General features: G+C 38.7%; 1 long non-coding RNA gene across 1 annotated transcript; it reads right to left on the bottom strand.

Annotated features, from left to right (window-relative positions):
• Positions 1 to 20,438: 20,438 nt before the first annotated feature.
• Positions 20,439 to 44,722, bottom strand: LOC120323712. The gene is made up of 5 exons (XR_005564471.1): positions 44,661 to 44,722; positions 40,694 to 40,755; positions 22,688 to 22,731; positions 21,771 to 21,882; positions 20,439 to 20,668 (listed from the first exon to the last, which is right to left on the bottom strand). It is a non-coding gene; the product is annotated as an uncharacterized LOC120323712 (long non-coding RNA).
• Positions 44,723 to 64,870: the final 20,148 nt, after the last annotated feature.

Raw genomic sequence — 64,870 nt, 5'->3', positions numbered from 1 at the left:
AGAAGAGAAGAGAAGAGAAGAGAAGAGAAGAGAAGAGAAGAGAAAAGAAGAAAAGAGAAGAGAAGAGAGGAGAGGAGAGGAGAGGAGAAGAGAAGAGAAGAGAAGAGAAGAGAAGAGAAGAGAAGAGAAGAGAAGAGAAGAGAAGAGAAGAGAAGAGAAGAGAAGAGAAGAGAAGAGAAGTTTTCATGTGCAGTTCATTCTTTTAGACCTTCCTTGAAATGGGTCAGAGGCTTCAGGGTTCTTGGATAGTCTTGATCTCACCCTGCAGTCCATCCCCACTTCTTGACCTCATTCCTGTGTTTGCACTGTGCTGTGTTGTGCTTATCTCCAGCAGCCAGAACAAGGATATTTGTCCCAAAAAGTGCTGCCTTACCTCCATATGGGCCTTCTCCAGCCACATCATGTTCTTTCTCACAGCTTGTTATTACCAACAATCCACAGTTATCCAAATATCAGTGACATACACATTAGCCCCCTTATCTTCAAGACTTCTACAAATGTTCCCCAAATATTTGTATTGCTGAATCTGTTTAGATAAAGAATAATTTTGTTCTCTCAGTTTATAAACTTTTGCTAAGTTTATGTCTCTACAACGTTATCTGAGAAAATATCAGCTTTGTCACTTGAAAAGGTGAAATATATTATGTTAAATCAATCTCATTAACAGACTTAATCCATTACACCTTAAGATAACAATTATGGAGAGTCTTTCCTATGTACCATACCATTACTATTTCCATGTGATAAGGATGTGGCACCTGGTGATTCCCAGCTATAGAGATGTACCCTTTCAGATAATTAACAAATGCCACAGTCAGAAAGGTCTGAGTCAAGGTCTAAACATCCTTCAAATGAAATCTACTTGAAATGAAGGTCTTGGGAGGTCAGTGTGGCATTTCCATTTACATGGCAGATTTCTCATCTGCCACAGAACTATCTTAAGATTCTGAGCATTTCTTATCGATTTTTCTTGCCTTTTGGTTCTCATACTACAGTAATAGCATTCTGGGGGAACATATTGGGAAACACAGACAGCATATTATCATCTCTTACACACTTATTGCCACTCTCTACCACATAACAAAGCACAGGAGACCATGCTGGAATCTGCGTTTAGACCCTACATCAGTCTTTGAAGAACAGAAGAAAATATTCAGGCACATTCAAGGACTTCAGGTCTGCATTTATGACAGTAATACAATCTGTTGAACACGATTCTGATGACTGCTGAAGCAATCGGTGCTCAACTCAGTCAGTGACCTAACACAGAAGAAAGGGAGCAGGAAACATAGGCAAGATTTGTTAGTGTTTCTATGAGGTTCATTCCAGGAGTGAAATCCTGATACCTTTACCAACTGCATGGGGTTTGTCACTAAATTCAATGTCTTGGGGCAGGTTATTCATTGTACGATAGATGGGAAAATGTGTGAGGTCAGAAGGGAAGAAGTAGAGAAAGGAGAATGTTTAACCACTTTTTCAAACACCTTTTTCAAGTTCATCTATAGCTTTTCAGCCATTATTCAATAAAGCAGATATGCTTCAATATAAAGCACCTCTATAGGCTTTCTTAAGTACCCACAGGTTCACAAGGATTCCATTTTTTTTAGCTGTTATCTCCTATGTGCCCCCCATGTACCTTACCTGCATTATGTCTTTCACAACAGCTGCCCTGCCTGGCTGTGAAGTCCCAATCACCCCATTTGCTGTTGAAGGTTCACAGGAGAGTAGGCCAGAGACACTTTGCTCACTTAGTGCCACAAAACTGGCCTGGATGAAGTTTGAACGTAGCAGAACTTGGCACTGTGGAAATAAGGCAGTTTCATTGTGTATCTTTTTGTGCTCATTTATAAACTCCTGTAGAACTTAAAGATCTTTCATCAGACATTGCACCATTGCCAGCTCTCTATGTTCCAGAACACTCTTTGGAATTTTTTCTTTCCCTTGGGAAGAACAATAAAACCCACTATGTGTCTTGATAAGTGGGATTTCTGTGACTATCTGTCATATTTCAGTCAATCATTACTTCTAGTAGCTTAATCATAGGGATAATGAATTTATCTCCGCATACAACCAAGCTTAAGAACACGGCCTAATGTTTGTATTTTAATTATATTAAAACATAATGTAAGAATTGAAGTTGGAGAATATTTTTTCCAATAAAAAATTTATTAATACGTGTATAAATTCATCTGTCCATAGCAGGGTTGAGTTTTACTGAGTTTGCCTCAGTTGTCTGCAGAGCTGTACACAAGAGTCATAAATACCATAGGACATATACACAAAAAGACATAGGTAGATGTGATACAGGAAGATTGCCAACTCAGATACTGCAGGCAGGCCACTTGCTCTTTTTAAGAACATCCATAAAGACTAGTGTTACTATCACTACCTTCATAGGTGCATAGAAATAACAGCAAATGCTGAGAAAGTTTAAAAGATTAAGAGTGAGGTATTCGCAGGCTGAAATTGTACTTTCTGGAATTCTCCATACTCTATTTTGCGTCCATGACACCACTGACTTCACAAAAACAGAACTGGGCCACTCAGCACCGAATCTTCCCACAAGCCTGTTCAGTGGTAGAATAAAAAATGGAATTCAGGTTCACAACCAACACTGTTCTAGAAATTTGTCAAATAATTTGCGGGTTTCTTGATGCACTCAAAAGCAGACAGTCAATTACACATTAAGCCAGGCTAGCTTACTAATGCTTTTTCAATTTGTTTTATTTTATTTTCACTATTATTTTTCATCTTATTCAATTTATTATTTCTTTCCGTTTTACCTGGATTTCTAAATCAGAACAGATGGAATATTTCTGTCTGAAAAGGTAAATCTTAATACTAAATAATGCGCTATATAGATTAGGGATCTTTCTGCACCTTCCAGGTGTTTGATCCAAACTCCTGCAGAGTTTCACTTTTTGGACATCTAGTGCCTCTCTCTGCATCAGTTTTCTGTTGTATTTTAGACAGACAAGAGTGTACAAAGAAAAAAGAGTAATTTTCTCAAGGATAACTATAATAATTAAAATTTTATAAACCTGTGAGTTAATTATGTGTATCAGAATGATAATGTTTCTAGATGGCCTAAGTATTTAAAATTCCCCAGTGCCTGAGAATATTTGTGCACTGGCAAAAATCTAAAAAAGCCAATTTTCAGCAATGGAAAGAGGTCAAAGAATCATTCTTTTTTCCCTCAGCACTTCAACTATATGTTATAGATCATGCACATCTTAAAGAGAATTTGATTGCTTTCTTATTTTTCATCTTTGGGGGAAAATATCATTAGTCTACATTTGGTAAAGAGCTCTTAATGTGTATGGTTGGCAGACTATGTGTTCCAGAATTCACTGCAGCAGAAACTCATCATGGTTATCCTTAATTTTTCACACTGCAGTACAGAGGAAATGAAATCCCTACTTTGATATCTTTAAAATTAGAATTTTGATTACTCATTCCAGGTTTCCAATGCTTACACATTTAAAACCCATTTTAAGTTACTTAATATGTTATTACAGGCATTTTAGTTATTTAAAATTTTATTGTTGCTTTCTAAAGACATGATATCGCCCATATGGTGTCTTGGTTTCTGAAATTCACTCCTTATATTAGTGCACCAGAAGTAGAATTTATAAGTCTCATGGGTATGCTACAAATTCTCACTTTTGCAAAGGGCATCAAGTAGTCAAGTCAGATGGTTTGAATGTTAAGTGTGTATAACATTCATTATTGTTAATTTAGAGCTATTATCTTTAAGCAGATGGTTCTGGTGAAGCAGCTATTTGATGGTTTTGATCTTTCCTACATCTGTATTTTAATCTACCTGAGGCAAGTGGTAATACTTAAAAAAAAAAAATATAATGAAGGGGAACTGGCCAGGCCAAGGTACTAAGAAGATACTAAATGGGGAAAATGGATTTGGAACAAACCAATTTTTTCATCATTTTTATGCTCTTTCACCACTTAAGTCAGTTGGCTCTTTCTGTGGACTTCTGCACAAATCAGAACCTCAGCTGGCATCAAATCATGATGTTTCTGTTGGAGAAAAACAGGTCTGAACACTGAGTAATCAGAAGTGCAGCATGTGGAGCAATCCTGGGAAGGCTGTGTTAAGCATGTCTCTGCAAGGCTCTTCCTTTCAGCTCCATGTTGTCCTGCCTTTTTTTTTTTTTAATTATCCATATCATATCTGTCTGACTCAAGTTCTTGTTCTAATTATAAAGCACAAAGCACTCTATAAACTCAAAGATATACTATGAAAAGGAAATACATTGGTCACTAGTTACACTTTCTTGTTTAGTTTAAAGCAGGGAAATAAAAGGATAGGAGACTTCCAAGAGATCAGAAGAAATGAATGTGTTCTGTCATTACTCCTGGATTGCTCCATGTCAGCTTAAGCAAAATAACCACAATTCTTTTGTGAATAGGCTAGAGGGAAAGAAAGGGGACATGTTGCTCACAGTCATCTGCATCACAGGATCCAGAAGCTCTGTGTGTAGGGCAGCAAGTGAAGATTAGGGACACCTGAGCTGTTACAACGCAGTTACTAATAAATTTTTTTGAGCCAACCAGGCTGCTGCCTTGAGGTTCCTCGCTAGCCATGGAATAACTCTGCTACCATCCCACATACTCTATGAAAATGTCCTCTAATCCCCATGAAATTCCGCTTCATCAGAGTTGTGGGTGATGTGAAAGGAAATATGAAAGGAAATCATCCAACAATGCAGCAGCAGACATGCTAAGTCAAGTGCACCATGTGAGAAAATGCATTAGCTAAAATGAAAGGAAGCTCAACTAATCCTGGTTTTTTGTAATGAAAATATTTTAAATGCTGTGCAACACCAGGAGTGTAAGATTGATGGCATAAAATTACACATATTAACAAAACAACTGGAGGATGAGCTAGAGAAATGCCAAAAAAAATAAAAAATACAAGGGAAATGTCGAAGTTCTCATATTAATTGTTGTGTTCAAGTGAAACAATGTACTTCGTGTTAGAACAAATCCCTGTTGCTATCTCCATCTGTCTGAAAGATAACATGGGCAGAGAGGTGCATTGAATTTACTTTAGTGAGAGACAAGATAATTATGATAAATAAATCGCAATACTAGAAAATTACTTTATAGGAAAAATAGCCTTTTTACTACAAGGGCCTATAAGAATCTCTAGTTAATATTAGACTACAGTTATACACCAACACCTTCATGCCACAGAGACATGTCTACATCAGAAACAAAACTAACTACAGTTGTTCCCTTAGAATGCATCTCAAGACTGTGCTCTAATATTGCTTCTTCCATTCATTCCCCCAAGCTGTGCTTGCTTCAGATTTTTTGTTCTCATTCTATTCTGTCTGATGGCATCACAGTTATACCTTCATAGTCCTGTTTTTTTGTTACAACTTATTTATCACAATACCTGCCTACTGAATTCTATGTTTTTGAAACTGCATCTAGGATGCACTTACAGGTTTTCAGGGGCTTGGCCTGCTGTCTTCTGTGCAGAGGAAAAAACTATTCCTGGTGCTTGAACAGTCTAAACAGTAGTTAGAAAGACGGTGTGCCCCAAGAGATGGCAGTGGCAGAGAAAGTCTGAGTAAAAGATATCTGTTGATATCAGAGACAGACTTGGCCCTTAATGTGCATAGTCCACAGGTAGTCTGTTCTGACAAAGCTACAGGTGGGAAAAGCTTAGCTGGGAGTGGCAGGGAAGCATCAGTAGGTGACAGGAGCATCTAAGAGTAACCAAGGTGAGGAGACCATCAAGAAAGCAGTATGGTGAGAAAGTTGTACATCTTACTACACAGCGTATGTTTATCAGCAACGAAAATGAGAAGTAGATTGGAAAACTGATTTTCCCATCAAGAACTGAGGAAAGCTGTAAAAGAAATTACAGAGCAGTTTTACATTCCTAAAGGCTGTCTTATTTAATAAAAAGTGTTTATAGTAAAAGTCGTGGAAGGAAGCTTTTGAAAACAAAATCCTATGGGGATGGCCATCTGGATCTCTCCAGATTTTCAATAGTTTTCCCAACAGAATAAGGATTAGCAGAAAGGATTTCTTTATCGTAGTGTAAAGACTCAGTACTAGCCCTATTCTTTACAGGAAAGAATTCATACCACTCTCCAGCAGTCAAGTGCACAGTTCTAGTGAGAAGATAGTAGGAAGCCCAGAAGTTAAGTTTCACTAATGTCACAGCTTCTTGGAATTTCAAAGGAGCTAAGAGAATGGTCTGTAGTCTTAATCTGAGTCTTGGGCAAGTGTTTTAGGAACAGCAAGGTGTTTGCTGTCCACCTCCCCACTGATGCATGATGTTCTTTCTCTATCATGAGCCATGGGCAGAAAACCGATGGCTTGGATTACACTGTGGAAACAAAGACTTGCAAGAGCTGCTGTTCTCAGAAATTGAATCTTAAATATCAACTGACACATTCAAAAGCTCCCAATACTGAATGTAATTACAAGTCTTTCTTTAACCTAAAGTTACTTTTCCCCCTTCCTAGATGAGAAAGAAAGGATTGTAGTTAAGAAAGATCTCTGGTTCACTGAAAGGGGACAGGATGAGGGTTGGATGTGGCTACTTATTAAACATGAGATAATAACATTTTGCTGCAGATCTGATTAGGACTCTAAGGACACTGGCAATCTGAGTGGCTTAATGCGATTTCCCAGTATGAAAATGTAAAGTAGTCCTAGGATTAGGGCCAACATTTCTGGTGTCTTGATTTTCTCTTTTTGTTTTCTTTTGCTTTCTACCTTTTAGATAGATAGATAAGAAGAAAATCATAAACACTAATAGTCAGCTAAATTTCATGTCTTTTTTACCATGGAACTTAAATAAAGAAGTAAGAGATAAATATAAAAAACTTTCTTAAGGGTAAGAGTTTATCCTTTCCATGGAGAAACTGTGTTGAGTCATCTTCATTATGGCACAACAGAACATTACTTCAGACCTAAAACAATTAGTGTTATGAGTCAGTTCATCAATTGTTTTAGATCTTAAATTCATGTTCCAGCATTGTCATGTAGTGCAGTAGGCTTAGTTAGCTGGGGAACCAGGCAAAATGGTTGGACTAGGAAACAAATGTAACTGTCGTGGATATTTCTTCTGAAAGAGAACAAATACCAGAGCCATGTAATTCCCAGCTCTGTGTCATACCCAAGTATCATAGCTCAAACACCTCTCTTCTTTCATTAAACAGGGACTCCTGCCTAAACACAGGACCTTAGTTCAAAAACAAAATTACCGTTCCTACCAAAAAAATATATATAACAATATTTATATAAAATATATACTTCCAATAGCTGTCTTAAATAAACCCCGGGGGCAAACTTTGAAAATATGTCTTGGGAAATAGTAGCTTCTAAGCAGAAAATGAGTACACAGCACCTTGTCACTGAGATGTTGCTGAGTCTAGCAAACTTCAGCAGGTATGGTAATTGAAGGTTACAACCCCATGATTAACGGCAGCTAATTTTGAAGTACGGATTAGACTCTTCAAGCATTAAGCCCTGAACAAAGCCTTGTTTCCAAGAGTGCTTCAAGGCAGGAAAAGAGCTCTTATTCTCAGCTCCCTTGAAAATGTAGCCTTTTCATTTTAAAGAACACACATGGGATTCTGACCCTAGTTCTGCTACACTTGAGAAAAAGCATTATCAAATTACTCATGAAGTTTAATGTTGCTGTTTCAAACATTTCAGAAAAAATTTGCCAAGAACTCTACTTGAGGAAGAGAACAAAGAAATGAGCCTTTCTTAAAGAGCTTGCTACCCCAAATATGAGCCTGCACATAAAAAAAAGGCATGAAAGAGTATAACATAAATAAAAATATTAAAAGGCTCTGAGTTCACAGATGCTACATACACAACTCTTGATAAATCAAAGTCAAGTAATCTTCTGATTATTTCAAGTTCTACTTTCAAATGAATGCATTTCTTCAAGATGGACTACACAGATCTCTGAATTGTACCCATTTGTAATTTCCGTTGCAGATGGCTGAATTAAGGCAATTTCGTGCACAACAATATACACTTGTCAAACCACTCAATGTAATATTCGGCAAAAGCAGGAGTTATTCAGTGTTCATTCATAACAAACTCCCACTCTTACTAAACCAGTAATACTATCTTTGCTACTTAATTTCAGTCATCTGATTTTCAGCTTCGATAGTAGGGTAGAATCCATTCTCCTTGGCCCCTTTTGCATTCACTTTAAAACAGGATGTTTCAAGTTGTTTCCTCATGAGTAAATTCCACTCCTTGCCTGCAAATCTCTACATACTGGGGTGTGTCTCCAGGTGAGGCTGAAGATTAAGACAGGAATTTGCCAAAGCCCCAAGGCAGCAGGGTTGATCAAACAAGAGCACGTTCCCTTAGCTGAAATCAGAGCACCACTCTCTGGACAAATATTTACAGCATTTTCTTAACACCCCATGTAGTTATTCCTCTGCAATTATTCTTTATATACTGCATCATTTCCAGAGTTACTGATGAGGGGATGTCATATCTTCAGCACTGACTACTTTTCTCCCAAGTCTGCTTTCTTTGTGTAGCAATAATCTTGAGGCACGTATCAGCAGGACTAAAAGAAACCACTGGCTTCAATTAGCCAAGCCTTTTCTGGATATTTAATTCTATGAGAACAATTGTATCATCTGAAAGGTTTGGCAGTTAGTGTACAAATTTAAAAGGGAAAAGAATGCTTTTTCTTCTCCCCCTTGGAGAATGACAAGTTGTCTTTAGTAGAATCAGAATATTTTTCTTTCCCAGCCTGATCCTAAGATGTATTAAAACCAGATTGTTTTTGCAGCCATAGGCGTTGAATGGTATACTTCTGATGTTTTCCTACATATGCACATTTGCTGCTAAAATATCTGAAAAAAACTAAAGTTGAGTTCTCCCATGGAAAAAAATTAGAAGGTCAACAGTGTGGGATTGGCACAAAGTAGAGTGGAAATCAGTTCAACATTCGGGCTGTCTACGGGATGAGATTTCTGCTGGATCGGGCACAGCTGCTGAACAATTTGTGCACAAAGAACACTGTGCAGGAAGCATTCCATCAGTACCACAGCAGTGTTTTGAAACTTTCAGGTGAGATGATGGGTAGCAATGCATTACAGCACCATGAAGAGCAGACAATATGAAACACATAAAGGAAGACATGAAAAGAGAAAAGTCAGGGAGCACATCATGGTTGAGTTCATAGATGATATGACATGGTTTGGGAACAAAAGATGGTAACAGGCCAGTTCTTTACTCACTGAAAAAATATACAATCACACTACAGTCAAGGGAAGTACAGCAGTTTTCATCCTACTCTAGTGATCTCACCCAAGATGTGAACCAGATTGTATGAGGCAAAGCCTTGAATGCAAAACAAAGAGCTCAAATTTGAGCTCAGTGGATGGACAGCCAACAAGCCTACTGGAAGCAGGAGGTGGCACGTGCAAGGGACAGAGGAAAACTCTCTCTCTCTCAAGGGACAGCAGCCTTACTGCTCCATTCTTTTGTCACACAAGATGTAGAAAACCAGAGCTGCAAGTGCTATGCATCCATGGCAGCAGAGTAACAGGAGGGATGTTTCCCACAGAGCACGGCAGGAGGCAATATTGAACAGATGTAATTTTATTTTCTCTTCTCTTGAGAACAAGAAGGATGAAAAAATCATCTTATAAACCAAGAAACACTAACACATGTTCAATAGAACAATTAGCTGTTTATTCCAGCTGTTTATGACTCCCAATCCCAAGCCCTGCTGTCCCATCACCACATAGAGTTTTACTCAACTACTTGAAAATTTACACACTCCTTTCATGGGGACACTTTTGAACTCTGACTCTGAAAAAAAGTGAACATCAACAGCCAAACCATGACTGAGCATATAAATAAACAATGAAGGAAAAGCAATCTACCTCTGAAGAGTATAAATGAGGATATGAAAAGGGGACTTAAAATAACAATATAGTATTGAATCGGAAGGGAGGAGTGTTGGTATGCTGGTTTGGTTTTTGGGGGTTTTTTTTGTTTTTTTTTTTGGTGGGGTTTTTTGTTGGTTTTTTTATAGTTTCAGCAAAATTAAAGTTTGTTCAAATCTATTTGGTGGTTTATTATTCAACTCAGAAGTAATGAAAAAAGTATTTATTTAAAGGTGTACCAACTGGTATGTTTCTTTTCTTTTAAACGTAACAAAAAAAGTGTGATTCAATCCTTTTGCCTCTGTAATGAGTTTAGAAGTGCTTGCTTGTAATTTTTTTAATTTTTTGTTTTAGTGCTCATAAATCTACATGCTTCAGTGTTCTCTTAGGGCTATTCTAATGATCTGGAGCTGTACGTGAGAGGTGACCAAATCTCTCATGATTAAGTACCCTCAGCTCCTTTTCCTCCAGGAGAAGTTAAATTCATTCATTACCATTCATATAGGTAAATAGGAACTAAACTATATGAATGAGGATCTAGCATCACCCTGCTCTCTTCCTCTGAGATGAATCTGAGGTATTGTTAATGCTCAGCCCAGAACTGACGAATACTCCATCTCTACTTCCTTGTAGAACTAGCACTGTTTCAGACTCCTGCAGTGACAGAGCAAATAAAAAACCTTCTTAGAAAGAAGGTGGTTTCACTAACAAATTAAACCTGAGGTCTGGGAAGAAAGAAAATAAGATGGTTTACCAAGAAAACAGAGGTTTTTTCATGAGCATGTGTATGGAAGCCCATGCTGCTGTGTTGTTACCTTAGCAGCCCTGCAGTCTCAATAATCGTCATCACATTGCTGCTGCAGTACAGAAATCCACTGTTGTTCCCCTTTCAGGAAGTTAGTGCCTGGGAAGACTTAGGGGCTCCATTTCTGCCAATGAGTGAAATTTCTCTGATGCTGCAGTTTAGACGCCAGTTCTCCCTGTCTTCTGGGAGCTCAGAAAAAGAAGGTCCCCATGCTGTTTGGTGCCTTCAGTCTTTGCACTCACTGTACATGTTCAAAGAGCATGATTTAAATGTGTGCAAGTTTGCTTTTTCTCCACACAACTTCCATGAAGTCTTCAGGAGAGAGCAGGGAACAATGGTCCAATATGCAATTTGGCAACAGTCCACATGCAGCATAGTGAAAAACACTGATGCTAACTGTTTTAGGCCAGTGTTATACATACCCTTACAGACCACTGTCATGGTTTGAAATCTCCAAAAATCTAATTTCCCTAGTCTTAGCCCCCTGTCACATCTCAATCCAATGTGAGATGGGTTTTTTCCAGACAAAACACACCAGACTCCAAATGGGGGAAAGGGAATATATTACAATGACTGTGCAAATAAATACTACAGTACATTATATACACGATCACAACTATCTCTACCATGACATAAGTATTTACAATGGATCAGATCTCTTCTCCCCTCCAAATAAAAGTCCAAGAGGGAAGGAGGACAGATCCCTTTCCAGTCTCAAAGCAGGAGTATCTTCTAAGGCAGCAGGTTCTCCTCATCTGTCTTCCATGCAGCAGTTGATAGCTGGGTTCTTGTAGCTGGATCTCTTTTCAATACACACAAGGGGGTCTCCAAGCCCCCCCCCAGGCTCTCCTTCGGTCCAAGCGAAGGCCTGACCTGTGGACTGCCAGCAGGGACAAGACTCGCTTCACCACAGGCATATCACGAAGTGCAGGGGCATCTTCGTGAAAGTCCCTTCCTCAGGGGATTCAAATTCCCCTTTGCAGAGCTCCTGTGCTCTGTCTCAACTGCCAACGTGGCAGCAGCAAGCGGGGGGGAAGCAAGGTCACCCCCCTCTGCATTCCATCTGGCCATCCCAGTCCAGCTCCAGGATGTCTTTTGAGCTTCTTAGCTCCTCTCTCTCTCTGGTACTGCTGTACTCCAAGGCTCCTCTCAAATAGGAGTCCATCTACTCCTCCTTTCTCGGAGGTCTCAAAGGAGTTTGGGGGGGTCTGGTTCAGTTCTTACCCCCAAAAACTCTGTAGCTCTGCTGCTGACTCTCTTTTTCCTGGCTCTCCTTCCAAGAGTCCTCTCTGCGGTGTTGCATGCCTCTGTTGCTGCTTGGTCTTACCTCTCGTGGCTCTCTGCCACCTTCTCCGGCCAGTGTTGGTCTGTCGCTACTCCTGCCCCTGCCCACGGTGGAGAAAACATCTCCCAGCATAACTACAGGCACCTAGCCCAGCTTTATGCTGTTCCAGGTCCCTGCAGCTCCCCTCAGCCCAGGGCTGGGGGGGGGCAGAGCCCTCCAAGGGGCTCCGAGCCCCTTCCTCGTGGCTCACAACATGGCCACCTCTCCTACCACAACCAAACTACAACTCCTCTCTTCCGTTTGCTTGTGGAATGTTTACATTTTGCAGGAGCGCCCATTGGACAAAACTTCAAAACTTCCAGGGGTTTACCACCCCCTGGGGTTTTACCACTTTTTCTTAGCTTCAGGGGGGAAAACTTGGTTTAAACCACTACAACCACATGGTCTCATGAAGCACACATTGTCCCACAAAAGTCTGGATTTTGATCATTAGAAAAATACATCTGCTGTCTCTTAAAAGACATTGATGTTATAGGTAGAGGAAAATAATAGAAGCAAGGTAAGTTGTTTTCCTGCTCTCTCATAAATATGTTTCCTTTTTTTCCACAACTAGCTAAATATACTTATTTTTGACTTAGAAACTGAGCAAAACCTGTAAGCAAATACAATTTAATTAAGTGCAATAGAACTTTCCTCTACCCATGCTACTGGTTTATTTTGAAGATTGAATCATAGACATTAAAAAGATTTTTAATTAATAAATTTCACTTAGTTGTCTTTATGATGATAATTCCTGAAAGTAAACAGAAATTATTTGACATGTAATTCTGAATACTGTCTCATTAAGAGCAGCTTTTAAAATTTTTTATGTTAGGAAAAATTACTTGCTAGAAGAGCTAGCAAATTAAGTAAACACTACAATAGGAATTCTTGCTCACAGCAATCACAGTATTGCTGTGAGTCCACACCAGCTACGGGTGCTTATGAAGCATTTTAAATCTCACAAACTGAATTCACAGAGGGCTGGCATGGGCAATATCCCATATAGGCATCCCACTCAACCTCCTGTCCCCTTTCATCAAAATCTCATCTCATTTAAAATGCAAGTTTCTGGCTACTTTGCAAGGAAACTCCATGAACTATGATGATGTGCATAATCCTAACTCACTTAATCTGCAAACGTAATTCACACAGATCTTGGGGTGTTTATTCAGCAACATAACATTTATGTGTCAGTACTGTCTGTCCCTGTTTAGCACAGATTAAGCAGGAAAAATGGGCATGTGTGACAGGTTACACACTTGACCATGAATATCCCTTTTTGTCAAATGGGAAGGGCAGGTGTGACTGGCAGCATCTTCCACAAAAAGAAGCCAAATCTAAGGAGCCTTATAGAACCATAGGACTAGCCAATTCCCATCAAGGAGAGTCAGTGTGGGATACTAGCCTAAGAGGAGTTCACTCAGTCTTGAAATATCTGCTAAAAAAATGAGAGCAGAAACAGTTAGTGCACATGCATGAACTGTATTTTGGGGAAGGAAATGTTTTTATTGCATTGTCAGGAATGTTTCAGTGTTTGTTCAACTCATAACACTATACACAGCGACTGACTGGGCTTCTACAGAACTAAAAGGAAAAAGCTAAGCTCGGCACCAGTCCTCCACCCCATACAAAGGAAACAGCATATGCCATTGGACATGCTGTAGTGTTCTAGGAAAGGCTCTGTCAGAGGATTCCCTGACATAGGACTGCTTATTTTCAAAACTTACCTCAGGGAGCAGAGAGGGTTTTGTTATATTTATGGTGTATTTCCAGTAAATACAAGGAGGTAGTTTTCTGACTGTGTTTTCAAAATCACTAAATGACACTGAGATATTTAAAGAATAACTTATTGGTACTTTAAGAAAAAACCCAAACAAAACAAAACAAACTATAGAGTAAGAGTAAAACCTCTATGTGTTTTTCTAGTGCACCAACTCATGAGCTCCTTTTATTATCTAATTAATTTACCAAAATGCTACAGCTAAATTAATCATAACTAAGTATATTTAGACTCCCCCCAAAAATACAAAGCACTATTATTCTACACTATATTTTGTGAGCCTCTCAGTCTAAACCAACCAGCTCCCTCTTTTGAGACATGTGCTTTGCAAGGCTGTTGTGCCATGTGCCCTCACAGAGGCAACAGGAGGGCCAGGGAGGTGTGAAGGTACCAAATATAGCTGCCAGAATCATAAAGGTCAGCCTCAAGGAAATAGAGCAGATTACCCAAATAGATTGGCAGAAAGCTGTATCAGAGCAAAGTAAATAAAAATAGAGATGAAAATATTTTTGAAGTACAAGTCAGTAGGCTGCTAATAAGCAGCAGATAGAGAGAACCTTCTGCAATCTCTTAGTAGGTTGCAGAATAAGCAGAAGTCCTATTTCTTTCTTTTGGAGAAAGGTAGACCATGGTAAGGTACCCATTTATGACTTTTATTAAGTGTTAAGCTGACGTTAAACATCAGTTTTAAGCAGGTTACCTTCAGAATAAAATAAGCAACAATAAGGGTGCAATGTCATGTCTTAGAAGGAGGAAGCAGAGCTTAAGTAAAAAGTACTGTCTCACTTTTCTCTACCTGAGGACAGGTACTAAATATGGACTACCTTGTGCAAGTCCCAAAGCATTGACTCTGACACTGAAACTTTCCTACTTTACTTACAATCTCCTTGGAGATACTAAAAACCCGGTAGGACACAAACCTCAGCAACGTGCTCTACTTGACCCTGCTTTGAGCATGGGGGTTGGTCAAGACAGTCTTTCAAAGACCTCTTATATTTCAATGATTTTTGTCATTCTGTGAAAATAATGTTTTGACAGACAATTTTCTTAAAGCCTCACTACTTGGTGACATGTGGCGATACAAAATTCACTTTCTTGTCCAACATGGTTCTCACATCTCTAATGATACAGAACAGTTTGAGAAAGAGATTAAGAATAGTTTTAATGAGTCAAAAACCTGAAAAAATTAAAATTAATCCAAAGGCAAAATTTTATGATCCAAGATCACTTGGCTTTAGACTCAAGATCTCTAAAAATCTTATGATTTGCTACGTTAGTACCAAGCCAAATTTCTCTGTAACTAGTACACACACAAATCAGAAATTTTCTTTGTGATTGAATAGAGGAAATAATTACATTTAAAAGTGTGTAGAACAGATGTAGGATGCTCCAAAGCCTAAATGGGAGCACATGTTTTAAACAATGCCTGATTATATGATATTTGTTGTCTCTTATTTTTAACTGTCCTCTGTTCTTGGATAATCTGTAAACACTAGCCTTCCTTTAATATTAACTTTTAAGAAAAGGAGGAATAAATATACAAATTATTATGGCCCAAACAATGGGAACACTTGCTTGTTGTTTGAGGATGGAAGTTCTACATCTGTTTGACAGCTGTCCTGCTCTTCTGTTTACTTGAAAAGCATGTAGGTTTGACAGTCATTCACAAACTGTTGCCTAAAGCAGAGTATTCTAGGGAACTCCAAATTGTGTCTTTATTCTGACACAAAGCTTTGCAATTCTTTACAAACAAGATACTTCAGCTTAGAAGCAACTTGTAAAATGTATTATAAAGCATATCCTTCTCTTACCCTGGTACCACACTAGATAAATTCATTACTTAGAAAAGGCTTTGGGAGAAAAATTAACCAGTTATTAAAAGCAGTTAGTTCAAACCCTTAAGCACCAAAGATCTGTATCTTTAATCTCTTTGAATTAAGTAACACAGAAGCTACAAATAGCATGACAGATAGCTAATAGAGGAGTTTCTATCTTCTCTGTGATTGGAAGCTCTGTGTTTTATCTTTAGCAGTCAGATGGAAAGCAGGAAAGTGTCAGATACCATTTGCTAATCTCAGGTGTACAAGCACCACATGACCCCAGGAAAAAAGTGCCTGACTTTCAGATTTAAGTTTCTAGTAATTACATTTTCTAGTTTCTTCCACAAGTCTTGTGATAAAAAGGACTCTGAATTTTGCTTCTGCTTTTTTGATTGCAATGACCTTGTTACTCGTCCCTTCTCCTTTTCTTCACTCTCAGCCATTTAATCTTGTATGCCCAAGGAACAAAACCCTTACAAAATTCATCAAGGTTGAAGGTAAGACTGTAGTGGGATAGATTCCAGTTAGTCCCACCTTCTCAAGTCCTCAACCTCTTTTTCAGCCAGAAACAATAAAATTTGTGGTGGTCACTCAGCCCATGGTAGGATAATGTCTTTTGTGCTACAGATTGTGTGGAGTGCAGTTGACTTAATAACTGCTCTATTTACAAATATGTTAAAAATAATAACATTATAAATTTTCTCTTTTTCTTTTCAAGCTAAACATTGCTACTTCCCACAGTTTCTTTCCTAGTAGTACTTTACAGCTCAGTTCTCTCCATTTTCCATTTCCTTTCTAGAAAGCAAGACCTCTAATTAAACTAAGAGGTGTACTAGGACCTTCTTAGCCAGTAGCATCATATGTATGGCATGTAGCATGGCCTAAATGATGCTCAAGGACAGTATCAGGACTATAATTTCAGGAATCTAAAAAGAATTGTACTATTTAGGTGTCATGTGGACCACAACTACCAGAGAGAGTGGTTATCGCGGTTTCTTATTTCTGTGTATGAAACATTTCTTTCTTCCAGAAGTCTCTACTTCTGGATCCAATAGACAACATCTGCTCATACAAGAGATTATGCAGACATCTCCCATTGTGGCATCACTTCTTGTTTTGAGAAAGAGGGTCTTCCAAATCAGTGTACACCTGTGAGTAAGTGGGAATGAGTTGTGGTCCAGAGACTTACCTTTATACTTATACATCTACTGATCTTGAGGAGAGTGAATCAATCAGAACTTACATTTCTCGGATTTCACTACACTTAAGCCATGCCTTTGTAGGCAGGAATACCAGATGAGCCACCTAGGTCATCAGTGTAGTAATGAGAGCACATCATGGAGAGGATAAAACATGTCTGGTAATCCAGATGGTTCATCTGACATCCCATTGAACATTCTGATTAATCAAATTAGTTTTAGAAAGTTGTTTGTATTCATTTAAATAATTATAGTTTGTGTGAATTTTGGTTAAAGTAAAAACTTCAGATAAAATGCAGGGATAAAATACATACCACACACGTTTGTAGAATTACTTTTTCATAAAGTAAACAAAGTAATCATTCGGGCTTCAAATAGCTACTGGTTTGATGTAATCTCATTGCTTAAAACACTTCAAAGAGTTGCAAAACACTTCTTGTATTATCAATGAATTAATAGTTATAATACTTTCCAAATTAGAATGCTAGAAAGCTAAAAAAAATGTTAACTTTAGCTTCTTCATTCATTCCTAGAGACATAATGAATAAAGGACTTTCAAGAGTTAATAAAGAAGTCAGAGAGGGAAGCTGTAGCTCTGCAAACTATTTCACCATTTCCCCTCCCCTCCCTTCATCTGGATTGGATCGTGTTGTTGTATGAGTCAGCTAATTATGAAAGATTTCTCTGAAATGAATTAGATGAACACAGCGTCTTTAACAGAAACAGATCTTGTGACCTGGCAGAGTTCCCATCATGGTCCAAATAAAGCCCACCCAGATGTGACCACTTCCTCTACTGTAACTCAAAGAACAGAGTGAAACACCAATATGAACTTCCTCAAAGAAGCATCTTCCTGGTATTCCTGGGGGATAGGAAAGTAACCATTTGCTATTCTGTTGAATCAAATCATACGTGGCACTAGATCCAGCGATAAACTAGTTTAATGTTATTGAGAACCAGGTTATGGCTCTGTAATAAGATATACCAGTTCACTGTTTTCTGCAAAAGCATGACCAGGACCTCCAGACAAAGTAGGTACTTTAAAGTGGCAGTTCTGATGAAGTTAAGGGTTGTAAGGTTGTCCAAAGGCACTACTAAATTATCCCAAAAATGCTTTCCAGCTTCAGTGTTTTTGAAATGAAGGGCAGTTGGTACACTTCTCTATCTGGAAAAAAAGATTATGTGTTTTGATCTGGTCTGGTCTCTGATTCTTTGATGTTAGTTTCTTGATTCAGTTCAATGGTGACTTCAATAACCATTGACCTGAAATTGTGCTATAGTTCACTGCTTTGAAAGAATGACTGAAAATTGTGTAGCTCTAGTTGGTTTTGCTTCTGTCAGTGACATCAGTAAATCAAGATATTAGTTTCACAATTAATACAAGCTATGCTATAGCTCAATCACAGATTTTCAAGCCTAAACCCCTGAAGCTAAGAAAGTGAGGCAATATAAGTTGTATCCTGAACCCTAAATGAACATTTAATTCACCTACCAAGTCAGATGAAAATCTTACTGGGAAGTTCAATTTTTCATTTCCTCTTCATGTAGACCAAATAAATGTTTTTAATGTACTGTTTTTCCAGTGGGATGCAACAGTGTGAGAATACCAAATCAATCAAATATCTTTTAGTACTTTAGATTAGAAACTGACTTTCAAAGCCTGAACAATTAGCATTATTTATAGTATAAAACATGTGGCCAAAATCTCTTCTTTCTTATGCTAGTTAAAATCAACAAATACTATAAGGGTAGGTAAAATTTGACTTCTTATAGGACCCAAAAAATAAGATTCTATTTGAAAAGATTCTGTATATCCTTACTAGTCTGTAAAACAATAAGTATTGCTAATCAGGATTTTTCTGGTTTTTTTTTTAAGCATGACTCTTTAAGAGTTTCCCTTATCTTTTTTTTTCCCCATCTAGTGGCTTATCTGCTCTATTTAACTTTTCCAGCATTTTTCACACATATTTACTGAGCTTTTCAGTTACATTTGGCCTAATATGTGTATATATATCCTTTCTGTTCTTTTAAGCGATACCCCATGAGATTGACTGATGTGATAAAAGTCTATTTACTTGGCCTTGAAGCTACCCAGGAGAAAGACACATGATCATTATTAAGTCATGATTTCTGGTAAGGACACAGAATAATATCCGTCACCTATTCATTTCATTAATTTTCTGCACTAAGTCTAAACTAATGCCTGTTAGTGCTCTCCAAAGGGTAGTTAGAACCAGGTAGTGCTTTCTCATTAAATGTTTAATTTTCAATATGCTCAATCAATTTATTGCTGCACATATTTTTAAGATGAAAAATTCTGTTTATCCTCTCTATCTTTATTATAGCAAGTTCCTGTGAGGAAATATTTACTGATAAACCACACCAAAGCTAGCTGGAACTAAAGCTGGTACAAATTTGATTATACCTATCACTTTCACCTTTAAGTGTTGTGAGCCTTGTAAACAATTTATTGCTTTTCATTTTCTTTTGTTGCTACAATGTTCTTATTCAACCTAAAACTATTGTCTTCCAAAAATTATGAGAGGGGAAAAAAAAAAAGGGAAGGTTTTTGGTAGAATGTAATATTTGTAATGAGTAGTCCAAATTCAGGATTTTTCTGAGTGAAATTTCAGTTTCCCAGTGGGCCTGTGGAGGATTTATCAGCTGTACTGAGCACACGCTAAATAGCCCAGGGGTTACAGCATTTTCTGACCAATGGGATATATCATTTTCAAGCCCTCTCTGATTCAGAGGCTTTGAATGAGGTCTCTTAGAGACCAAACTCAGGACATTGTTAACCACAAGCATTCTAGAGCACAAGGTTGCGTATAAGAACCACGTTCTCTCTGCCAGTTTTGTCAGCAGTAATAAACCTTCTTTAGTAGCTGAGTATCAAGAATCTAAACAGAATAAAACTGTTTCTGGAATGCTGAAACTTCAGGGTGGTTGTTTGGACAAAAATACTACTCAATACCAATTGAAGTGGGTAAATAATGTTAGTAAAGTAAAATTGCATTTTTCTATAAAGCGTTCTCAGAAGAATCCTGCTGATCCTGACAAACATCTCTGTCTCTGCACCATGTCATCCATTCAGATAAACACCATTCTGCACTTCAGTGTCTTTTTTACCTGAATTATCAGGTTCTTGTACAGAATGGAGATGGTACAAAAATCATTGCATGAAGCTATTTAGAAAAAGAAAGGCTTCCCTTTTCAAATAAAGTTAATATTATAGAAATTAAGTTACTCTGTGCGAGCAATAAAAAAGGAAAATCTTTTTTGCATTTTGGCAATGGTTTATTTTCTGTTTAATCCAGTTTCTACTAGTTTCACACAGCATTTCTTCCTCTTACATGATTTATTATTCTTTTCAAATCCCTCTTCTTGTTTAAAAAGGATCTTCCCAAGTCCTCCGTAATTCTGCTATTTGAAATATATCATGAAGTGGTCAAGCTTACTTAACACTCTTAAACAGTGTTAGCAGTTTTTAAAATTAAACTTATTTGAAAGTCAACCCTTTTGGCTAAAACATTCCATTAAGCAATCACCACGAAGACAATAATGGTTTTAATCTGATCGTATTTATGCTTGTATCCAGATTTGTCCCAGGATCCCACTACAATTTCATTATCAGGGCACATAGAGCTGGAGACTGCCCTGCACAGCACACTGCGATGTACGACACGTTAACAACTCCATATGCACATGTCCAGGTGTCCAGCCTGACCAGCTGCCAACCTGCACAGCCCCTGTTCTTGCTCTTCTTGCCAGACAGAGGAACTTGTAGCATTTTTCATCTCCCAGAAGAGACAGTAGCTGTCTTCTGCAAGGCAAGGGTAGGATAAATAAGTTTGGTTCTCTGGGGTTTCCCTCCAGCTCTGTCCTAGACCAGTCCTCCCTCCTATTCCCCCAAAACAGTAGGAAGACCTGCTGGAGGAAGAATAGGTGAATATAGGCAGTTGTGAGCTGCTCAAAAATGGCAAATACAAGGTGAATGAGAAGGTGGGTAGTGAAGCAGAAGAAGAAATAGATTCCCAGCAAAGAGAGAGAATATACACCCCTATCCTTCCTCATATGGATCTTTCAAATCACCCAGTATATTCTGGATCTACAGTAATTAATAGCCTTAATAGTCCTTTTACGCAGTCTCATCAGTCCCTTCAACAAATCCTACCATGTCACAAGCACAGAATCATAGAATCGTTAAGGTTAGGAAAGACCTCTGAGATCATCAAGCCAAACTGTTTGCCATTAAACCATGTCCTCAAGTGCCATATCCATACATTTTTTTTAACACTTCCAGGGATGCTGACTCTACCACATTCCTGGGCAGCCTGTTCCAATGTTTGGCAAACTTTTCTATGAAGGAATTTTTCCTAGTCTCCAACCTAAACCTTCACTGGCACAACTTGAGACCATTTCCTGTCATCTTGTCACTTATTTTCCTGGGAGAAAAACCTTAACCCCACCTTACTACAACCTCCTTTCAGGTAGTTGCAGAGAGCTATATGGTCTCCCCTGAACCTCCTTTTCTCCTGGCTAAACAACCCCAGCTCACTCAGCTGCTCCTCATTAGACCTGTGCTCCAGACCCTTCACCAGGTCTGGACATGTTCCAGCACCTCAGTGTCTTTCTTGTAGTGAAGGGCCCAGAACTGAACACAGCGATCAATATGTGGCCTCACCGGTGCCCAGTGCAGGGGGACAGTCACTGCCCTGCTCCTGCTATTGCTGATACAAGCCAGAATGCCAATGACCTTCTTGGCCACCTGGGCACACTGCCGCCTCATGTTCAGCTGCTGTCAGCCAGCTCCTCCAATTCCTTTTCCTCTGAGCCACTTTCCAGCCACTCTCCCCACAGCCTGCCCAGGGTTGTTGTGACCGAAATGTAGGACTCAGCACTTGGCCTCAGACCATTGTCCTTACCTCATCAGTCCAGCCTGTCCAGATCCCTCTGTAGAGCCTTCCTGCGCTCCAGGAGATCAACATTCAGTTTTGATTGATTTTGCCTGCTGAGAAGTTTTGAGCCAGCTCCGAGCTCGAAAAAGGAGATCATGTTAATTGATTCTGTCTTGATAAAAACAATATTGACCATACCCATTACAGGATCTTGACCCCTCCTTTGTAAAGGAGAATCATTCAGTCTTCAGAAGAAGTAGCAATAACATGGGTCCCAAAGAAGATTGTCACTAAGAATCTGTTCTAAAGATAAAAGTGTGGCACAAGAAATAGCTCCAATACTTCTATTCATAGTCTACTGTACTCTCACCAAGCATGTCTTATCTACAGGACAACACTTGCAAACCTCATTTAATACTGTAAATGTGGATACTAATAATCCTCCCAGAAGAGACAGCACTGAGCTTCTTCAGAACTGTCTACAGACGCATGCAGATAGCATTTGCTTATGCTAGGCTTGTTTGTTCTAACAAGAAAACCATAACAGTTTTAAATTTGCATTTTCTTAAATGCAAAATAGGGTCTTGATGCAATTCAGGTAAGAATTCCAAACACGTAGCTAATAATTACACATGAATCCAAAGTAACTTCTGTACTTGTTTCTGGAAATGAGCTTCTCCTCAAGCTTACATGATACGAAAGAATGTTAAGGCTCCAACTGGGTTTTTGGCATAAGGACATTTAACTATGCAGCTAACATCTGCACTGTACTAGTCATTTCTTGTCCACTTTTTCATGGATGAGACATTAGAGACATACATAACTACCTAAGGGTGATTATAATGTGGTGTCATGGCCACCTTCAAAACAAATAGTTGTGCAGCCAAAAACGCGTATAACATTGAGGTTTGCCATAATGGAACATAATCTAGAAATCTGTTCACCTGTGGCCTCCAGGCTCCCTTCTTCTAAACAGCATGTGCTTCTGCTGTAAAATGAAGATCAAATTCAGGCATGTACATAAAGGCAGGTTTAACCTCAGTTTTAGAACCCATGTCTAAAGTTTCAATCCACAGACTTACCATGTAGCTGACATTCACTCTGGAAAGAACCTAAATTACCTGAACAGTTATTCCCTTGCCACAAAACATCCTTATTTAAATGTAAAGATTCAGGTAATGTATCAAATCCTGAGGTCAACAAGCTACTCAGGGCGCAATAATATACCCAACTATGTCTCTTGCAAATATTGACTTTTTAATGGAAAAAATAATGGATATAATCCATCTTTTACTCAGCATTAGAGTAGTTCCTGTGATCATGTCTGTAGGAAAGACACATATTCAAATTATCCTTTCCTAAGTAGAATAGGCATTTGACCTTAATTTTCCCCACAAACAGGAAAAGTGAGCTAGCTTTTATGGAAGCTAGTGTTCAGATGGGGTCGGTCTCTCCCTATCATGTTGTTCCATTTTACATGAAGCTCGTAAGTTATCTACTGAAGAAATAAGACTCCACAGAATCTTGATTAGGGCATACATCTACTGATTAGGGCATACATCTGCTGTTAACTGGAAGATCTGGAAGTCAACATGAAGCAAAGAGATTTTATCTTGGACTATCATTTCCAAAATATGGACATAAAGAAATGAGCTCAGTGGAGGACTAGGATGGACAAGGGTTGAAGCACAGAAAATACAAGAAGTGGAGAGAACTGTGTTTATTCAGCCTTCAGAGGGGAAGGCAAAGGGGAGACAGCACCACTATCTATAAATGCCTGATCAGAAGACATGAAGACAGAGCCACAGTCTTCTCAGAGTAGCACAGTGATAGCACAAAAGACCACAAACTCAGGCTGGATCATGGGAAATTCCAACCAGATGTAATGATTTATTTTTTGTTTAAGCCATGGGGTTTGTCAAACACTACATCATGGCCCAGAGAGGCTGAATCTCCATCCCTAGAGATGTCCAGGACAGAACTAGACACAGCCAAGGACACTGGTGATGCCAAGAGCTGGGGCCAATTCTCTGATCTCCAGCCCCCTGACTGGATGGGACAGGTCTCAGCTGCCAGGCTCTAGCTTGCCACCCTGAGGAACCCAGCAGTTCTCTGGGATATTCTAATCCCTGCAGTGCAATGGCAAATAGCAAAGAACCATTTGCAGAAGCAGAGTACTAGACAAAGACAAATATTATAAACCCTATATAATATTTAAACCATGAACTACCCAATATAACTCCATTAAGTGACTCTGACTACTTCTTTCTCTTGTTGACCATGACACAATACTGGACTTTCCTCCTACAGCCAGCACCAAGTGTCACAGGATGTAAATTACAGAATTTGCTCATCTAGAAATCTTTGCTCCTTTAAAATTACCATCTAAACATAATTTGCTCACTGTTGAGACTCATTGAAACAGAATTTACTTGAAATTAATTTCTTTATCAGATTTCATAGAAAGATAAAATAACCAGATTATTTAAAACTGTTTAAAAAGGTTAAAATATCAATCTAGCGAGTGGAGTACACTGGGCTATTGGGAATGCTCAGCAGATTATTAATGTTCATCATAGCAGTTTTCCACTGTTTATAATATCCTGCACTCTTCATGTTGCATCTTCACCTGTTTCTTACAGTCTTTCTGGAAAGCAAATTACATCAAGCCCGAAGCTTAGACTGACATTTAGAAATCCAGACACGGAGAACAGAGTTTTTCCCATCAAATAAAGAATTACTGTAAAGCCCAACTTGAAGCCAGAGCAAAGAGCAAACATCTTTAACCAACATTCCCTAAGACAAAGCACTACGCACAACACAATGTTCCCAAACAAAACTGCCACAATAAGTCTTGTCCCTGGAGGATGGCAGAAAGAATAGAGCATGTATAACAGACTTTTCTTAGTTTGATTAAAGCACAACAGGTTGGTGATCAACAATACAAGCTCTCCAATTGCTGTCTTCTGCTTTCCTCACTTTTTAACTTTGGTTCTCACAGTAGAGGGACAGGAATCCAAAGCCCCAGTTTCAACATAAGACAGCACCTTGATTAACTCCCATTTTACATACCAGGTAAGAGATAATTCTTGTATTCTACCATTAAAAAAGCTGGGAGAAAGAAGATAGCAGCCTGAGCTTCCCATCAATACTATTTCTCAAGTCTCGTTTGGCTTTGCATACCTTGTGTACGTGCGTATGTCTATGCATTTTAATTTTAAATAAATTATGGATTTTTACATGTGCAACAATAATATTTTCCCACACACACCTTAAGGGAAGTTGAATGAATGGTTCAAGCCAAATCATTGTCACCTAAGACAAACTATTACTTCATTGAGTATTATCCAAGAGGTGAACAACTAGACAGAATTCTAGAAAGAAATAATAGACTATTGTACAAATAAGAAACTAATGTAACCATCAGCCAGTTATACAAAATCTTCCTTCACATTACTTCTAGCTAATCCACACAATCCAATATCAGATGATAGGACTCTTTTATCAAAAACTTCAATTGGAAACTGATGGACATGGGATCAGGAGAGACAAAAGTAAATTGTTGTCCTTATTTCACTTAAGCAGAATAAGGGTTCAGGGAAGGAAAAAATGGAGAGCTTTCCATCAGCTGTCAAAATAAAGCCAGGCAAGAACAGAGATCAGAAATGGAAAAAGTTTCTGCCAACATAGTTAAATTTTGGCAATATAAAAGCAGCTAAAATAAAAGCTTCATACTTTTATTAGGAATTATTACATACAAACATCCACTACAGGCAATCCGACAGCAATCTCTTATTATGCACATATAACTAATAATGTCCCTTTGCATGATCATAGAAGAGTCAGTTTTGGATGGGAAATGATGAGACTAAAGAGAGTTGACCTTGAAGAGGAAAATGGACTAAATTTAAATATTTTTCCTTGTTCACAATGGAAAAAACATGAAGTGATAGGAAAAGCATTTAATTCTCAGAGTCCACTTGAAGGTCTACCAAGAAATAAATCACTGGGACCCGTCAGAATGTCTCTCAATCCAAACCTTTTGGGAAAACTCCAGGGGGAATAATATACTTGAGCAAAGACATCCATAAATGTCAAGGACATTCAGACAAGTTAAGCTGATTAGACATAAGATAACACAGCAAATTACACCATCATCATTCAACTCAATCAAGGAACTGAGCACAAGACAGTTAGTGTCAAATTGGACAAATTAGTTAATGTTAGAAGAAACCAAACCTCTCAGTCATAATACTTCATCTCTGATTAAGTTTGAATGATTTCAGTTTTTAGTGTTGAGCAGCTTATCTTCAATTGCACGAGGATGTAGTTAGCCTCTCTGAAGAGCATATAAAGAGCCAATTGGCGTAAGAAAAATTACTGTGAAAAAATTCCCCTGATTAGCCATTTCATACAATGACATTCTGGTGTTTCTGATTTGGTAAGACTCCAGCAATCGCTTTAAAACTGCTTTAGATAAAAAAGAAGCTGTATATCAGGTATTCAGAAACATTTTTAATTTCTTCATCCATGCCTAAGTGTTAATGTAAAATACTTTCTTATCTAGAAAATAGATACACTAAATAAAGAAAGAAATAAAGCGTCATTTGTGTGTAATAAGAGACATTATCCCAGCTTTATGGCCAAACCACAAGTAGGCTAATAAATTATGTTCATCTATATTTCCCGTGCAGCTTTGAGATGATAATTTTATTCTTTATCTCCTTTTCTACATAGCTGAATAAGTGTTCAGTCAAATTGGTACTCTACAATCACAAGAATCCCCAGGCACTAAAGATCACTTAGATGGACAAACATGAATACTTCTTCAGATAAGCCACTTCTCAAAACTCATGTTCAAAAGATAGACAGCTAAGCAAGTTAATTGTCAGAAGGAACTGATTAGCAGCGTGGAAAAGGGGGCCAGAAGGTAAAGGAGAATGAATTCAACCATTTCATAGAGTGCAGAGAGCATGTCTACACTACAGGAAAAAAATCACTACAGCTTTATTAACAAGCTCAAGAAGGAACTTTGAATTAGGTTGACTTTTGGAAAAGCATCATTCTTACACAGAAATGAGGTAGAACTTACAGTGCAAGATGAAGATTCTAAACCAGCCTAGACAGATTACTTTTTCAAAAAGTTTTAATGTTGTGACACACATTCCAGCTTATTTTAAACCCTTTACTGAAAAGCACACATATGCTAGGACAGCGACCTATTAGGAGAAGAAAGTGAGGTTATTGCAAAGAGCAGATGATCCTTGGCTGAAAACCATTGCCAGTGATGGGTTGAATCTGAATGTTTGTGTCCAAAGACAGACAACAAAGCTGATGGAGGGTCTAGAAAATAAGTCTTTAGAAGAGTAGCTGAGGAAACCGAGTTTATTGGGCCTGGAGAAGAGGAGGCTTAAGGAGTACCTCATTACTCCCTACAATTACCTGAAAGGAAATTGCAGTATACTGGAGGTTGGCCTCTTCTGACATGTCTCAAGTAAAAGAATGAGAGGAAAGGGCCTTAAATTATACCAGGGGAGGTTCAGATTGGACATTAGAAAAAAAAATTTCACTGAAAGGGTGGTCAGGCATTTGAGTAAGGTGGTCAGGTTAAGTAAAACTATTCTGAGTTTTACTACCCTCTCTGCTGTGTCAAAGTAAGTATCCTTTGATATACTGACTTAGAAATGTAAGTCAGCTGAAAGCTTTGTAGCAGTGTAGATATATTGCAACACAAGACTTTAATTTATTCTTGCTACAAGAGGAATAGTGAAGCAGGGAAACAAGGGTAGACAGAATGAATAAAGGCAACACAGAGCACCCTCAGAAATTCCTGAAGGCAACCATGGAGCCGTGGAATGCCACCCAGTGTAGCTTTGCACTGAGCTGCACCAGAACAAGCATCCGCCTGATCAAACCTGCTGTGTCCTGCTGGGGGAAATGGCCTGATTGGCAAAGGTGAGCAAGAGGTCCCTTGTTGTGGTAGGGCACATGGCAGGGAATGTTTTAGTCAAAAGACTGTGAGAAAAAGCTTAGCAAGAATCTCAATAAAAAGTTCTGCAATCTGGTACACATCTTGTACATGTGTTATGCCAATGTAATGGACTGAGAAGATGTATTTTACATAATATTTGTTAGTGTTTTTTGCTTCCAGAAGTGATTTTTTAATTTTTTTTCTTTTTACTGGCATGAATTATGCATGAATAGAGGATCTATTCAGGCACATCGTCATTCATTATCGATTTCTCAGGATCCCAGTGACAGACTGAAGGGTACAGTAGTCACAGAACTACAACTGTTTTGATATATTTACATAATCAGAGATAATCAAGGTAGGGGGCACAGATTATTTTTGAAGGAAATGTTGACATAAACTACTGTTAATAATTTAAGTTCTACTTTCTGTGTAAGAATGATACTTTTTCAAAAGTCATCCAAATCCAGAATCTAATCTATTTTCACATATATCTATTCTGATACCTTGCAAATTATATAGCAAGGCATATCTTACTTTTCTTTTTTTTTTTTTTTTTAACAAGTAAAGGGCTGCTCTTATGTGTTTTCTGAATAAAGCCATCACTGCAAATCACTGCAAACATGCATGACCCCAAGAACTCAAAGTGCATTTGTACTGCAAAGAAGAAAGTTTTTTATACTTTTTTTCTTTTTTGCCTTGGTGATTGTGGATGACACTTCCTTTGCAGGGAAGATATGAAAATATGAGGTTTAATATCAGCTAGTGGCTAGTTCAAAGTAATAGAGGACATTTGGGTGAAACTAAATTTGGCTGTTGCCTCTGTGTGCAAGTTTGAGCAAGCTTGAAATGAGAACTCCTCCTTTCACTTTTCTCTGACATATCCAATTATATCAATATCCCCAAATTGTTATATAGATGTCTGACAGTCTCCAAGGGATTTAGGTCTACACCGTCCTCAGGCTTTTCCCAGTAACTCTTACTCCGTATGACTAAAAAGAAAATACTAAAATTATGAGATGAATGAGCTATTATGAAATTATAGAACAAAAATGCAGATCTCAGCGTCTGCAATGATTGTGGTACCATCTAGTGGAACAACAGTAGTTGTACAAGCAGTAACTGTACACTATAGTTCAAACAGTAGAAGGAGAGTTTGAATCTATAACTGTGTGCATGTATCCATCCAGCAAAGGAAACTACATAGCACATGAATATTTTGGAAACTCCATGAGATCTCTAACAGCAGCCATGTTACAGCAGTAAATTGGTGGGACCTTAGAGAAGGATGGTTTCCATGCCAAAATGGTGTTAAATACTAATGCAATTTCAAGAAAGTGAGGGGTACCCTTCAGTCATTGCCACTCCCCCAAAAAACTATTTCTTTAAAAATGCTGCTGAAAACATCAAGTAGCTTATGCATGCCAGGCAACGTATTACAAAATGGTAAACTGCTCTGCTGGCTAAATGTCAGAAGTTTTAAGAGCTGGATATCACTCTTCGAAAGGAAAGCTTGTAGATAACTGAAAACTGGAATAGAATTCCATGTGGAGTGCTTGGAAGAGGATTGTACCAAATTGATCTGGTAACTGGACTGCCAGGGAGAAAAAAAATCTTCATAAAACCAGAATCATCAACTAGGATTGACCAAGAACAAAGGTAAAGAAAATGCACTGAAATACATTAAGTTAAAGGATGATTAAACCACACTTCTGGGTGCAATCCCAGCAAGAAAATGGCAAATTTTTTTACAGAGAGTGGAGAACTGCGTACAATTCCGAGCACTGTCTAAGAAAACACCAATTTAATCTGAAGCAGTTTCTACTAGGATGATGTCAGAAGAAGTAAAGAGTAGTATCAAAAAATATCAGTATAGTGTACATATATATATAGAGAGAGAGTATATAAACGCACTATACATAAAAATACTATATACACATATACGTATAACTCTTTAGGAGGCATAAAAACTCAGAAGAAAAGCTGCTAAAGAGTGAAATACAATGATGAGTAACCAAATAGCTATATAACCAAGTAACCAAATAGCTATAAATCACTCACGAGTGCATTATGAGCCGCAAATGTGCCTAACCCTCCGAGGACTGGGGCTGAGGACAGTCTGTATAGTGGAATGAGAAACAATCTAACTAGCTCTAAAATGTAGCTGGAAATGCTCTTATAGCTGTCCACAACAGATGGAGGTTGGAACTGATGTTCAGGAAGTCTCTTCTCTTCGTGTTATATTTCCAGATCCTTCATTTTATCCCAGATTTGCAATCAATCTCTAAGCAACACCCTGGAAGGAATAATTCCAGTTGCAGATCCTGCATCTGAACTGGTCCTACAGTGAACATATTAAATCCCAGCTTCTGCTTATCAACTTTCAGGTGACCAATGATTTTTATAATGCGTTTGATTTTTCTCTCTGCTGCAATTGCTTTACTGATGTAGTATCTGTTCACACATTCAACTTCCAAATGTTGAGGAAACTTTCCAGTCACTCTGGGACCACTGGGAGGCACTCCGACAGTCACACTCGCACCACCAGAGACTTTTAACGCTGAGACCGAAGCCCCATCACCGCGGGCAGCTCCAGTGACCCGACGGGTCCCCGCTTGACTCCCTACACACCCCACTCACACAGTCAGGCCAGGTTTCCTTGCCGACTCGACCCCAAGTTTCCCATAAAGGAGCGTCAGACGTCTGGATGCTTAAAATAATTTAATCGCGGTGCAACAACACAATAACAGCTCGAGCTGGTGCCTCCGGGAGGGGTGACGAACAAGGAACTGCCCGGGCTTTTATATCCTCAGAGGCTGTGCATGTCCAGGGTCTTCCTGCTGAGTCCTCGACTCCTGCCAGGTCTCTCAGCGTCCGGTCCCTTGGCCGGGCCACAGATCCCCGTGCCCTTTGTTATTGAAAGGGTGGGTAGTTCACTGCCTCTTACCTGGGAGTTTCACCACCCAGAGCTCAACCTGCAGCTGCACACCGAGCTGCAGCTGCCCGCACCAAATGTGTTCCTCAACACAGAGGGACGGGATTCATCACTTACAGACTTAAATGGGCCTTTAATCAACTACTTTGATCTTCCCTATCTGGAGCTTTATGCATTACGCACATGTGACATAGAAATGAGTTGTAATAAAATTACAAGTCACCGCTGATCTACGTGATTTTCATATTCATGTTGCAATAAGATTCTTCTTATGGACCATGATCAAAACAGAGAGGTGTTAATCTCAGTTTACACAGTTTTCATCATTAAAGAATGCTCTAAAGGACAGCAACTTCCTAACCTCTGGAGCCCTGACAAGACAGGTTTGTACAAAAGAAGACAGAAAAATGTCTTCTTTTCTAATCTCCTACAAAGATCAGTTATGCAGCCTGAAATGAAGTATTCATACTTCTCACTACAAGAGGTTGATTTATAAAATACTCTAATAAAAGTGTATAGGTTTGAACACTAAAGGATTCTTCTTTTTTATGCATAAATTGACTGCAACAAAGGGGAACGGAATTCTATCTGTATCTGGAAAATTTAGGTACAAATTTATGCTAATAACTAGATGGTTATATTTGGAAAGAACTTTTAATTATTAGGAGATTGAAAGAGTATGCACTCATTTTTTTTCTAATTATAAGATTGTTTTACCAGGTGAAACTAACTGGCTTTCATTATCTATAAAATTTTTTTTTTTACTGAGTAAATGTGAACACTCACTTCTACAAAATAGACTTAATCTTTTATAAACACAGACAAAGAACCTAAACACCACTGAGTATTTTGACTTCTGAATCAAGAAAAACAACTCATTCATCACATGTTTTTTCCTCCCCTTTATCGTGTGCAAAGAATGCAAAGAGCCCTTCAGTAGTATCTTTTTCACGTGTTGTGGGGCATCCAATGCCACATTTATTTGTATTCTGGGAGACAAACTGAAGCAACGTGTTGCAAGAAGACCTGGAATTTTTTTCCTGTGAAATACTACATGCCTCTCCCAATAGAAAGAGAGTTCAGTTGAGCTGGTTTTGTATTTCTAATGGAACTAAAAGCAGAAATAATAGAATAAATTACAGGAGAGGGTGATTTATTTCCCAGAGGATTGGGGGGTTTGCCTCCCCAGCTCAAGAGATTCTGTGACCCAAACATTCAAACAGATCAGCACCTTAGTTTTTTTCAGCAGTAGCAAATGGAGAGAAGTGGGACTGGACAGCCTCTGTTTGAAGGTGTAAAAGGTCAAAACGTGGCTCCCAGCCCTTCACTGGAGAGCATTGTTTGATCCTATAGGATAAGGCATAGACAATCAGCTGAAAGAGCTGGAGGGTTGTACTTGTTTGTGGTGCTTTTCCACGAGTACTGCTCGCTGTGGCTGGCTTTGCAATTACGCAGCGATACCCACAGAGGGTACTCACGGATAACCCAGGAGGTAACGATGCCAGAACTGGAGTGCTGCTTCTTGCCTATCTGTAGAAGCTGCAGTAATTTCACTGCAGTTTACAGTCTGTAAATTTGCTTTGAGGCACATGAAACAGACATATCAGTACTTGTAAGGGTTTTAATTCTAGATTTAGAATAGTCTACCCTAATTCAAATACTTAGATTGGAAACATTGTTGCTGTAGCTTACTTACACAGAACTGAATGGATGGAGACTTGCTCATGCTACACATATCCCCTCCACCTCCTTCCATTCCCTTCTCCAAAAGAGCCACGTGCCAAACCTTTCCAGTTCAGAAACTGAGCCGCTTACATCTCGGAGTATTAGACACCTCTTAGAAAAGAAAGTTCATGAAATACAGTGACAAGCCGAAGTGTTTAACCTCCCACTTTCCCCAGAATCTCCACAGTACAAACTTTATTTCAATCTCCAAACCTACCTAGTAACCATAACCAAGGACACACACACACACACACACACACACACGTGTGTTTCCTTGTTTTTATTTATTTTAATCTGATTCTTTGAACAGCAACAAAACCTCCTGACTCTCAGGCCTTTGGTATTTGGTTGATTCACTCAGGATACCAGACTCTCTTTTCTATTTTTCTGCACAGTCTTTAGGTTCTCTTTCCCTGTTTCTGCAAGGAAAGCTTTCTATAGCCTGCTACAAACAGCTTGCAAAGCAATTTCTGCTACTCTGGAGTAATTTAATGGAGATTATATGAAATAGTAAGTTCTTTTAGCTCAAGCACTCTGTCCAGAAAACACACTTGCTAATTCATGTCACCACACTACCTTTCCTCAGGCATGCCCTCTGCATGGAAATGCTGGGACTTCTGCTTCTGGGTGACACATCCCGTCCCTTCCATTTGCTGCAGATTAATAGATGTCAAAATGAAATAGAAACAAGATACTTATATAATTATTCAAAACCCAACTTCTTGAATCAGTAACACTCCACCTTCAGCATAACATAATCTCATTATTTCTGAGACATCAGCAATACAGACCAGAAACTTTACTATCCTTGAAAATCAGGGTCTCAATCTGCATGTAAGTCTCTTGAATTTAATCACCTGGGGAAAGAGCAAGCTTAGGGGAGCCCTTGCCTTTTTATTGCGGGAATAAACAAAAACCTATCTGCAGCAGATAGAATCTGTAAATTAATTGTTACACAGGTGCCAAAGTGGGCCAGACCTGTAAGAATATTAAGGAATCGTGAGAAAAATATCCTTCAAAGTCACAGAAACCATTGCAATTGCCTAAAGGTATAAACAATGAGATGTACCAGAACTCTCCCAAACCTTCACATAACTGAACACCCCCCTACACCATTCTCACAGGCATTCTCATACAGCTGCCAAAGTGGGGGATTAAATAGAGAAGTAGTATATCTTAGTCTTCCCAAGCAAGCAGGGAGAAAAAAACATCGCAGAGTATCTCTGGCCTTCAAACAATCATGTTTGGGCTGGGAAGGACTGATAGGGGTAGCAGGCAGGACCTTTCCCACACACTCCTTCACACAGGTCTGGAGGAACTAGAAGTACTGAGGCAACATGGCACTTGCCGGTTTGAAGGCCTAACAAAACTGAAGTACAGAAGTTTATGTGGACATGGAGGCTACAGGTACACCATGCAGGTCCACTTGTCTTCTACAGAACTATGCAGCTATCAGAGGTTTCAGGGTTTCTAGTCTACTTTGCACAGGGACTTTTGTGGTCAGCATCATTTAACCACAAAGAGAAGGACAGAGAGTGATGCCTGAACATAGCCTGAGTACAAGTATACAGTTTATCCCATCATTAGCACAGTGGAAACAGAGCTGAAGTGTCCCATTTGGTGAAGAATGCCTGCTGCTGAGAAACTGGCTATCCCCTAATTCAAGGGTTTGAAGTGCTCAGTAAACATGTTAGAGGAGGCAGCTGGAGCTTGTAGACAGGAGGGTAATGGGGGTGTAAAGACAGGTGCTTGCCTTTAAAGGTCAGCTGCAAGTTGACAAGCTCAGTAAGCCACACTCTTGTCTGAAAATAAAACAGCAGAAAAAAGAAAGCTATTCTTGTTCTGTCAGCACTGATTTCTAGTGCAATAGTGAAACACTTTGATTTTATAACTGGATTACTTGACTTTTGATGTTTTCAGGAGATCCCACATCTTGCAGCTGGCTGTGTCTAGGTAAATGCATTATGAAGAGTTCCAAAGTAACTCCTGTATCCACACAGGACATAGTAGCCTGACTTCGACTTCCATGTATTTTGCAGGTTCTTTGCTGTTTAAACACCTGAGTTAACAGAATGAGGGTCAGCTAATAAAGAAACTACTATTTATTTTCAAGCCTAGACTCCTTTAAAATTAAAGCAAATCCACCGTTACTGCAAGAAGTTGAAGGTTCTTTCAAGTCATCCACAAAGATAACATTGAGGATGTTTTTACAATCCTAAGCAAAGACTGGGGATTTGGAGCTTGGATAGACCAAATCCTCAGCGATGTCTCTTTTCGGGACAGAACCAGCCTCTGTTAGGATCAAGCTGAGGTCTTCAAATTTGGGCTAGCACACAGGTGCAATACATCACTGAAAAATCTGACTTTAGCCCTAACCATGTCCTAGGTGAGCAGCCAGCAGCTGAGTCAGTGATCACAGGCATTGACTAAAAATTTGGGAATAAGCACTTAACTCAAGCTCTTCCTACAGACCTGATAAAGCCAGAGAGCGGACATAGTCTTCTTCTCTCCCACAGTCATGAATAACACAAATGGTCCAGTTAGAAACATAGTCATGAGATCCACACATCAAAAATATGTACAGAAACAGAGTGGTAGGGACTTCCAAAATATGCTGGTACTGCATATTTGTGTGTAATGGCACACAAACTGTTGAGATACAGTTTGGATAAGCGGAGAACAAGGGGAGTTAGCAACTGGCTGCATTGCTGGGGCCAAAGGGCTAGGGGTGTCATCAGCAATACAAACTGGTGGCCAGTTAGAAGCTGAGTTCCTCAGGGGTTGATATGGTTCAGCATTTTCCTTAATGAGCTGGTCGGTGGGATAGAAAGCAGTTTCAGCAAGGTTTACAGTGTTTTGGGGCAGCATTTACATATTGGATGAAGGAATTGCTATTCAGAGGGATCTTGACAGATAGAAGACAGTAGCTGACAGAAGCCTCATGAAGTTCAACAAAGTGAAATGCGAAGTCCTGCAGGAAGGGTGCAATAGCCCACACAGTGGTACAGGCTAGGAATTCACTGGACTGAAAAGAGTTTCTCAGAGTGTTGGTAGACAAAGGGCAGAACATGAGTGAGTGGTGTGCCCTGGCAGCAAGGAAGGTCAACTGCAGACTGGGTTGTCTGAGCAAGTGTACAGTCAGTAGGCTGAGGAAGGGACTAGACTCCTCATTCAGGCCACACTTGCAGTACTGTGAATTCTGTATTTATATTACATATAAGGTACTAGTAGTACTTTCACTCTCATTGGGAGCAAGTTTTCTAGTTATATTTCTTCAATATTAGCAACAGTGTATTATGAAGATGCCACTCAGCAAAAGTAAGGCAACCAGAACCTGATCCTTGACTTAAGAATGCTATTTATTGTAACTGCAGTTAGCTTAATTTTTTTTATAAGGCATGAAATAAAGGAATAGAAATTTCATCCAAGCTCATGATAACATTCATATAGGAAGGACAACTCAGTCCAGTTGGATTTATGAAGTTATCACATTTTAATTAAGCTCTGGTCAAATGTAACTATTATTCAACTAAATTAAAGAGTAAATCTAAAATAATTTTTTCCTAAAAATTATACATTCCGTCTGCAAGAGGCCTTGTTAAACAATAATGGGCTCATGTATAGCAACTACATCTGTATCACAAGGATGCTATTACTTTGTGAAACAAAGCAGAAAAGCCTGCTTTTAAAACCACATCACTTATGAACACAGAACAAAGAAGTGATGACCTTTAATATGTCTCTGTTCAAAAATAACCTTCAAGACCAAGAAAACACTGATGAACTCTCTTACTAGGGGGTCCTATGAACTCTCTCTCCATTGACAAGAAAACAGAAAGGACATCTACAAATGCTTTGGCTCTCTTGATAACTATCCATATGTCTGGCATACCCCTGGCCCATAATGAAATGACGTTTATCCTCAGCACTAGCTCTAAGCATGGTTTCTCTAATATCCTGTCTATATGATCCATTACAGCTCCATTTTTCTCCCTCACAGCTAATACGTGCTCCAAAGAGCTTCCTCCTGAAAATGTCTTTCCATTCAGCAACAGAGAAGTGTGTTGTACTTCTGTATTATATAAATATCTTCCTTAAATGCTGCTATATGCACAAGGTGTTTCACATCCAGTTCCTTCCTCTTTCCATTTATGCAGGAGCAGTGAACAAGACACCAACCATGTGGTCTGTGCTGCTGACCAGAAAGACATTTTTGTTTTGCTGCTACTGGCTGCTTCAGTTACAGTGCTTCAGAATTTCTGCATAGTGTTCCAGAAAAGACAAAGCACATGTCATTGTCTTCCCCACCATGCATATACACGTATTCTGCCTCCCTGGGTCTGCAGAGAGCCTGCACAATATCACTACAGGAGCATCTCTTCCCTCTGTTCATCACTAACTTCAGAATCCCTGCTGCAGGGTAGTATGAGTTTTGTCTTTGCATGTATCTCTTAATTTTTAATGTAAACGTGATTTTTGTGCATCATTTCAAACATTATTCCCTTTATAAGTAGGTTTGAGTGCAGACTTTAAGTTCTCTTGTAGCATTGCTTACACCTACATTCATAACACATCTAGAAAGAGTTCTGAGTTCAACACCAGCCCCTATGAAATGAACTTTTGGAGGAAACCCAAGAGCCCAAGAGCTTTGAATGACTGCACCTACCAGCAGGAAGAGATTAAGTCCTCTTCCCCAAAGTCTTAAACCTCCTCAGAACAGAGCATATCCCATATGTGATGTTCTTTGCTCAATAAAGGAATGATGTGATTCTGCAAAAAGCAGCCTTTTTATTCATCAGTAAGGAGTGTGGAGCATACTAGGTTTTCTGATGAAGCAAATCTATAAAATTTACTACTTTATGAAACTTGCTCACTGGGCTATCAAAGAAAATGCAGTAATTGGTGCCCTCCACCAGCTCCCTATGACGAAGTCAGCTTCTCACACTCTGGTTTATTCAAAATTAGTAATTTCTGAGTTCTTTTTTGGAGAAAAATTTTAAAATATCCGCTTAACAGGCAAGAGACCTGAAACATGACTGAGCAGGCCAGAGGGACGCATTTGAACCTAACTTCTCCGAAATTCGGGTGGGAAAAGACTATTATTGATGCCAAGTCATCAGTCTGGCTATTTTAAGACATGTTTGTCTCCTCGTTACTATAACAAAACTTTCGTTCTGCAAGAGGTCTCTGCTTCATCCACTCCAGGCACAAACTGGAAGTTTTATTTACCATATATCCAGGAGGGAAGGTTCATCTTTGTACCAAGTGAATACTACCCACCATAAATGAAAACATACTCACTCAGAGGTTAGGCATAGACATATGTAGCTTCCCTACCTGTGTTTAATACTCTTATGGAGTTATCCATGCAACAGGATCATTTCTAGCTATAACATAAACTAGGAGAACTATACTTATTTCAGGGAAACAACTCCAGAAAAGCATCAATACCAGAGATGCTTTTTCTAGGAAGGTAGAACGGGTGGCTTTTGAGCTATTTCCACCTTTGTACAAAAGAAAGAACATCTAGTTTATGCAGAAGAACTTGCAAGTACATATGAACAAATGTAAAAGGACTGAAGAACCAGAATGAGAAAAATAATCTGTTCCTATAACCACTCTGAGAATCAGGGGAATTGAAAATACAAATTTAGAAAAGAAATTTAAGCTAGATGGTATTACTCAACTGCAGTGGTATGACTCACATGACTGGATATTAAACTCATTGGTTACTATTAAGACTATTTAAGAAAGACAGTGGGGATATTGCATGGTCTAGAGTTGCAAACGATTCAGAAAGACAGAACCTTGATTTTATACTAATTCACGTCTTAAATTATAAATCACAAAATGGGATAGTGCTAAGACAATGTAATAGATTATTGAATAGGCTCAGGAAATAGAAATAGCAATCCCCCTGTTTTCTAAAAGATTCAAGAAAAATATGTCCATCCACAGAATGTCAGTTTAGGAGGTTTAGGTGCTGTGTAAGTAAAAATAGATCAAGTAGATGTAATTATACTGATAATTTCCCCATGTGGAAATAGAATACAGAATAGTTATGACTTATATATACTAGGTTCTTTAAAAGATCCAGTCTCTCAAATCTGAAGACAAAAACTGAACAGAAAGATATATTTAAGTAGAAAGAATTACCTCTGCTGCTGCATGATCTTTCCAGCATCACAGCAACCAAGGACTTGAATTAGCTGAGCATGCTTCACCTACTCTGTATGTTACAGGCTTCAAAAAAAATACAGTGCCAATCTGATATATATGGAAATTCTTTCTTAACTTATCACCTGGATGATAAATTAATTTTGAGTACTTGAGAATATATTCTATAAGGTCTGTAGTACTAACTGCATCTTGTCACATATACCTCCTGTATTTGTAGTCACTTACCAAGTCTTTATAGGAAGGCACCATTTACCTTTCTCTGCAGCTCATATACAATGAATAAAGAAAGAAAAAAAATATTTCCTGCAGCATAGAATGATCAGTAGAAACCCTGAGATTCATATAACTTGGTTTAACAACCAGAACAAATACTGATCAGGGATCCTTCAAACCTTCTTTGTGATACCAAAAAAAATTTTAAAGGCAATTGGAAATCTGTAAAATGAGGCTTTCCTAGGTGCTTAAAACTGATAATCATTACTAAAGGTGGCCAAATTATATAAAATAACATCAAGAGGAACAAATATATTTTTAACAGTATTTGAGCGTGGAAAATACTCTGCCACCAGAAAGTATAATATCGGATAAAAACACAGATAAAGGAAAGAGGAAGTTAAAGAAATTGCTGAAACTTCACAGCCATTAGAATTAAAGAGAAAAGGAGAGAATTATTTTAACTTGCTACAGAAAAAATATTTAGCCAATAGTTATTAATATGGTAAAACTATTGAGCAAATTAAATTGTGATAGCAACAGAATAATATATACATCAGGCTTTTGTATTGAGCTTGGAGTATTGTATTGAGCTTGAATTCGGAATAAGTTCATCTTTCAGTAAAATTATATCATTTTTGTTCCAAAAATATGTATTGAAAGTATCTTAAACAGTCTGTAAATTGCATTTTTATAAACTTTGAAATTGGGAGTCTACTAGCAACCACAGGCAAGATCATGGAAAGACTGTTCCTTCAGAAAAGTATTGCAATGTTGTAACACAATGAATGCAAAAAATCTTGGTTTATAAAAGACCTGGCTGGCTGATATACCAGAAGTATTAGAGCAAGGGAAATGGGTATTAGTTCTTATTTATGAAAATATATAAATTAGTTCTTATTGATGAAAATATATAAATTCCTAGCAATACATGCACTTATCAGGATAATTCTCTGGAGAGGTAACTGAGATGTGAACTGATCAGTTATATAGGCTGGCCTGGGTCACTTCTTAAGATATATTTGTTTCAGCAGCATCACTTTAACACAGCTAAATGCTATGCCAGATACCTAGAAGCATAGCTGCAAGATACACTTAGGGTAGAAGGTTGTATCCTGGAAAGCAGCAACACTGAAAAGTATATCTGAACACAGCTGTCTGTGCAAGAAGCTAAATGCAATCCACAGATGCATCAGCAGGAAACCTGAAGGTGGGAGTAAGGAAGTAATTTCATACAGAAATTGCAGAACCTGTCACTGCAATAATCTTACCAGAGCTGGTATCAACAGTTTCTTTTAGTAAGGAATGACTTTGAAAATTTACAGAGAGATCTGCAATAGTGATTCAAGGAATTACGATAAAAGATTGAGGAAGCTCAATTTATTTTGTTTGTTCGAAAGATGTTGTAAAATTGGAGGGATGGAAAACTTTCCAGTAACCTCAGAGTGTGTGAGAGCATCGTATGTCATGAAAGACACAATCCATCCAGGCCTGTAGCACATGGAAAAATTACTTGAACTTGTGAAAACAGGATTTTAAACCATTTATTGCTTTCTAAATTTCTGTTGGAAAATCAAAACTCTTATGAATTTTTGGCTGGAACTAATCAAGAGAAAAATTCTTCATATTCTACAGAAGTATCAAATGAAGATCCTTCTGACAGACAGTGATTCTGTAGTTCAGAAAAAATAATAAAGTTATACTTCGATTTTAAAAAAATATTTTTTGTTTTTGGCCTAGTTTTGAAAACACAGGAAATTTCACCAGTCCCCTATGTTTTGAAAAGTTCCTTGTCACACATCTTGAGAAATGTAGGAGAATTTTAGTCAACAGTTGGTGTATAACTAATCAATTTATACCCTGATAGTGTATCATCCTTATATCATATTCAGAACTTTTACTTGTAAAAATAAAGCTCTATATTACCTGAGTTAAAGGAGTAGTTACTAGTGTTCTTCTTCTGATCATTCAGGACAGGTCATTAGTAGCTGAAAAAAGCACATTTGCATATCAAATGTTCCTTTCCTGTAATGACAAAACTGTCCCATCCCACCTGTATCATTACACCACTGAGTTTTGGTGAGTTAAGTTTACTCCAGTTTTTAAAAACATCTTAATTTTCCCTGGAGCGGAATTAGAATGTCTATAGCAAAAGAATTGCAAAAGCATGCAGGAAGTATATGAAGTCACTCAGTTTAGGACTTGTAAAAGAGCCCTAGGATCTTGGATTTGTAGTCAGATGCCTGGAAACATAAGTAATCATAATCCACAGGGGGAAAACAGGAGAAAGCAGCCTTTTGTGGATATCACAAAGGAAAATCTTGTAAGAAACACTTCCTTTCATGATTTTTCCACTCTCAGGATCTGAAAGCTAAGACAGGAATTAATGGTTTGAATTTGCTTATGTATGGCAGCTGCTACTCATTTAATAATCACTTTCACAAGCAATGAAAGAGCAGTGAATACGTGTTGTCAGACCATCAAATTAGCTTAAATCAGAATTTTTATTTATTGGAGGCTTTTGTCATTCACTACAGAAATATTTGACTCGTATGGTTGGGTTTTTTTCCACAAAAGGAAGATGCGCTTGTTTATAAAAATCATGCAATGTCATTTAAAGGTATATGTTATGTATGATGAATGGACCCTGTCTCTGCATACAAAATATCCATATTTTTTTCAGACAGACTAGGAATTGACACTGTCACCGATTTTTTTCAACAGTAAGGCAGCCTGCTTCATATGGTACAGCACCTGTGAGTGACGGTGAGTCTTTTATCAAGCACAGCAGCAGAAATTCTGGTTTACTTCAGTTACAAACCAGAGTAACTGAGTGCAGTATTCAGTTTATCATACTTTTGTTTCTGAGAATTTTCTGTATCTCACGAGCCCTTGAAAACCTCCTTGAATTGTTTTCTTAAGAAAATGTCACTGCAGAAATGTAAGATAGCAGCCTAGGAAGGCATGTTAGCTGTGTCCTTGTGAGGGATTGCACAAACAAAAGGACATAAAGCCTTCCTGAAATGTTTATCTTGTTGAAATTCAGAGTCTGACACTACAGACATTTTCTGTGATGACTTTAAACTCTGAGTTATTTCTATTTTGGTGGGAAATTACAAATTTGCTGTTTAGCTATTTTTCATTCTATATTATAGTGAATTTTCTTATTATCATATATATCACTGCTTATTTTCTGTCCTGTGGGAAAAAAAATACATCTGTGATCCTGTCTTATTTCTTCTAAAGCATATGGGTTTAGATAAGCAACGAAAGGGAAGGAGACATATGTTTAAAAAAAAACCAAAAAACCAAAAAACATAAAAATGCTCGTTAGTAATCTTTTAAAGCGAGATAACAGGATGGTTTTCCTCTGTAGGAAATAGCATAAAAGAATCCGTGAAAAATTATCTGCTGAGAGTGCAATCACATGATTCCCGTGGGGAAGGAAAAAGCCTGGTTGTTTTAGGTCACAGTTCAAGGGACAGACCAGTTGATGTCTGTATCCCATCAAAGCTGAGAGCGCTCATAAGACATTTTAAATTTATACCACAATGATAAGGTGTGACTGCATGGTTGGGCCACAAGGCTAAGATAAAAAATGAAACATTTTGTATGTCAGTTTGCTTCTGGGGAAAGCAAATTATTAATAATATAGCAATATTTTTTCAAATTTTAGCTGAAATGTATTACTGCAAGGAGTAAGATTTGTGCAACGGGCTGTGATAGCATTCTCAGAGACATGCACCTCCACTTTTTCTCCTATATAAGAAAAAAATTTCAAGTGGCAGCTCTACAACAGTTTGAAGAACTCTTTTTAAATAACAGGAGTCTGTAAAAGAAACTCATTGGGAAAAAATATGGAGGTTATGTCACATAATTCCCTCCATAGGTATTTTGGATGACACTGAAGCTTCATTTAACCATATATTATAAAATTAAAATTGAGGACAATGTGGTGGTATCATCAGTTGTTTAATAATATTGTACTTCCACTTGAACAACAAAGTAAAATTATGACACTTCCTTATGAACTTTGTTAAACTAGAAATAATATTTCCACTGAAAATACACCAACTGATCATGTTCAGCAGATCTGTTGCTGGTGGGCAGGACCACAATTCTATAGAGGTCTCTGGCACACATTTTCCTGGACCACAGACCCATGACCATTATTTTTGGAACTCTTCAAAGAAAAGGCAAAGGCTTGGGGCGACCTCTGTTCCCTGAGATACCTCTTTTCTAATCTCACAGCACTGATTATCTCAAAGCATTGCTGCCTCTGAAAGCTGAAGTTCAATTCATGCTTATTCTCTTAACCTGATATAAATTCCTCCTAATCCAGAAGAAAAACTGATTTATTGTGTTGCAGTCCCTTTCTTGGCGCTGTAAAATATTTATCAAAGACTCTCAGAGCAAAGAGGAAAAATCAGAGTAACCAGTGAAATGAGATGGTCCATGCAGCAACAGTTTGAGGTCAGCCAACGTCTCTCAGCCGCTAAGTGCCTGCCTCCAAAGATTTAGCTCTGCTGAGAGCAGTGTCCTTTGCCATGGACTCTCACCCTACTTCCATCTCCTGAGCATAAGGAGTTAATGAAAAGAGAAAAGGGTAAAAAGCACAACCACAACACTATTGCCTGGAATGAAGGACGTTGAAGAGTCAGTTTGTGATACACTGAAAAGGTGGATATCCTCTAACTCCTCTGTTCTTGCAGAAGACTCCGTTGTCACCAGTGCATGGTGAGAATTGACACCACAGTGACACTGACACCTGTGTACTCAAACAGATAACTGATGAGCTGACCTAGTGAGCACAAGGGGAAAGAGATAATAAGGCAGGGAAAGAATGGTGTATAGAAGATGGTCAATGAAGACCATCTTAATTCCTTCTCTTCAACATCTGGATCTGGTCTTTAAGCTCAGTGGTACCTCTGGCTCTGCCTCTAACCTTTGAGACTCAAATCTCAACTGCTTAACTGTAGGAAAGAGAAAATCATTAAGAGAAAATATTTTTAACAGGAACACACAACACTAACGAGGAAGGACTTAACTAAAAATAAGATAATCAAGTGTCCTAGAGTAACTTTCAGATTATTTCATTTTATAAATGAGGACTACTGGCACAATGTCTGTATCTCAAGGCATATTGTCTAATACACACAACTACATAAACATTGATAACCTCTAGCCTGACACAACATGAATAGGAAAACCTATGCTGCAACACTAATTTGATATATTGTTCTACCTTTTTTTTTTCCCTTCAAGTGCTATTTGCAGCTTCGCCTATTCTGAAAGGAAAATTTCCAAAAGTCATTTTTGCCCTGCCAGCACAATGTTTATATTCATGCTACAATTTGTTGGCATATAATACTGAGTACTGGGAATGATTATGCATTATTAAATTTTTTCTTAATGAATGGGGCACATTCACAGAGGATTAATACTGGCCTTTAATTCGTGTCCCAAAGTTATTTTTAATTTTATTTGTGCAAAATATAGGAAATTTATTTTTTTCAGCAGGATTCTCCTTAATTAATATTAGCCATCTCAAATTAGAAGTTTAGTATGAACCCTGTATATAGCTTCCCTTTATTATCAGTGATCTATCCATCTAAAAAGGCATGTGAGGTGACTTTTCTTCCAACAGTTCCCACCAACAGTGTTGGTAGAGGAAACAACTGTTTCTGCGTACCCATTCTAAACTGCTAAAGCTATGTGAGACACATCCCAGCTAGCAAATGGGATCTGTCTCACCCAGTTTTAGCAGTTTTGAATGGGTTCTCAGAAATGGTGGCAAATGGTAATGGGGTAATATATAACAATATACATAATATATTAGGGGGTAATATATAACAAGAGAAAGCTGTAACAACATACAAATTATATTCATTACCTCAGGATAAGACTGATTTTCTTTCTTCAGGTTCATCAGTCTTTGTCTGGTAAATTCCTACAGCGTGCTAGAAATTAAATGAGAAAAAAACCTTATTTGAGTTCATGGAACAGATCCTCCCAAATTCAGCTTCTTTTTCAACAGACCAAAAAAGCGATGACCAGCAGAATGATTTTTCCTGAAATACAACCACCAAAGTACTAGCATTATATAGAATGAAATAACCTCTCCAGTGTTTTGGCACCTAGCAACAAAGATAGTATTTCCATCATTTAATTTGGGGAAATATATTATCTTAGAAAACACATTGCTAGTTTGGATTCTTTAGGTCTATAAATTACATGAGAGGAATGGGCAATGCTGATTGTCTGATTCTCTAGTGGCAGTTCCCCACAAGAAGTGATACTGCAGGGGAAACTAGAGTACTTGAGGAATAATTCATGTCTGCATGAACACAGGCAAAGAAAGTAGCCAATGGTGTCCATGCTGTGCTCTTCCCATTTAACTGTCTGAGTTGAAAAAGGCATTTGGATATGAAAACGTGAATATATAGAACCAACTGGCACCATTCATGTTCACAGATACTTGCACTAAGCCACCATGTATTTCCTGATAGCTGGAGCCCTTTCCACTGTCATGCACTGTTCCTTTACAACCCAACAGAAGTTGATGACATAAACATATCCTTTTCCCAAACACTTGGGTTGTGTGTGATTTAACCTTTAACTCCCACTTGTTGTTATAGGTTAGATGTCAAATATTTCTTGAGAGCCTTTGGCAAAGGTTTGAATATGTTTTCGTCACTCTTCCCCTAAGCAATGTAGGTTGCTGTTGGAGAACCATCACAGCGAGGTTTCCCTTCCCCCCATCCCTCTGGTCACTTCCTCCAAGCTCAAACAGGAAAGCAGGGACAATGCAGAGGGACCAGCCATGGGCTCACAGTAAATCTACAATTACTTGAAGTGTCACTTCCTGTTTTTGCAGCCTACAGAAGAATAAATACCCTTCTGGGCTGGGCTGTGAAGCCAAGGGGCCCTGGCGTGTGTGCTTCTGGTGCTGCTGGGGCGGGAGGCAGCAGGAACACAGGGATGTGCCGTTCAGCCAAACACTCCAGCACTTCCAGGGGTGACAATCAATCTTCCTCTAGGGACACATAAATGCTATTTGACCTGTGTAAATAGGATTTTATTCCCACTAAGACTGCTACTTTTGCCTTAGAAAACAGGGCATTGACATGGCAGTGGTTTTACATGTATTAGAGGCCAATTCTCACTGCTAATTCATATGGAGTTTAATACATCAGGAGTCTTGGGCCACGTCAGTCCCTGCCCCTTCCTCCTTTAGAAACAACTGTATAACTGTTTTCATAGGTCTTGCTGAAAAATACCCTACCACACAGTATTCCCCCTAACGTTTGGGGCAAATTTTTCCCAGCTGTATGCAGTCTTCAGTCAAGTTTATCACAATGATAGCCCAAAAGTGGGCTTGAACATAGGCTATGGAAGTGGCAGGAATGGGTTAAGTCATTCTAGCTTAATAGAAAGCTACTTATAGAACTGTGGTGTTAGCGTAAAGGATATTTCAACTCTGTAAGCAGTATTCAAGCTGTTGAATAAGAATTTACAGTGAGTTTTGGCATCACATGAATGCTTTCCCAACTCTATGTGTTTGTAGACCAAGTTCTGTTCTTTTGCAGAACGCAAAAGAAAGCTCTGTGAAAATGCTTCACACCTCTAAGAAACGTGGCAAGGTGCACTTCCACGTCTAGCTAATCATGTTTTGCCAGATTGAAATACACTTAATTCACAAAGCAATACATATACATGTTTAATTTCAACCCATGGCCTGAGAACAGCAGATCAGGCATAAAAAGGAAGCCAGAGCTGCTAGTTGTGAAAGGCTGACAATGGAAAACATGTTGCCAAAGTGAGCAGATGCTGCGTAAAGTCAGAAACTGTTCTGTGAAGTAAGCATGTGTCACTCACTGCCTAAACTCTTTTCAGAGAAACACTACTTCAAGAAAATTGCTTGTAGTTCTTCAGAAGTATTTAAAAATGCTTTCTGGATGTTGTTCCTGAAGGACACTAATGAACTCAGAAATTCACCAGAATTTGTAATTTCTTGCTGTTTTCTGCATTTGTATTTACCACTTTTTCTTGCTGCTTTTGTCTAAATAGTCATTAAAGAAGGAGAAAAAACCCACAGGGATTATATGAAAACTCTCAATGATTTTGGGTTTTTTGCTGTTGTTGGTTTTAGAATGTGATTGTTTTTCTGATATCAAAATTGCACAGGGAAGAAGATCTGTGAAGCTGTCCGACATAGAAGGACCTGGGGGAGCTGGTTGACAGTGGCTGAACGTGAGCCAGCAGTGTGCCCAGTTGGCCAAGAAGGCCAAAGGAATCCTGGCTTGTATCAGCAATAGTGTGGCCAGCAGGACGAGGGCAAGGACTGTCCCCCTGCACTGGGCACTGGTGAGGCCTCATCTTGAACACTGTGTTCAGTTCTGGGCCCTCATAAGAAAGACATTGAGGTGCTGGAATGAGTCCAGAGAGGGGCAACAGAGCTTGTGAAGGGTCTGGGAACACGTGTGTTATGAGGAATAGCTGAGAGAGCTGGGGTTGTTTAGCCAGGAGAAATGAAGGTTCAGGGGAGACCCTATTGTTCTCTGTTACTACCTGAAAGCAGGTTGTAGGGAGGTGTGAAACAGCCTCAAGTTGTACCAGGGGATGTTTAGATTGGATATTAGGAAAAATTTCTTCATGGAAAGCTTTGTCAACTACTGGAACAGACTACCGAGGGAAGTGGTGGAGTCACCGTTCCTGGAGGTATTTAAAAGACGTGGATATGGTGCTTAGGGACGTGGTTTGGTGGTGAACCTGGCAGTGCTGGGTTAATGGTTGGATTTGATGATCTTTACCAACCTAAATGATTTTATGATTTTTTGATTGTATAAAAGGTGCTACAAACCCAGTCTGATTCCTGTTCCAAGGGAACCCAAATAGAAACATAAGAGATTCCTTCCCTTAGGGCAAACACTGGAGCACCCCATTACTCCTTCCAGGTCACCTGCCTGCTCCACCCAGCAAAATACTTGGTGGGGCCTCATAGCTGCCAAAATCTAAAAAAAGTTTCCTGAGTCTCTGGGAGCAGCCTGGACAGGCTGTGGGAGGGTGAGATGGGAATTGAAGTACGACCACGGTCTTGCAACAACAGTCTCATCCCACAGCAACCAAACAAGATAAGCAGGGAAGGTACCTGTGTATTTAGGAAACTGAGGCCTTCAAACAACATTTTCCCATAACACTGTTTCCCTCAGCTGGCCTGCCTTGCAGGTGACCAAGGTAAACAATTGAGTCTTCCCAGGCTCAGCTGGGTCAGTCAGGTGGGACTTGCTTCACTGACTGCTTCAGCATTTTGGGATTTTACCCCCTGCTTGAAAGAAAACCAAATTTCAAAATACTAAATCCTCCACACCACAAATATTCTTACAGAAAACTCTAAATTATATAACACTGTAGAAATGCAGCTGGCACTGCTTGGAAAGGGAGCCACACACCATGTTAGGCATTCACATTTTCATTTCATATATTCTACCCTACAATCATGTTTTATTCCACATTTTCCAGATAGACAGTTAATTCACTCTACCTGTACTCCTCTGATACTCTTAAGACTAAGGCTTATTCCTGTAGGATAGATTTTCATGTCTTGGGTATATCAATGCTGAGAATTCAGGGTGAATAAAGCTTTGCTTGTATGCTTGCTCAGCTTGTGACCACAACCATAATAAGAGCAGAGGTGATCCTATCAGCAAAATCCTCAATATTGTGTGCTTCTGCAGCTAAGACCAGTCATTTAGAAATACAAATTAAAGTCTTGGATATATACTAATGGCTCTTTTTTTTTTCCACAAATGGCATAATTTTTCATGAACCAGTACTCCTGCCAAAAATGTTGGAAAGGGCTTTTTTCGAGTCTATTTTTTTTCCTGCTAGCTCACCTGCTGTCTCTGGAGGCTCTTTGTTCTGAGACAAACTTATAACCAAGGTCACATCAATGTTAGGATTGCCAAGGTTTTGATATTCCTCATCAGGGAGCTAGAGCCACAGTTCTACTGAAGGCTCTCAGGGCCCACACTCAGCCTTAACCCTTTGACAGAGCTGAAAGTAGGGATCCTAGGGTTTTGACACTTTCCACACTTTAGCTGGCAACCTAGAAAACCATATGATCCATAAACTAAATTTGAACCCTTATCATGTTACAAACTTCTGCTTCCAATTGCAAGACTCTTCATCTCTGGTCCTTCAGTTTTAAGGGCCCTTAGTCAGCTAGGACTCTAAAGCAGTGGGAGAGCTGAAGGACACCAGTTCATTCTGGTTTCTTTTGGAAAAAAAAAATACAAAAAAGTTTTACATTCTTCTATAATTATAAAACTCAGAAATTTCCTTTCTGAAGAGAATATAACAATTTCAAGAAAATTATACATATACATTTCTTATTACAATAATATCCTAAGGATGAGAAATGCTAATTGACTTCTTCATGGTTTATATGTTTTAGACTTCAAGGAAATCTTCAGGTTTTTTGTAGTTTTGTTTATTTGAAGTTTTGTTGTTTGTGGGTTTTTTGGGGGAGGAGTTGTTAGTTTTTTTGTTTTGGTTTTGGTTTGATTTTTTATTTATTTGTTTGTTTATTTTGCTATTGAGTAAAAATTTTAAATTAGCCAAACCTATAAAAGCAGATGCACTGATACCCATAGGTACCCAGTATGGACCTGCTGAGACCTAGTGGGTTCCAGTCATTTTAGGCTGGAATCACTCATGTTGTTCCACAAAACAAAATAGATCACTTGACAATCAGATGCAAAACTAAAATTAATGACTGGAGAGCTCACAGGAGATATCTTTGGGCTAAGCACAAACTATTTGCTTTAGAGAAGGACATGGATTTTTAAGAAAAAATTGATTAACTAAAAAAGTATGTACATTAGGTAGAAAAGCAAGGTGGTATCTTTTCTCTCTAATTCTTACTATTTTTAACACATTAAAGTCTACCTGTCTGATACAGATTATAATCATTTACATAAGTGTCTTTGGAAGACTTTTTATATTTTATTTCATTGTTCATTTTTGGCTTTTTCAGGCTCAGTAGGCTAACCTACAATAACCAGGAGCAAGTGCAGAGATTTATATTTAGCCAGCCATTCATTTCTGTGGATTTGGTTAAAACAGAGTTCATACTTTCAGACGCTCCCTTAAGACTATAATATGATCACCCTTCAAAACCAGAGGATTTAGGAGATTTGGTGATTCAAGAGGCTTACTGCTAGTTTATAGGAATACAATTAGCATCTGCAAGGAATGCTAATTTTACTGAATACTTCCATGCTAAGAATTTGTAAGACCTAATTCACTGCAATAATCACTATATTTTTTGCATTAGTTCTAACTAATGGATTTAAAACTGTTCCTTTCTAATACTCTGCTTTAAGCGTTGTCTAAATCAACAGTGAGTTTCAGTACAGTCTCACAGTAATGTTCAGTTTTCCTCTTATTTCCTCTAATTTAGGGAAATATCTTCATTCAGGGAGTCATTGGCATAATTAACTTTATTTAGAAGCACTCACCTAAACAGAGGTCTTGGCTCCTGCTGGGAACTGATCCATAAAAAAATAAAACAATTAAATTTGTCATTTAATCTCAGATTTTATCGATTCAGTCTGGAAAGTCTGTACAAAGATTTATTTCAGATGGAAATACATTCCTTTGTCCTCACTGCTCTGACTACATTAGACTTTCCTATTATTAATGTAATACCATGCCATAGTTTGTTAGCCAATATCTCCCAGGTAACGGGTATCCCTACCTTGATATTAAGTAGATTTAATTTCTTTGTGGAGGCACTAAGGTTAGTAGTATTTTTGTACTGTTTTGTATTGTTTTCAAATGGATGGGGGTGGCTTCTCAGATTTCAACATATTCTGGAGAATATCCAAGGCCAGTCATAAACTAGCAGATTATATGAATTCCATAAATTATTAAAGGTCATCGGTGGCCAACCTTTCTCCTCATTTCCATTTTCTTTTGTCAGGAATAATGACTTTGTTATGAAAAACTTTCAAAAGTATACGAATGTGAAAAATAGGCAGCCCAAATCTGTTTAATAAACAGAGATTAAAATCCAGCTACACTGTAGTTTATGGGACAGACTGAACAGTATCAGATAAGCATTTTTAAAAATAGACAAGCGTAGCAAGTAACATAATTTCTGGAAATTTCAATTTGTTTTTCATTAGTACATATTTGTGTTAAACATGAAGTACCTCAAAAGTGTAAAAGCAATATAAAGTGATACCTAAACCAATCTAACCAAACTTCTGCCAGTCAATATTGGCCTCTTAAGAGTATGGTTTGTCTATTTTGCACTACCTTTCACAAAAAAAAATTGAAAAGAAAACTCCAACCAAAACTCTCTATAAGAAGTAACTGGCCTTCTGACTTAATTGGGCTGCTGACTGTGTGATCCAGTACTTCTTAATTCACATAACAACTTACTTCTATAGACAAAGCAGACAGTAAAATAGGAATTATGAACAAAGACAAAAGTTTGAAAAGTTCCTGGCAAGAGAGAGAAGGAGGAAGCTCTCATGTGATGTAACTCAATATGGCTCAGTTGAAATCACCAGTCGAGAAACTTTACAGCTTGACAAGGATTTAAAACAAATGTCTCAGAACACGTACAGCCTTTATGAAGACTCTAATAATGTAACTTTTCAAATTAAACCCTAACATGAGTCTGTATAAAACTGCTTAGCTCTTATTCATGGAGTTGCATATTTTTTCCAGGCATGACAAACAGATGCTGGTCTTTCGTGGTCACTTGAAAGTGGTGAAGTTTACCCCATTGTAATTGTGAGGTGGCTGTTGTTACTCTATGCTTATATCTTTAAAAGGAGACACATTGCAGACTTTGCCATTGTTTCAGTTCAGTCCTGTCTTGCCAGATCTCATTTCATCAATGTAACATGTAAGTTACCATGGCTTGTAGTCTGCTGCTAGCAGTATGTGTGAAAGTCTGTGTGAAGTGAATGAGGTTTCCTGGGATTTGAAGGAATGGCAGAGCAGTACAGAGAGGTGTCCTACTGAAAAAGAAAAAAAAAAAAGGTTTAAAAATACATGTTCTATTTATTGTAGATTTTATTTCCTCAGTTCTGACATTGGTAATATTCTTCAGGAAACTAAGTGATGTCATTTCCTTTCTACAGACAAGTTACATAAATCCTGGAATACAGCCACTTTAAACAGCCTTCAAACAGATGGCTGTGTGTATAAGTGCCAGAAAGTGAGAGCAACCATTTGCAGTAAAAAATGTTACCCCACACATGGTATAATGTTTATTTTATAACCTCTCTCATGGACTTACATGGTTCATTCTTCTAATTTTTCCAGGCACAAATCCCTTAGGAAATAGTTGCAGAATACCAATGTAAAAATAAATTAAAATTGTGTAAATAAAATAACTTGAGTAGAACAAAGCTTAATGTCTCAATAGATATCAGCCACAACAGAGAACAGAATACAGACAGATCTCAATATCAAATATTTTATTTGTTTAGTTACTCCAGGACTGAATTTTGAGTAGTAAACCATTGAGACTTAAGAAAATCCAATTTGGTTCAAAGTCTTCATAAAGCTTGGTAAGGGACTTTAACTGGAGGTGTGACAGCCAAGTCTCTTGAACATGAACCCGTATTTACTGTAACAAAAGAAAACCTGTCCATAAGGCAATGACCTAAAACCAGATGCTGTACTCACCACACACGGTGAGAAGGAGCACACAGAGCAACTTGGTTCTTAAAAACCCATCCATAAGGATAAAATCCAGTAATCCATGACTAACCATCCCAGGAAAGCTCATGCACAGGAGTGGTACACATCAGAAAGGAGAAAGCAGGTAGCACAAAGGAAGTGACCATCCTACAGGACACACTGATAACCCACCCCAGGAGACCCACAAACATTGCAGCTGCTGGAGGCAATTCTGCTTCTGCCTTTCTTTCATGTGTTCCTTCTCACATTTTGCCATAGTGAGAGTGAGAAGCAGGCAATACCAGTGGGTCAGCTGCAGCATCTTACAGTTTCAGGGAGAAAATCAAGGGCACCCCAAAAGTACAGGGCTAACATGAAGAAATGCCACCTCCTGGAATTATAAAATTCCATAATGCTTTCCAGCACCATAATCTCCTGGCTTGATAAAACCATGCACTGAAAATAGTGGGTAAGATTTTTTTTAAAGGAGTTTGGAATTGTTCTGACTCTGTTAAGACCTAATACAATGGGAGAAGGATCTGACTTCAAAAGGAGTGGCAGAAGGCCAAAGCATAGCACTTCTGAAGTTTCTGTTCAGGTAGCTTTTAGGATACTTTCTTTCATGTCTGCATTACAGGCAAAAGCATTGTCCTGGCTCCAGACCTGTGCCTTCAGTGTCATGCTTCTGTCATGTTAAAATTCAATTCTTGTATGTACCAAACTGATTTTTCTCAGTTGAGAAAATCAGTGGCAAAGGGGGCTGGGAATGTATCTTCAGTTTAATTTGATTTACTTATTCACTGCAACCCAATAAAGGAGGCAACCACAAAATCGTTACAGGCAATTTCCTTTTTCAAATGTTTTCTACTCATAGAGAAGTGTCCAGTTCTCAGGAAGCTTTTCTGTCCCAGGAGTCTCTTTCAAATGCAGGGAATAAAGTAAAAAATAAAGTTCTTCTGGATGCCACAGCTTGTTTCAAGGACTTTTGCATAACAAAACAATACACCGTATCTTCAGAGTAGATAGGGGCACTGCCATTTGAATTCCTGGTAGCAATAACAAATAAAGTCTTATGATATTGCCAAGTGTCATATTAAGCTTGTCGGACAAGGGTCACTGAAGTTTCTAGGGAGCTGTGATTAAAGGCAGAGATGTTTCATTCTCCCTCCTTGCTCACTCTTCCCCATCCATTGGAATGTCTCAGGGCCAAGACTTCTTTTCAGGGATGCATTAGTCTACTGTAGAGGTTGTTAAAAAAGCAGCATTTGTAACATCAGAATCCTTCCCCACAGATCCTACATGACTTGCTAGCACAGTACTTCTACAGCAGGGTTATTGTCCATCGAGTGTCCTACAATGGTCCCAAATTTGCTAACCTGCTAAGAACATAGTTGTGAGATTCTTAATAAAACACCACAGCTGTCACAACCTGCTATGTAACTCAGTTCATCATTCAAACACTACAGTAACAAAGACCACTCCATACCACAGCAGCAAATGTCATCAGCTTTACTTTAAATTCTAACAATTCATTTTTAATATTTCAGTATAACTTTCTGTCTCCTTATACTACAGGCATACAGAAAGAGAAATATCTGTGAGTACAGATATATCAACAAAACAAAACCCCACACTTTCAGTCTTTTTATGGGACGGAAAAAGATGATCAGATGTCCACAAATGCCACTTTGGCCTGTAACACCCAATTGTGTGAAAGAGACTACAGAAGAACAGGATGTCCTTTTAATTATTTGCAGTAGTGATCAAAGCTATCAGGTGATGTAAAGAGCATGCATAGGCCACAGTTTCATACTCAGAGGAGTGTCAAAGCAGATGAAAGAGTGGGAGACAGTTTAGGGGTTGCACGAACCTCCATCCTCCTATAATTCTGTTCCCAGAGGACTCTGTGTAACAGTCTGCTCTAGGGCTACCCATGGGACAGCAAAACCCAGTGCTTTCTCTTGCCATGGCTGCCAAAGCCAAAACTTAATCTGAGTAATTTGTGTAATCTACCTTCGCGTTCAACACTGTGAAGAAAGATCTGCTCACTCTGGGGTCATTCTATGCTCACTTTGCGACAGGGACGAGGAATTACTTGGAAAAAGGTAAAAACAGGTGCCGGAAAATGGCAGCTCATTAGTGTTTCTCAGCAGCACCACTGTCTTTTTTCATCTCCAAGGAGACTGATTGACCCTCATTGCCAATGCACCAGAGACACAGAAATCCACTGCAGCAAAATCATGAGTCAGAACTCCTTGATACAACTTGAACTGTTAAAGAGCCAAGGATCAATACACTCTGCTGAGGAAACAGGTTTGCTGCGATCAAACCAATGTTTTTTACTACTGTTACAAGTTCTTTACTTAAGGTCTTGTGACCATTTGGAATGTAAAATGTTCTCCATTCAGGATGTTTCTCCTCTGTATTTTGTATTTATTTGATTGCAAAAGAACAGTTTAGAGATCCTATTACCTTAAGGTAGAATTGTGTCCTCAAATGTTTTTATGCTTCTCTTGGGCTCTGCTGCCTGAACTCCACCAAATAGTCTAATAAGTTCCATATGCCCGTTTTTTTGAAGAACACATTTTCAAAGCAGCAAATGTTTTGACGGATTGGCTCACAGAGAGCCTGAATACTGTTATACACATCGTTTAGCATTCCACAAGGCCCCCACTGTTAAATTCTGGGAATGTGGCCAGAGTGACCTACCTAATACTGCACTAACTAGCTTTAAAAAAAAAAAAAAAAAAAGAAAATGAAAAAAAAAAGAAAAGAAGACATTCTTAACCATTGTGCTGCACTAAAGCATATTTGGAATTTGAACGTGTATTTGCTGCCCTGGTGATTTGTGTTTGAGGTGTGTGGGAATTAGGCTGACACATAACTGGACTCACAGAAAGAATTTTCGCATAACACTAAAAATATATTTTAAAAGTAGCTCACACATGTCATTTAAAGCAGAAGCTGGGGCCCCTGTCTTGCTAGAAGTTAAACACCACCTGAGTGGTTGAGCTTCCCTCACACACTGAGTCCAGGCAAACACAAGCATGTCCAACACTATCTAGAGAAAAAAACAGTTCATTAGAGAGCTTGACACTTAATTCAGAGCATAGAAAAAATATTTAAGAGAATGTATCAAAAAGATATTGCCTGTAATTAAACTATGAATGCATCCATGATTGGAAAAAATTCCTTACATATTTATTTTGGTTAAGGAAAAGTTCTAATATTATTTCAAAGACTTCAACCCCAGTTTTGATTTTTCCATCTTCTTTTTCTGGTGGAAATTTATTATTTCTCTCTTTGTATACTACTATCAGGTCAAAACATTCTGGAAAGAAGATGCAGTTTTGCCACTTTCTTTTTATGTTGAAGAAAAATAAATTGAGCAAACTGAGAAACAAATGATCAGTTTAGTGCTTCAGCCTCTTATCCCCCCTGGTGAAACCAAATGATGCTTTCTTTTTGTTTTGACAGAAGGAAATAAAGAAAGGAATTGCAATGCATTTGTTTATTTAGAAGGGAGAAACCCCCTGACCTAACACACTTATTCTGTGTATAAAACCCACACAAAATTCAATATCTAACATTAGCCCAAAGAGAGAAAGCAGTGAGGAGGATATGTGGGTGCTAGGATATTCTGTGTCTCTGCACACATCATGAAAGGCAAGGCAGGGTTCCAGACTCAGGAGGATCCATCAAGATCTAGATTTGGGAATGGTAGTTATTAGGTATGTTCAGTAGCTGGTGTGTTGAAATCACATATGTAGTTACCACGGGCCATATATGACGTGATTTCTTTCACCCAAGCCGCTTAGTCTGAAAATACAGTAAGAATGCAGTGTATGCATGTATTTGCATGCATGTATGTTTGTAGATAAAAGCAGCTGTTTAATGCAAGAATATATGTGCCTGCAATAGTAAATTGGGTTTACAAATCTATGCCACTGTTGCATTACTATATTAGTGTCACCCTCTAGGCTTACTTATTGACAGTTTTCACTAATGTGATGTTTGGTCCCACAAGATGTGTTTTAGGAAGAAAATAATACCTTGTAGACTGAATGGCTTACACAAAATCTGGGAATATTTTATGGGCTGAACATAATACCTGCTCCGTTTCAAATTCAGGCTACAGATTTCTGTTGTCACCACCAGCTATACTGACCTGTCACCCCAGAGTGTGGAATGCTGATGGTTGTGCCTGTCATCAAGATGCAGAAGGAGTGGAAAAAAATGAGACCTTTGCAAGCTCCTAGAAGTCTATAATGACAAATAGAACTTGTCTGGGACATGCCGTCAAAAATAAGACATCAGCTCTGGACAAAGATCAGTGGGGGATGTAAGTATTTCTGCTAAAGTAAAAAGGTATAAATGATGTTGAAATGATATATTTAAATACACACAACAACAACAAACTGAAAGAGTCAAAATTAGCAAAACCAGTTAATCTATGATCTTTGTAACATCATCTCTACATTCTGCATACTACCTTGCAGTGCCTTGTACAATTTACTGTGTGGTTATAAAGGACAAAGTCAAACTTTTATCTGTTAAAAGACAAAATCTTTGCCATCATTGCCGATGTAGCATACTGTATCTTTCCCATACATTTCTCATTCCCATACTTCGCCACTTTCCTCAGTTGTGCTGGCATACCTGTTTTTGCAGCAATGCCATAAAGCACTATGAACCAGCTAATAAACAGATCTCATTTTTAGAAACACTCCCAAAAAATGTGTTTTCTGAAGCTGATGATTTCCTCAGTCTGATTCATCAACAGTTGTGTTGGAACATCTGAAGGGGTGGTGATGCATTAACTGGTATAATTAAACTAGCGTAATTGCCAAAGATTTCATCTTCTGAAGTCATAACCTGCTTTCTATGTGTATTTTAATTTTTTTCTCCTAAGAACATGCTTAGCATTTCTTCTCTGAGAACTCTCTGGGAATTATTAAATCAAAATATAAGGGGTTCTACGTATATGAAACAACCCATTTACTGTCATGTCTTACTCTCTAGAAAGGCTTGAAAAGACACAACTGTTGCAGCATAAACCTGGTATTTAGAAAGGATGTCTCTTCTGAATCACTGATCTCCAAGGGATGCAATGTAGAACAAGTTTTGCAAGGTCAAAAAAAATAAATGTAGGGATTATTCCAGAATTAAATTCAGGGATGGAACAATGGTACAAGATTGCTCTGACCTCATTAAGCCAAATGAGTAGCATAATACTGAGTTGCAGTTGGTTCTGCTGCTCCTGCTGCCCTCACCACTTCGGGACTGCTCTGCTAAGAAAATTTTAAGGCATAACTTTGAAATGATTACATCTGTTCTGTATTTTGTCAGAATACTTGTTTCCAGAAGAAAATCTCAAGACTATATTGGAACAATCCACATTTCAAAAGCAAGCATTGCCACAAGAAAATTTTTATTTATCCAAATGGTGATGTGATCCCAAATTGTTTGGATTTATGGTATTCCAGTGTTAGACAGAGTGGAAAGAAGCTTAATCACATGGTTTTTTAGTTCAGCCATCTACTCACCCATGTACAGCAATGAGTATATTTTCAGATCATCCCTTAAAAGACAGTTTTCTATAGAGAGAACATCAAAACAAAATTATTCTTATGATTCCTATGTCATTAAAGAAAAGACATAGAACATTGCTTTCATGACTATGGACTGCATACACAAAGCTTTGTATTTCCGATTCTGAATACTGCAGAATCACAGAATATTCAGGGTTGAGAGGGACCCATAAGGATCAAGTCCAACCTTTAAGTGAATGGCCCATACAGAGGATTGAACTCATGACCTTGGTGTTATCAGCACCAAGTTTTAACCAACTGAGCTAGTCTCAGGGTCACGGATTTAGTTGATCTCTCACTTTAAAATACTTGTTTGTTTATTTAAAGTCCTGCATGGTGTTTTTTGATGGTTTTTTGCTGTATTTTAGTTAATAAGAAAGGTAGTAAGCAGACCTTAATCACTTTTAATCAAAATTAATTGTGATTATTAATTTGATTTTTAATCACACTATCCCAGGTCTTAGTGGGGTTTGGGATTTTCACCATGGCCTCATCTAAAGCCATAGCCAAAGATAAAAGTCTTTCCCGGTACCAAGTCAGAGTAGGAAGAAAAGAAGACAGTTCCCCATTGAATGTCACATAACATAGTTTAGGGAGCAGTTTGTCACAATACACCATGCAGTCCAATATCCTGTGACAAAATCTTCAACATGGAATATACTTTAAGAGTCCAGTTCTGATTTTTTCAGCCTGGTCCTCAAGTTAATCCTCTACAACAGCTCCTCCTAAGAGGTAGGAGAGAGAACATGGAATACATACATATTGCTGTCCATCAGGGTTCTGTCAGTGAGCGCTCAGCTAAAACCCACACGTAGCTCAGCTGTGCTCTAACTTGCTACTGAGATTTGGACTTCAAGCAGGTCCATGGTTATATGGTTGGCACTGGCCCTTCTATGGTCCATGCTCTCAGTTTTGCTCAACACAGATGAAACTATGGTACAAGTTTAGTAGCAAGGCATGAAAGAGTGCGAGATTAAATATTCCTTTTTAAAGAACTAAATTTACCTATAGTGCAAAAGGTAGTTAAGATACATTTGATTATTAGCACAGGTCATGCATGGAGCAATTTTCTGTGTAAAGAATTTAAAAAGGCATTTAGCTGCAAAATCTACAGGACTTAATTTTGCCACAAGAAGGTCCATCATTCCTTCAGTAACTGCTGTTGCTGATTCAGGAAGCCCTCATCATCTTTGCTGTTGTTACTTGCCTATGACATCCTTATGCCTGCATGCTAGTGCTTTTGCTTCTAAATTATAAAGTATACTAAGATAATAAAGGGAAACTAGGACATGGAAGAAAATATTTTCTCAGACATAGGAAAAGTAGTACACTTATTAAAAAAATCTGCTCAGATCTACCTAAACGAATATGAACATGTTCTATTTCAGGTGTTAAATACATGTCTATCAGAACTTTGTAGACTAAGGCAAGATGTGTGCCAAGGCACCAGGGTCAAAATATAACAATCTTGTGACAGAGCCTGAGAAACCCATCCCTAGAACCCAGGTGGCCTGAGAGCACTAACCATGCATATCCAGCCAAGAAAAGCTTTGCACACAGGAAGCCAGGACAGAGAGAGGAGCAGGCTGCTGCCTGCTTATGCAAGGAATGTGGTGAGAGAGGATAGGGGTGTGAGACTGCTTTCAGATCTTAAGTTCCCTTGCAGCTCCTTTTCCCTGTACACCCCATGTTTCTTCCAGGCTCCTATGTCTTCTGGGGTCCTTGCAGCCCCTGCAAACTCTCCTACTACGCAAAAACCACCAGTCACCTGACTTAATCCTTCCAGACATCACTCCCATAGACCTGCCAGCCCCTCACCTAGGATGATGGGAGTGAAAATAGACAGGTCAGATAGATTTTTCTGATGTTCATCACCTCCCTCCCTTACAACATGGCTATTTTTGCTGAACTCAAATACTGAGTTCCTAATGATAGGGCTACCACTTTCCCATTCTTTTCTCCTTCTTTGTCTTTGTCTTACTGAGAACATCACAGCCCTCTCTGATTCCAGCCCACAAGACAAGCCCTATCTGTCAGAGAGACCCTTGGTGAGAAAAAAATACTGGTATATTTTTAGTATTTCATTTGCATTTCCCATCTGGTCATCCAGCAACCATACGCCCTTCATGCTAATAATTAAACCCCTGTATTCTTACAGCCCATCAGTAAATGCCATGGGACCTGAACAACAGAGCCAGTCACACAGCTCTAGCAAAACTTAGCAAGAATATTCAGCTGGTTCTCTTGCTTGTCTTTCCCTCCTCCACTTCCCTGCCCTGACTCCTCTTTTGTTAGTCTTGGAGGCACTCATTGACATAAGTGAACATGTCACAGAAAACGATACTGAAATTCCACAGGGTTCTGGAGGAGCTGGAAAGAACTCGTAGTGGTGCTAAGATGGGCAATGTTGCCCAATCCCTCCCCTCTAGTGCTAATTGCAGCAAAATAAAAAGTCAGCTCCATCCAAAGAATGAGGCTTGAGCCACAGCCATCTTTCTCACTCCTCACCAGTTCCACTGTCCAATCCACCCCCAACACTGACTCATCAAACTCGCCTTTAGCCTTCTTCACTGCTGGCAAAGAGGCCAGATGTAGGCAGGCTGGAACACCAGGACGTTGCAACACTTCTAGGTCTTCATACTTCAGTCATTCAATCAGTGGAAAATGACAGGAATGAAGAGGCAATCATGTTTCTTTGTTGCTAAATAAGACTGTCATTTAAAGTGACAGATACAGAAAGCAGATACTGATAATACCTAGTGCTGTAAAAGATTTTGAGGTTACTACAGTGGTCTGGAACATTTCACAGAATCACAGAATATGCCAAGTTGGAAGAGACGCACAAGGATCATTAAGTCCAACTCCTGGCCCTGCACAGGACCAAGAGTCACACTGTGTGCCTCAGAGTATCATCCAAACACTTCTTGAATTCTATCAGGCTTGGTGCTGTGACCACTGCCCTGGGGAGTCTGTTCCAGTGCCCAACCACCCTCTGGGGGAGGAATCTTTTTCTAATATCCAACCTAGTCTCCCTGACACAACTTTAGGCCACTCCCTCAGGTCCTGTCACTGGTCATCACAGAGATCAGTGCCTGCCCGTCCTCTTCTCCTCACAAGGAGGTGGTAACTGCAGTGAGGTCTGCCCTCAGTCTCCTCCAGGTTGAACACACCAAGTGACCTCAGTGGCTCCTCAATGCCCTTCACCATCTTTGTTGTCCTCCTTCGGACACTCTCTAAGAGCTTAATGTCTTTCTTATATTGCAGTTCCCCAAACTGCACAGGACATTCAAGATGAGGCTGCCCCAGTGCAGAGCAGAGCGGGACAATCCCTTCCCTCAACTGGCTGTCGATGCTGTGGCTGATGCCCCCTAGGACACAGTTGGCCCTCCTGGCTGCCAGGGCACTGCTGACTCATATTCAACAGTCAACCAGGACCCCCAGGTCCCTTTCCATGGCACTGCTTTCCAACATCGCATTCCCCAGTCTGTACCAACATCCAGGGTTGCCCCATCCCAGGTGCAGAATCCGGCACTTTCCCTTGTTGAGCTTCATGTGGTTGGTGATTGCCCAGTCCTCTAATTTGTGGAGGTCTCTTTCCAGGGCTTCCCTGCCTTCAAGGGAATCAACAGCTTCTCCAAGTTTTCTGTCATCTGCAAACTTGCTTAGTATCCCTTCCAGTCCTGCATCCAAGTAATTTATGAAGATGTTGAAGAGCACAGGGCCTAAGACGGAGCCCTGTGGAACCCCACTAGTGACAGGGCTCCAGCTTGATGTTACCCCATCTACTATTTGCTAGGAGGAGGAAAAATAACTGGCCAAGTAACAAAAGAGAAGTGCAGGAAGAAAGTTATCAGACAAAGCCTCCTCTCCCTTAAATTGACAGAAAGGTTTACACTGGTTTCGGCAAGAGGAATGCTATTACAACAGGTATGAAATGTCTAAAACATCCTTAGATTTCATAAAACAAAAAAGGAGGTTCACCATTATGATGATCCAGAATAAATTCCGAATCATGAAAAACAGAGAGCAGGAAGTATAAAGACTTTCCATTTTGTGCCTGCAAACTGAAGCATGAGAGCAGCCCAGGAGCTAGAAGATCTGCCCTGATGCAGACAGCATGAGGGAGTGTTGTTCAGTTTGGCAGCATATAATCATCCTTGAGCACTCTGCACTGTCCCAGCACCCTGCAAGGCACAAAAGGAGAGTAAGCACTCTGGTCCTCTTCCTTCCTGGCAAGAGCAGGATACAGACATTACCTCAAGAGATGTCTCTCACAGCAGGGTGAGATTCCAGTTTAGCATGGCACTGAGGCAACAGAAGTTAAAGCTGGAATGCAGGCTGGATGGTCTACAACCAGGAATAAATCTGTAGATGTTTGCAGGGAACATCATAATTTAATCATACATTGGTTTTAGAAAACTCAGGTTTCAAAAGTTCCCTGCACATTCTTTAGTTCACCTGTAGCAGTGTAAATTGACAGTAGAGAACAGCTACTGAGAGACTTAAACAGGTATTTTATTAAGGACAATATCATTAGTAGTTTGTTCTAACATTTAAATAAATTTGGATTGATATTTCTAGTAATTTCCTCTCAAAAATGGCAGTTTGCAAGTTGTTATTTTGCCGTTTTTTTATGTTTGCAAGTTCTGCAAATAACTTTTAACTTTTTGTACAGAATCCTTAAGAATTAATAAACTGCTAAGCTTAGAATGAACTACTGGACGATCGAATAGTCACCTGCTACAGATGCTATTTTGACAGAGTAAAAGGATTTTTGTAAAATGCTTTTGCTGTCATGAAAAAGATCCTGTGACTCAGCCAAAAGCGTGCAGGACAAGGATATTTATCTCACTTCATTTGATGTTATTCAACCACATCATTATGCTGGCTGCTGAAAAATAACAAGGATGTCTTAGAAGAGCTGGCACAACATGCCCTGTAGACAGTGTTCTTCCTCCTGTCTACTGGAAAGAATCCCTGTTTAAATATTTAGATGAACAAATCTTGTATTATTAACAGCTGTACTTATGCTAGCCTCAAGAGAGAAGGAGAGAAGGAAAAGGGGAAGAGAAAAAGAGATGGATAGAAAAAAAGATAAAATCTTAAAAATTAAACTAAGAAACAATAAAAAAGAGAGAAACGTGAAAAGAAGATTGAGGTTACTTCAGATTACCCAAATGCATGGTATTTGTTTCCCATTTCACAATGCTTCTCACTGACTTGATGGCGAAACAGACACCTTGGAATACCTTTAGGACACAAATCATTCACATCTCAGTAGAAATAATTTAAAAATAGAAGAGAAATTGTTCAATACCCAAGAAAAACAAGGCTGGTGCCTCAAACAACAACATCATTACAGTAATGTTATGCGACTATGCTGGGATTTGGGTCTGTACATGGAAGGCAGGAAATGCTATCAGTGATGTGCTCATGTGACAATTTGGGTAATCTAATTGATTTCCCTCTATTTTCCCATTTGTAAAATGGAAATAATTATACTTGTCTCCTTTCAAGTGTCATTTTGGATTTTAAAGATGAAAACTTTGTACCTGATTTGAAGGGGACCATGGTTTCTTCTCTGCAGCCTTAATAAAAATACAATTTTCACAAGGGCAGAAATTACAGCAGATTTTATGGAAATCAGTGGCTCAATGAAATGGAGCTGATTGAGGCAAGTGTGGCCTCAGATGTTTCCATTAGTACTGTCAGCAAGTAAACCCTTTCCAGCCTTATCTGTGGTTGAACAAATATTTGTGATATCTATGGGTACAATACATTTCATTAAAACACATTTTGTATTTGTTCCTATCCATACAATGCCAAATGGTGGTCACCTATATAAAATGTGAAACGATACAACCTTGAGTTAGCTTTTCATTCTGTTCTTAAGAGAATGACACACATATCCCAAAGGAGATAAAGAGTTAAAGCAGAATCGATTCTAAAGGCTACATTTCTGTGCAACTCTCCAACCAGTTCTCTTTCATATTTACATTCCTACAAATACATTCCTATAGTTCCTGTTGCATTTATCTGTTATGTCCTGCTATTAACCTAAATTGTGACTCCCTTCTTAATGCTTTTCTTTCGTAAACTATTTTTTTTTTTTTTTTGCTGCATATAGTTAAGGGCAACATGGTTGATGCTTGAATGCAGAGCTGCTTACACAGGTGTTGCAAGAAAGCATATGTTTTGCAGTCTTGGGCCCTCGTTTGACTGGTAGTGGTATCAGAATTGGTATCCATCATGAACTAGGGTGCCTGAAAGGAGGGAATGTTTGCCTGAAATGCTGAGCTCCCACAGTGCACTCCATATCAACGAGTCAGAACAAAGCTGCAGTGGTTACATCTAAGTTCCTTGGTCAGAGTTCATCTCTCTATTTAAAGGAGCATCTGCCTCCACAGGCCAGAGGAAGCTTAAGGAGGCTACTGACACTAAGCTGTGAAAGAAAGTGGCCCTCTGGGAGCCAGCTGGAGCTGTCAAACCTGGCCACTCCTACAGCACAGCAAGAGTCCTCTTTATGTATCTTTACGTCATGTTCCATCACTTGTAGAAAAGTAAAGCTGACAGACCAAAATCACATTCCTAATGAAGCCTACTTATAAATTTGCGTGTACTTGGAGAGCAATTGTAAATAAGTTCCCCAAATATTTGTTAACATCACAGAAAGACACCTCACCACAGCATTTCAATAAAAAGGAGATTTAAAATTTACTCTTGTTGGTAATGGTATGTCGTATGAGGTACTGAACAGACACTGACTTAACAGGAATGATTAAACACTAAGGTTTATAGATATAAAAAG

This window comes from Pipra filicauda, unplaced genomic scaffold (assembly GCF_003945595.2).
Source record: "Pipra filicauda isolate LSUMZ 115617 unplaced genomic scaffold, ASM394559v2 scaffold325_size820570_pilon, whole genome shotgun sequence".
NCBI lineage: Eukaryota > Metazoa > Chordata > Aves > Passeriformes > Pipridae > Pipra > Pipra filicauda.
The sequence above is the reverse complement of the archived record's forward strand: the minus strand, read 5'-3'. Positions and strand labels throughout refer to the sequence as shown.